This window comes from Lathyrus oleraceus, chromosome 7, assembly GCF_024323335.1.
Source record: "Lathyrus oleraceus cultivar Zhongwan6 chromosome 7, CAAS_Psat_ZW6_1.0, whole genome shotgun sequence".
Classification (NCBI taxonomy): Eukaryota; Viridiplantae; Streptophyta; class Magnoliopsida; order Fabales; family Fabaceae; genus Lathyrus; species Lathyrus oleraceus.
Genome location: NC_066585.1, coordinates 57,682,141 through 57,754,229, shown reverse-complemented (window position 1 = coordinate 57,754,229; position 72,089 = coordinate 57,682,141). Strand labels below are relative to the sequence as shown.

The following is a 72,089-nucleotide window of genomic DNA, read 5'->3' as shown; positions in this document are numbered from 1 at the left end:
TAATGGAATATCCCATGATTTCTCCTGCCCTAGAACTCCACAACAAAATGGAGTTGTAGAGAGGAAGAATAGGACACTCCAAGAGATGGCCAGAACCATGATCAACGAAACTAATGTGGCTAAGCACTTTTAGGCAGAAGCTGTTAATACAGCGTGTTACATTCAGAATAGAATCTCAATAAGACCTATTTTGGATAAGACTCCCTATGAACTGTGTAAAGGAAGAAAACCAAACATTTCATATTTTCATCCATTTGGATGTTCTTGCTTTATTTTAAACACTAAAGAACATCTGAACAAGTTTGATTCCAAAGCACAGAAAGGTATTATGTTAAGATACTCAGAACGCTCTAAAGGCTACAGAGTATACAACACAGAAACCAAAATTGTGGAAGAATCAATTCATGTCAGATTTGACGATAAGCTTGACCCTGAAAAGTCAAAGCTAGTTGAAAATTTTGCAGATTTAGAAATCACCCTTGCAGGATCTGATAAAGCTCCAGAAGCAACTGCAACTCAGAACTCTGAGGAAATTATTTCCCCAGTAATCCCAAAGAAAGCTAAAAGTCGTATCAACGTATCTGAAGAATTGATTCTGGGCAACAAGGACGAACCTGTCAGAACCAGATCTACCTTCAGGACCTCTGAAGATACTCCTCTGGGACTAGTGTCTCTAATCGAACCTACGTCCTGTGATGAAGCACTTCAAGATAACGACTGGGTCTCAGCCATACAAGAAGAATTGGATCAATTCACAAAGAATGATGTCTGGGATCTTGTTCCTAAGCCCAGAGGCACACACGTTATTGGAACCAGATGGGTATTCAGAAACAAACTGAATGAGAAAGGAGAAGTCGTCAGAAACAAAGCTCGACTGGTAGCTCAAGGTTACAGTCAACAAGAAGGTATTGACTATAATGAAACCTTTGCTCCAGTCGCAAGGTTAGAATCTATTCGTCTTCTTGTATCTTTTGCCATTAATCATTCTATTAAATTATATCAAATGGATGTCAAGAGCGCATTCCTTAATGGTTATATATTAGAAGAAGTGTATGTCAACCAACCTCCAGGCTTTGAAAATCCAAATTTTCCAGAACATGTTTTTAAACTTAAAAAATCTTTATATGGACTTAAACAAGCTCCCAGAGCTTGGTATGAACGTTTAAGTAACTTTCTTCTGGAACATAATTTTATCAGAGGAAAAGTTGACTCCACTCTCTTCTGTAAGAACTTTAACAATGATCTCATGATATGTCAGATATACGTTGATGATATTACTTTTGGTTCAGCTAACGCCTCTGTTTGTCAAGAATTTTCTGAGTTAATGCAGGCAGAATTTGAAATGAGCTTAATGCAAGAACTAAAGTTCTTTTTAGGAATTCAAATTAATCAAACTTCAGAAGTCACATATGTTCATCAAAGCAAATACATTAAAGATGTTCTGAAGAAATTTGACATGGTTGAATGCAACTCTGCAAAGACTCCCATGCATCCAACATGCATTCTGGAAAAGGAAGAATTTAGTAAAAAGGTTTGTCAGAAGCTCTATCGTGGTATGATAGGCTCTCTTCTCTATCTGACTGCTACTCGACCTGATATTCTCTTTAGTGTCTGTCTCTGTGCCAGATTCCAATCAGATCCTAGAGAGACTCACTTAACAGCAGTTAAGAGAATCCTCAAATATCTGAAAGGAACTCCTAACCTAGGCCTGATGTATGAGAAAACATCAGAGTATAGACTTTCGGGTTACTATGATACAGATTATGCAGGAGATAGACTGGAACGAAAAAGCACATCTGGAAATTGCCAGCTCCTAGGAAACAATCTGATATCCTGGGCCAGCAAAAGACAGTCAACTATCGCTCTATCTACTGTAGAAGCAGAATACATCTCAGCATCACTGTGCACAACTCAGATGCTCTGGATGAAGAATCAGTTAGAAGATCTGCAAATCTTCGAGAGTAACATTCCTATCTTCTGTGATAATACTGCTGCCATTTGTCTAAGCAAGAATCCCATTTTACACTCCAGAGCTAAGCACATTGAAATAAAACATCATTTTATCAGAGACTATGTTCAGAAAGGGATAGTAACATTGAAGTTCATTGATATAGATCATCAATGGGCAGATATCTTTACTAAGCCTTTAGCTGAAGATAGATTTCTCTTTATCTTAGAAAATCTGAACATTCAAAATTGCCCTGAATAATTTGTGCCTCTGAAGATGTAAAATGAGACTCCGACTTAAACAAATGAGCTTCTGCCTCTGACTCTGATACTTCTACCAGTTAAGAAGATATATGAGTTAGAAATCTCTAGGAACCATTCGTTTGGTATTCCTGAAGATCAGATAAAGCAAACACGTGGAGTGAATTGCGTCTAACCCTGGAACTTCTAGACAGCTGTCCAGAAGAAATTCAAAGGGCAGACGTTTGAGATCTCCTCGAGCAGTGTGCATACTGTTGGGATTAGACATTCATTAATGAGCCTTAATCATTTCTCCCCCAAGCGTGCTTACTTGGTTTTTGTGCTAACGCTGGTTTGTGTGTCATTTTGCATGTGTTTTTGCTTAGGGTATTTAAACACTTTTCTCACACTTCACACACTTTACACTCTCACTCACTCTAAACCTTCTCTGAAGCATTTCTGCAAGCAGTTCATCTTCACTCATCTTCATCAACTATGGATGCTCAACAACAATCTGTTTTCAACCTTTCTCAACAAATGGAATCAAGCAACGCAGTCCAAAGCTCAAGCATTCCCACTCCAACTGTTACAGGCGTAACCATTACTCCAGTGTACAAGGAACCCCATGTTCTTGATCGTGAACCTCATATCAACCTTGCAACTCCCTTTGAGGGACTGGATGTTTTATGTGAATCACTGGTAGACTTCAACAACATGAAGAGAAATGGAGTAGATCTTACTGAAGAACTCCGTCAACAAGGGTGGGAAAACTACTTCCAACGGCTCTATGGCCCTATTTACCCAAATCTCATCAAGGAATTCTGGAGATTTGCTGACGCTGATGACCATTTCATCGTCTCCTACGTGTTGGGGGTCAAGATAGTGATTACTGAAAAGTCAATTGCTTCTTTACTGAACATGGAGAAATCTGGAGGAAGAAGGATCTACGACATCAACCCTAGATCAAGGTACATTGCTCAAGTGATCAATCCCACCATCTTCAAACACAACACTGAAGGCAATCCATCAAAGAACAAAGAACTTCATCAGAACCTCAGAGTATGGCTCAAGATCATTCTGGGAACCATTCATCACCGCCCAGCATCAAACTCCTCTGACTACATCAATACAGATCAAAAGTGCATTCTGTATTGCATTCACAAGGGTTTGAAGCTCTGCCTCCCAGCACTACTATTCAAGTATCTCAGAGACTCTGTAAGGGAGACCAGAAACAACATGAAACCCAGAACCTACATCCCTCTGGGAAGACTGTTGTCTGATGTTCTGATCGAGAATGGGCTGGTAGATCATCTGGAGAAGAACAAGCTTATGGAAGATCTGGCGATAGATACTGGAAGGCCTCTGAACGCCAGAAATCTGAAGAGCATGGGAATCTTGAAGAAGATTCAAGTCAGACCCACGCTGGACACCTCTTGGGACGCCTTGAAAGATCAGAGGAAGCTGCCACATGGTCTTGCAAGGTTCTACAAGAATGAACCCAGAGAAGCAATCCTCCACTAGATGCAGCATCTGAAAGATGAAGGAGTTGACATCTCTGACTTCAGACTAGATGATTGTCTAGACTCAGAAGAAGACTTCGTCAAGTTCAAGAGAGGTTCCTCTAAAAAGAAGTCTTCAAAGGCAAAGAAAGCAAGGATAGGAGAAACTTCTGGAACCAGATCTCCAGCACCTCTGCAAGTAACTACTGGTAAGTCTGCTCCCTCTATTCCCTCTGAACCTCTGATGGTTTCCTCTACTCCCTCCTCAACACCTCTACCTAAACCCATCTACACATCATCTGACGCCCCACCTTCAACAACCAGATCCCCACAACCTAAATTTAATCTTGCCCGTACAACCCTACCTCTATCTGAAGCCGAAGAAATGAATCAAACCACTTCTTCTTCCACAGCCCCAGAATCACCACCTTACTTCATTCTCTCCTCTGACCCAGAACCATCTGATCCTCCCTCTCCCACTCTAGCACACCTCAACTCTCTAAACCATAACACACAACAACCACAACAACCTCCACCAGAACCTGGAGTAACTTCACCACCACAACAACCAACAAACACACCCTCTGAAGCTCAACCCTCTGACCTCCACACCTTTGATACCACCCCTCCAAACACTTCCGCTGAACCTGAACCTCTAACACTAAACCTCAGCCCTCCAACCTCTCCACCTCATACCTCTGAACCTGACCTTTCCATGCCTACCCTTGAGGAAGCCATCATGTTGTTCGCAGGGGCTTCAATACAAAAGGTCAAGTCTCTGACCACTAACTCTGGTATCAGTGATGATCCTGATTCTGTAAGGACACACTGGAACAGAGTCATTGGCTGGATGACCTCTGAGGCTTTCAAACTGAAGCACATCTCTGAGCAAGTCAGAAACGACTTCATCAGAGATGCTGAGGCAAGACTACAGGAGAGACTTGCCAGAGAAGCTGAAGAAGAAGCCAGAAGGCAAGAGGAAGAAAGAGCAAGGGAAGCTGAAATCCAAAGGGCAAAGGAAGCTGAAGCTAAAGCTCTGGCCGATGCTGCTGCTACTGCCGAAGCTGAAGCACAAGCTGCTGCTGAAGCTGAAGCGAAGGCCGCTGCTGAAGCACAGCAGGCTCTGACTCAGGGGGAGTCTTCATCTGTTGTTCCTATGGTTCTCCAGACGCTTGAAGAACTGAAGAAAGACCAGAAGGAACTCCGTGCCAGAATGGATAAACAAGACACTGTCAACGACAACATTCAGAACATGCTAGCTCAACTGCTTCAGAGAATGCCTCCGCCTCCCAACCCTTAGGCACTTAGGATTATTTGCTTGTTGCTCTGCCTTTTTTTTTGTTTCTGATGCTTGCTTGTTTGCTTCTGCTCACCATTGTCTCTGTGCTCTTTATCTGAATATAATATCTTGTTTTCTTTAAATTTTCTGCTAAGTCTTTTTGATTCTGACAAAAAGGGGGAGAAATCAAATATAGCTCTGATGAAAATATTGTCTAAAACCTTAAGCACTCTGCAACATACTTTTATTAAAAATAAACTATTTATCTAACATTGGACTTAAGAAATTGTAGAAGGTATCGAAAACTTCATTGCTTGGAAGCTCTGGTAAGAACTTCTGAACTCCCTAGCTCATCTCAGGGGGAGCTCCTAATCTGATATTTTCTTGTTTCATCTGCTATTTAAGTTTGTTTTATCATCATCAAAAAGGGGGAGATTGTAAGAACAAAAATTGTTCTACAACAGATTCCATGATTTTGATGATAACAAAGGATGAAACCAAAAATGGCACCCTAACGAAAAGTTTCTAAGTGTGCAGGATTCTAAGGAAAGAAGGAAGAGATCTGATGACGTCATCAGATACAGAATCATATCAGATACAAATTATCAGAAGATCAGAAGCATCTGAAGTATTAACACGCTCCAGAAGCTCTAACCCTGAGGAAAACAACAGAATATCCGAAGTATCTAAAGAAGAAGTACACTCTAGAAGTTCTGCCTCTGAACAACGGCACATCAATTCCAGAAGCTCTCAGCGTCATCTGAAGACTTCATCAGAACTCTATGAGACCAACATCAGAAGCTCCGAATCTCCATAGCAAGATTCCAAGATTCCGAAAGTCACGCAGACTTTAATAATGGATTTCCTAAAGGAGAAAGAGTAACGTTAACTTCAAATTCAAATGGAAAGGAACTATATTTGGGAAGAAGTTATTCAGGGAGACAAAGTTGTTTTGGCAAGAAACAACAGAAGTTATGGCATTTATTCCTATTCAAGACAAATTATCTGCCATCAATTTCAACGGTCCTTTCACCTCTATATAAAGGACAGCAATCATCATTGAGAGGCGCGCAAGTACACTGAAACATTCTATCTCTCTCTCTCTTAAGCTTTCACGAGTTTTTTTGCTCATACGTGAAACATTCTTTTTGCTATCACCTTTGTAATATTTGCTTTATCCTAGAAGCATTCTAGATTACAAACTTTGTTTTATCTAAGTTGTTTTATTTCCTCAAGTGACTCTGCGCAGTCTGTATACTTGAGAGGACTAAGAGATCCTTCTCTTAGACGTTGGTTGTAAACAATCTTTCAAGATTAGTGGATTAAGTCCTTGTTGAAGGTGAAATCACCTTGGCCGGGTGGACTGGAGTAGCTTTGTGTTATAAGCGAACCAGTATAAATTCCTTGTGTGGTTTTTATTTTGAAAAAGCGCTTATTTTCCAAAACAATTCAAACCCCCCTTTCTTGTTTTTATCACCTTCAGATTATAAGTTTCACAAATTAAGAGGGAGTTATACACCTTAGGGGGATAATTTTTTTCCATAAATTATAACGCATTAAAGAGGGTTGTTTGCCATCATCAAAAAGGGGGATAATGTTAAGTCAAGCTTCTCTATGATGAATGTATTTTGATGAAGACAAAGCTCCAAGTGACAAGAAGGCAAAGATGTTACTAAATGATAAAGCATCATAATTTAAGAAGTTACGCTATTGCATTTCAAGAAGGTATAATGAGAATATTTACCTTCACTAAAGTCTTAGATGCTTAAGTATTCAAACATTCATTGCATAACCTTTCCTTGTGCATGGAAAATGTCTTAGGCTTAAATTTTTCATTTTTCAACTGGGTAAATCGATTTACCTCTTAGGGAAATTGATTTACCACTGAAGCCTACACATTTCTAACCTCAAAGACTAAATTTTTCAACTGGGTAAATTGATTTACCTCTTAGGGAAGTCGACTTACCACTGAAGCATTACATTTCCAGAAGCAAAAAGTTAAATTTTTCAACTGGGTCAATCAATTTACCTCTTAGGTAAGTCGATTTACCACTGAAGCATTACATTTCCAGAAGCAAAAAGTTAATATTTTCAACTAGGTAAATCGATTTACCTCTTAGGGAAATCGATTTACCACTGGAAGTTTTTGAAATAATTTTTAACATTGCAACAGGGAAATCAATTTATCTCTTAGGGAAATCGATTTACCACGGTAAGTTTTTGAAATTTTTTAAATGTTGCCACAGGGAAGTCGATTTACCCATTATGTAAGTCGATTTACCACTGTGCGTTTTTGAAATATCAGTAGCTTTACTAACACCTCTTCTTGCACCACTTCATGGAATCATTTCATTTCAACTTAACAATTGTTCATGATATTTTTCAGAACATTACAATGTTTCATTAGAGGTGTTATGCACATATAAATACATGATCTTTCAAATTCAAATTTCACCTCTTCCAATAAAAACTCTTAGAATTTTCAGAATTCATATTTCTTATTATCAACTTTTATTCAAGATATTTTCTGCATAATTTCACATCATTCAAAACAGAAAATACTTGAGTAATCTAACACTTTTGTGTTTGTGAATTATTGTCATTGAAAGAGAAGATCAAGTATATTGTTATATCACTTAGTGTGATCATTATACTACAAACTTTACACTAAAAAACTATTGTTGTAATCCTTATCTTATTTTTTAGAATTATTGAAAATAAGATTGTTTGCTTTGTAAACCCCTTGTTGTCCAGGATTATTGAAAGCAAGAGATTTGAGTTTGAGAGGATTGTTCTCATATAAACTTGGTAATCACAAGAGGTTGTTCTTTGTGATTGTGTTTGTCTTGTACAAGTCATAACAAATAGTAAAATCTCTTTTGTATTGAAAGGGGACTAGAAGTACCTTCGGATTATGAAGAGAACTAAGATACATCCTTGTGCTCTTTATTTTTCTGCACTTTATCCCTTTCTAAACTCATCACCAACCATAAAAATCAGAACAAACTTGTCTCTAAAACCAGAATTTTTAATTGGTCCTAATTCACCCCCCTCTTAGGCGCACTCCGAACTTACAGAGTATACTCTCTACTAAATTATGGGAAGTTTAACCATTTAATGTGTGTGTGTGTGTGTGTGTGTGTGTGTGTGTGTGTGTGTGTGTTTGTGTGTGCGTGTGTGTGTGTGTGTGTGTGTGTGTTTATGTGTGTGTGTGTGCGCGCATGTGTATGTTTCTTTTACCATCTCCCTGAGGGATATGTTTTTATCATCAAAAAAGGGAAGAATGTTGAACCATATTTTGCAGGGTATTCAAAAAAGTGATGAAAGATAAAGATGACTATCATGGTCTGCCTTTGATGATGTACTTTTTATGATTACAACTAAAAGTAAATTTTTATGTAACTTGTATAATAACTTTAATATGCAACCATTTAGTCATGAAATCATGACAAGCGGTTAAAGATGCTAGCAGACGAATGAGGGTTTAATGATCACTGCAAACATGCTCTGGTGATGAAATTCAACTTGAAAATATATAATCACTCATTTACAAGAAGATTAAATCAATTTATTATATGATTGGCTTATTTGGTAATTTTTGAAGATTCAAAGTGTGAAAGAGAGGACGTGTGAGAACTCGTCTAGTCACGTCTGAGTTAACCATGTTTTGTAAAAACACAAGGGCATTCTCATAAAGTAACACAACTAAATAACACACACACACACACATACACACACACACACACACACACACACGCACACACTAAAACATGATTTAAAATCCTAATTTATCAAAGAAAACAACCCAAAAGGCTTTTGGAGTGTAGCCAGTTGATTCAAGAACTGTCAGAAGTTTTGGACGAAAATTTGAAATGTCCAATCGATTGGACCCTTCACCCAATTGATTAGGTAACTGTAAAATTTGCCCATAAACAATTAATACAATATCTTAATAAAGATGAACATCTCTCTATCCATTATTTCCTTTTTGAGCATTTGTAATCGATTAATTTGGGCTTCCAAACGATTAGGACAAGAAGCCAATCCATCAACACATTGATTTTGGACCATGGATCTTTCCTTTCTTGTGTCATCCTATAGCCTATAAATATATGCCTCTCCCTTCACATTTTCACATCCAAAAAATGTGAGCCTTATATCTCATTTCTCACTTTCTCTCTCTAAAATATTGTCCATTTTCTCACTTTAATTTAGCCGTAGTGCTACGAGAAAGTCTTTGTATTTGGTGTGGAAGTTTGTATTCTGGAAAGGGTGTTATTATAAATTCACAGTGTTTTTCTCTTGGTTGAATAATTTATCCTTAAGGTAGTGTTTGCTTAGGTTTAAAGACTAAACCCATTAAAATCTTTGTTTGGGGATTTAGGTTCTTAAGTCATCGTTTCAGTTAGTATGTTCAGCCAGTGTAAACATTTATTTCGCTTCGAGATCATCCCAGTTTACAATTTCAACTTGGTTCTAGGTTAGCATGTTCAAAATCCCGGTTCAATTTATAAGTTCAACCCGTGTAAAAATTTACTTCAGTTTGAGATCAGACTGGTTCAAAATCACAACTTGGTTCGTGGTCAGCCTGTTCAAAACCTCAGTTTGGTTTGTTTTGGTTCTAGATAAGTCTGTAGAAAATATCGATTTATCTTAGGGAATAACCACTTCAATTTTGTGTTTGGAAGGAAGACTAACCGCTTCAGTCCACTATTTGGAAGGAAGACTAACCACTTCAGTCCACTATTCTTTGTTTTGTTGGAAGTTAGCATGAAAATTCATTTTTCCTTATATAAGGGGTTCAAGAGTTTAACCTACTAAAATCTCTTAAGAATTACTGAATACTCTCAAGATCAAATCTTTAGGAAAAGATTAAGTCTTCTTGGGAGAACATGTATAATTCCCTAGTGTCATTTCTCTTACCCTTAACTATTTATTTTCCGCATATTTACTTTCCACTACTATTTCTAAAATCATTTTTAAATTTGGTTTTAAACTCTAAAAATAATATTTACTTTCCGCATTTTTTTAAACTCTTGTGTGTGAAGTCATATGTCCAACAAAGTATACTTCTTCCCATTGACATTATCAAAAAGCAGAAAATAGATAAGCAAGAAGTCATGAAGAAAAGGAACATAGAACGTAACTATAAGATAATGGAACAAATAATAAACTAAACGGAAATAAATTCTTATACAAATGAAAAAAGTTATAGTTTTAATAAAAATAGCAGGCAAAGGAACAAATAAACATACAAAAGGAACAAAATAATAAAAACATAGAAACTACATGACACTACTACTCTACACCATCAACATCACTCATTCGAGCATTATCACCCTAAAATTGAGGAGGAACAATGATACATGAGGCAGAAAGATGATCAACAATGTTTATGAGTCTGGTGGTAATATGCAAGAGAATTAAGGAGAAATCTTTAAACATCGTGGATTGATCCTAGAACAACATGTTGCTCTACTAAGAACTCACAAGGATGGACTGGAGAAGTTCACCAGACAGATAATATTTAGGAATATCATAGTCAAAATCCTCCAATTTTGTCGCTTATTGTTGATGCTGAGCTAACTGAGCTGAAGGAGCTTGAGAAGTTTTACCTTTATCTATAGAACTTTTTGTAATATATACCAAAATTTTGCCCTTATCACAACTCTCGTCTGATTTATATTAGGTTGGTTGATCCTAAACTTGCATGAATCATATTCTTATATAGATCTTTCTATTTAAATCCTGGCATGTTTCAAACTTTTTATAACAAGATCACCATAGGGAAACCAAAACCTATCCCTTAGATAGTTTATCATATGTTGAATCTCATCACTAAAATAACTTTTTATTTTAGTAGTTGAGCATGATTAGTTTTTATTGGAAAAAGTATACTTGTGATGACATTGAGAAGTAAGTTGCATGTCATGGTATGCTAAGTAAGAAAATGTGTGAACTAATTAAGAATGAAATATGTCAACCAGTGCAACCAATAAGATGTAGCTCCATGAGAAGGATACCAACAGTTCTTGTTCGCGATGATGCGCAAGAAGAAGCCCAAGATCAGTTTTATCAACCAAAGATACAACAACACCAAGAAGATCCTCAAAAACAATAGCAAGACACCGATCATCTGCAAAGGATTGAAGAGCACACGTTTGGTATGGCAAGTTGGGCCACTAAGCTTTCACCCAACTTATACGCCGGACCACCCAGATTCAGACCAAACTTTCAAGAATATTTCAATGAGCAGTGTGATCATATGCCCATCTAGAATTTAAGAGAGCATTTTGCAACTACAAAAGACATGGAGGCATACTTCAAAAAGCAGGATCAAGCATTGGCCCACAAAAGAGATCAGATGAGAATAACCCAGGTTAGGCAAAACCAGTCATTCCAGGATACTGTGGAGGATGTGCGTAACTACTTCAACTCCGACAATATGTGATTTAGGAGTTTTAGAATTTTCTCAGTTTTACTTTTAGCTATTTCCATTTTTGTAATTCAATTTGGTCAAGAGTATTAGTTAGTCGGATGAATGTTCTTCCCCTTTTTGCAATTTTTATTTACTTTACTTAATGAATGAGTTTGTGGTTGTTGTTTCAGTTAATGAGTTGCCACCTTACCAATGACAATATGAAAAGCAACATGAAACAAGTCCCCATAAAAGAATGAACAAAAAGAGTTTATCATTGCATAAGTTCTAGATGCAGATAGATAGTTGATGAAGAAAAGGGATACCCAACTGAATTTTACTCAATCTCCATATACCTCAGTTAGTAAGGTTTGAGCAAAAAAAAATATTATTTACTTTTCCTTCTTATAAGAGTATCCACATGATTTTCATTTTCTAGAATTTGCATTCTTTCTGATTTAGTCTTTGGTCTGATAATTACACACTGAGACACTTGTTTGTAATACCTCTGAGCCTTTTCTAGCCACCATGTTATGAAATGTTATATCAGTTGTTTAAACTCTGGGCCTAAGCCTTTTCTTCAGTGACATAGCCTAATATGTAGCTCATTTAACTTGAAAGGTTAAATCTTTTCACCCTCTTTGGAGTTAGGTATATAGTGTAGTTTCGTTGTCCAATGCAAAATAATAAGTTTGAGGTTGCTCTTGGAAGTTAGAAATATTTAAGTTTAGGATTAGGGTACTAGAGAAAATGGTCAATATAGAGGGAACAAAAAAGAAAACAAATTTTAGAAAATAAAGAAGTTAAAATGACTTCTTAATTTTTTTATGAAAACGAATGAAAATGACCAACAAATTGCAATCTAGTATTAATTGATCAGGTAAAGATTGTTATGAAAGGAACATCGCAACATAAAGAAAATTAGGTATCTAACTCTAAAGGTTTAAGCTTACTATCTCAAAAAATTATACCTTGACATAATCCCATATTACAACCTTGAAAGACATCAAAAGTGTGTATTTGGTTATGCCTTTGATTGGCTTTATTAGAATTTTTGCAAACTTATGGTAAAATGCTTTTGTATGTTGATTATGTGATTACCCTTTCAACTCGAGTGGAAAATGTGAGATAAGAGATATGTTTAGTACATGTGAATGTTTGAAGAACTTTATTTATTTATCTGGATTGAAGTAAGAAATATAAGTGATAATAAGAAACAAGAATATGGTCATTGGTGAAGGTAAGCATTTTATTTTTGTTGAAATTTTTAGTTTACAGGCAAGTTTCTTGAGGACAAGCAACAAAGTAAGTTTGGGGTTGTGATGACACTTTGTCATAGCATAATTTTTACAATAATATGCAATATAATCGAGTTATTTTCAAGCATGATATGAGTTAGACTGAAGAAGAAATGAGAAGAATAGAAAAAGAGAAAGAAAGAGAGTGAAAATGAAGATTTTATGCAAAATGGGATAAGAATCCAAAAGGGTACCAAAAGCAAATATGGGCAACAAAGGCATTTCAAGCCCAAATGGATCAAGGAAGATGAAAAACTCACATTTTAATCTATTAAATATAAGGGTGAATTGATTATGAATTTCAAATCATGTGTCTTTAACTGATTAAACCAATAGTTATAATCGGTTAAAATCTAAAAAGATGTCACTGTTTCAAGCATTCAATCAAAAAACAATTAGCATTTACGGAATAATCTATTAAAACCTAAATAGATGTCACCGTTTTAAACATCCAATCAAAAAACAATTAGCATTTATGGAATAATCGATTAAAAACTTTTAATCGATTATGCAAACCCTATAAATAGGTATTCTAGCTTGCCACCACTTAGATATAAGGTGGATTCTTAAAACTCATTTCCATGCGTAATCTTAAATTGTAATTTTCCAAAAGATTAAAAAGTTCATTAATTTGTTAAAGATCAAACAAAAAAAACCTAAGTCCAATTTATCCTCATAATCTTCTATTAGAGGCAATTTAAAATATACATATTTTTAAAAAAATTAAAATATCTAATATCCCAAATTATTCTATTTTTAGGATAGATTTCCTAGAACTTTCCTTATAAAATCTATTTTCTAATTTTTTTCTTATATTTTTTCTGAGATCTTTATATAATTTATTTTTAAAATTTATTAAGTATTAAATATAATTAAGCTATTTAATAGATTAAATATTTTGTCTCTGGTTTTATTATAAAAAATTATTATTTTTAAATATATTAAAAATAAATATATTTAGACTATGAATTAGATATATTAATTATTTAATATATTTAAAAATTAATTTTTTTATAATAAAGACTAAAGAATTTATTTATGTGGAGTATTATTTATTAATAAAATCCACATAAAATTATAAAAAAAAATCATTTAATATGAAAACATTGCAATAAATAAATCCACATAACATTAAAGATTAAAGAATTTATTTATTGGAGTATTATTTATTCAATAAACATAAAATATTGCAATGAAATCCACATAATATTTATAAAGGAGACCTTAAAAATTGAGTAGTTTGAATTTTTTCTAATATAAAGTATTTTGAGGTAATATATTTTAAAAAATATCCGAATCAAACACCATTATTCAGTTTAAATTTTCCAATCCAATTAACACCTATACTCCAACATACTACATGTTGCGTTGGAAAAGGGTCATAATGAAAATGAAGTAAATTTGGCAAATCAACATTAAGCTAGTTGTTGCAAATTGCAATTGAAGCAACTTCACTCTACTCTACTATGGAGCCTACCTACCATTACTTCCCCATTTTCCTACGTTAACGTTACCTCTAACCAAACACAACTCAACTCATTCACTCTTCTTTTTATTTCTCCAATCTTTTACCTCATAGATACCACTCACTCAAAATTCAGATCCTTCATTTTTTAAACACAAATTAATACTAGTACCCTTTCAACACACACCACACATGAATTATAAATTACTATTATTCTAACAGTACAAATCAAATCACTCACTGATTTCGTAACAAATTACGTTATTCATTGTCACATAGTCAGAATTAGCAGGTTAACACAAAAACAACACCCAGATCCAAAATCTACAAAATTCATCTCTATATAAAATCTCATTTTTTTTCACGAGTTCTATCTATGTACAAATAAAAAAAAAACAAATAAAAAAACAACCTTAAACAACAAAAGCCAAACATGTTTGTTCTTCTTAGGTTTTCAAAGAAGCTACAAAACAGAAACATCAGAGTGAAATTCAGGGATCCCAGAAGCCGCCCAAAGTCTTTCATTGAAAGCACTTTGCATATCATCCGGTATGAACGATGTTCTACACAAAGGACACGTTCTCTGATCGTATCCCATCCAACGGTCCAAACAACCTCGATGGAAAATGTGTCTGCAATTCGCTAACCGTCTGATCTCATCGTTTTCCTCGAACTCCGTGAGACAAACGGCGCAGCTTTCAGGTGGGTCCACTAGCTCGTTGAACTTGACAACCGGTAGGATTTCGCGGATGAGAAGAGCTGAAACGGATTCGAATTCGGGTATTCGGGTTGAGTTCTCGGGCCATGGAATGTCGGGTTCGATGAAATCGGGGAGACCCAGATGGGTGAAAATGACGGAAATGAGTTTTCGGATGAAGGTGAAGATGGAGAGAAGGTGAAGGACGAGTTTTGGGAAGAGAAGTTCTGTGTATCCGACGGGAAAACCCATGGTTTGTGGTGACACTATAATGGAAACCGTTGCTAATTTGTTATTGTGTGTATTGATTGATTCGATTCAGCTATGGCTTTTTTTAGAGAGAGAGAGAGAGGGAGAGGGGAGAGAGATAGCAGCACTGGGCTGTGTTATATAGATGAGAAAAGAATCAGAGTTTGGTGGGGAAATTCCAATAGTGCCCTTTGCCCTTTAAGGAGATCTATAAACTAAAGACACTTATTTGGTTCACTTTAAAGATTATGATTATAATTAAATTGTAAGAGTTAACGTGTTACTTTGGAATAGGCTTATTCAATTAATATGGTGTGACTTGTAATTGGCCAATATATGTGTTAAAAAAGTATGTTCTTCTAGATTCTATTGTAAGTCATTTTCTGATTATTACTATTAAAACAATATTTTGTTTTAAATTTATAGATTAACGGATGTAATTCATCATAATAGATTAGATATCAATAATTAATGTAATTAAAAATAAATGAATTTTTATGCACTTTATGAATTATTAGCATGTCTCGTGAAAATATAATAATACATCTAAAATTTGAAGATGTATCTCTGGACGCACTTCAAACATATATAATCAATGCTGATTTTGAGTCACACCATAGATTTGTGTCTATTTTGATACCTGAGGTGCATTTTTTTAAATCTTACAAAGGTGTATTTATGTAGCCTACTGAAGTAGAAAGTATATAGAAAACTAGAAAGTTGTAGTTTGACAAAATAAAAATTAGCATTGATAACATAAAATTGGTATTACATATGTGATGTTAACATAAATCAAACATTATAAATCAAACATTATATTTCAACATCTTCATATTGTCTTCGACCGATCATAAAATCATCGTATTCACCTCAATCGGAACTTTTGCTTCTAAATGAAAAAAGTATTCAACGTAGCCCCTAAATTTGCATTTGTCTTCAGCTCAAAGTTGTTGAACTCAATTTTCTCTTTGTTGTCAATCAACGGTGAACGATACTCGAGCTTCACAATTTTTCGAATATCTTTGTAAAATATGAGATTCTGTGGTATGTATTTCAGATCTGCAAGAGAAGTGTACTTATTGAACTTAAATTCAATTGAAGACTTGGCGTCATTGAAGTAGACATGTGCGACATGTCAATTGATGTTTATTCTGGTGTAATGTGTTTTGGTATGAAACATGAGACCGAAGCTCATATTTTCAGAGCTCATACTTATAGTAAATGTAGACAAATACCATTGAAATTCTATCTTGGATCAGGGGATGGTTCGGAGATGCATCTCCAGTACCACCTTATTCTATTAGTCTGGAGATGTATTTTTGAAACCACTCAAAACATAATGAAATTATGTTTAAGACAAAAACATAACTTCTATTAAATGCAGATTTTTTTTGAAAAACTTAAAAATGTATTGAAATATTCTAAAATGTATATATTATACATCATTAATATTAATATTAAATAACATAAAATAAATTTTTGAATAAAAACTAAAATGACAAAATAAGTAACATTAATATTAATACAAAATTACATACAATACATCATTAACATTAATATTGATACAATATTACATACAATACATTGTTTAAAAAAGTAACATTTTTTCTCTTTTTCGCTCTCCAGAAATACAAACTCGACAGAATAAGTCTTCTCAGTAGAGGTAACACCAACAATTTCCAATATGGAAAGCTTGTACTTGTTGGTCTTATACGTTAAATCAATGATGAGCGCAGTAGGTAATGTGTTGAACAATTTGATGAAATCGGGATGAGTCCAATATATATCTCTAACAATTACTCTATTCTCGCTCGTTCGGTACCTAGATACATATCTGTTATCATCCAAAAATTTCAAGAGTTGTGGCATTTCAGTTTTATCCCTCCTTAGCACCTTGTTATTTTAGTATTGAATATTATAGACTTGCTTGATATTTGCGATATTTCTAGGTTTTTTTACGTTTCAAAGTTGCAAGTATGTTTTTCAGTTGCACCAAATTCAATGTCATGTCTGAAATACATTCCTGCTCTTCCGGCATAAGGCGACATGCAATTGGATGTCCGACTAACTTTTCACACAAGTCATGGTTATATAAACCACATATCACATTAAAATCTCCATTTGTTATTTGACAACAGATAACCACGCAACTTAAAGGGACATTCATATTTTCTTGAACTAGTATCATCTCGTTTGAAATTCCGGAGAGAAGTTTTATACTTCCCCATTCTTTCACATGTCATTGTCACAAATGCACCTCTTCCATCCGAACCATTATCGGACCTTACGATTACAACACTCATCCCCAATTTGAATGCCTTCATACTATTAATTGAAGCATGTGATCACAAAATTCAAACTCTTGCTCATTTTTAAAATGGCTACCAACATCTACCTCCTTCACAAGAACACGTTTGACATCCGAAGACACAATAGGTTTGGGAAAAACATTGGGATGCACTATATCTAATGAAAACAATAACATAAAATACTCAAAAATACATAAAACTGAAAACAGGCAGCTGGAAAATGAAAATATACGGACTCAAGAAATGTATTCATGGAGGAATTCATACAGAATTCGGAAATACATTTATGAATTAAACGTAAGTTTTTTCAGCAAAAGAAGCAAGATTAATGTGAACAATGAGGACTGAAATAAACGATATTTACCTTGAATATCAACTTCTTTTTCTCCTTTTGTTGTGATGAAACACAAGAATGAAGGTTTGGAGTGAGAGTCTTGATCGAGAATGGAAGGATTTTTAAAAAGGATTTTGAATAATAATGGATATAGGGGTTGATCATGCAGGTGATTATTTTATCAAAATCACATTTAATATTTTCAGGAGTGCATCTCCGAAAATAACTGACATGCAAATGTGACAGTTTTTTAAATATTCGCTTCAAAATTCTCGAAATGTATTTCTAGAAATTCCACTAAGATGCTCAATAAATAATAAATTTAATTGATATGTCCATAGATGAATCTTGGGAACAAAATTTTATTTTAAAATGGGATGAGACCCATTTAATGCGTCATTCAGTAATACAAAAGGTGTGTTCGAAAATATATATCTGAAATTTGAGAATATTTTTTAATTTTCATGGGATAATTTTTCATCTTGTAAAGTGGGATTAAAAATTCCCAAAAATAATTTTTTTTAGAATAATAATTAAAAGAAGTACTTTTACAAATATCAATGAATTTAATTATTCTATGAAACAATAAATTATTAAAAAAACTATAATATTTTTTTCTTTAATAAAATAGAAAAATAAATTTTATAAAAAGAATAATAAATATTAAAAAATATAATTAAAAATTATTAATTAATACTTTATAATAATATCTTTCTTATTACAGTTTAATGGTTTAACTATGAGGACAACTTATCATTAGAGTTCAAACTTTGATCACCCCACTTTTTTCAATAATTATAATTATTTAATAGGGTTGAACAGAAATAATTTATAATTTAATAGTTTCACTAACAAGGTAGCACACACAAAAATTGAAGATAGTATATTATAAAAAAAAATTAACACTTCAAATAAATCTCAATTATTTGGAATAATCCTTATAATTGTGTGGATTAGTTTGAACTTTATCGTGAAATGTTTAAGGAGGTAGTATACAATAAAATTAAATATTAGACTAGCTAATTATTTAAAAAAATTAAAGAATAGGTCTTGTAAATTTGTGTATAATTTGGTTTTGTTTTTATTTGATATATTTTAACCACTTGAATAAATGAAAATATTTTATTTTTCTTAAGTAAAAAATATTTTAATGGTCTTTAAAACTGCTAAGTTGTCTTATATGTGGGTCATCTACTCTGACTCAGTCAAGTTTGGAGTCAAGCTTAACAAAACTTTTGATTTCTTTAACTTATTTATTTTTGGCTTAATTTAAGGTTTATGATTCAACTTTTGATATTGTGACTTTATCTTCTTCTTTTTTTATTGATTTTACATTTTAATGTCTTTTTTTTTCTCAATAAAGAGATACCCTAATTCTAGCTACCGTCACTTTCAAATAGCTTATAATTTTATTGTTAAGCATATTTATTTATTTTTTAATTAGTTAAAATTGAACTCAATACCTTTGAAATAGCTTATAACTTTATTGTTAAACATATTTAATTTTTTTAATTACTTAGAATTGAACTCAATACCTTAAATTTTATTACACACACTATGAGTAAAGATAAGTCAGATTAAAAGAGATTCTTTTATAAAAATTTGATATCCGGATGTAAATCTAAAATATGGAAAGGAATCTATTTTCACAAGTATTAAGTAACATGAGAAAGACTTACTATTAAGGACGAGTTATGTAATTGTTATAAGCCAAGAGATCCTGACCATTGTCGGGATATTTATCTAGTTGACGGAGCTCTAGTTACTCAAAGGTGTTGGGGTAGAGGACATTATTTGAATTTTCACCATCTATGAAAGACTCATGTTATTGTGTGATATGCTATCGAGACTGTTATACTAACAAAAACTTTGTGTAAAATTAGTGTAAATTACCTTCTCGTGATCTCGAAATCCTAACATCGACTTGTCTTTACTCTATGTTCTACTGTCAGTCGTTGATTTGATGAGGTTCTCTGGTGGCGGTTCTTTGTCAAACATTGTTTTCAGAATCTCATCGATAACAGAAAATAGAGGTGGTGCAAGATTGGAGAATTCGATAGAACTCTTTAGTGTAACACATGAAGTTATGCTTTTTATCTTACGAGGGTTATGGTAAAGATCTGACTTTGGACCAAGAATGATCTGTTCCCAGAGTTTTATGGTAGAATTTTGTGGAAAATCAATATTGTTTCCCACAGTCTGTGACATTATTTCGTATTGAAACTAGAATTGGTGTTGATTGATGATGTAGGACTCTGGAATCATTGATGTTGATCTCTAGAACGGTGGTGCGGGATGGACATGCAAAGTTGACACTCCAACGCCCAAATCAGTTGTAGAGTCTAAATTGAATGAGTAAAAAATAGAAATCTTAAAATATACCTTGAATGTAACTATACACATTGGATTACTTTGATTAGGTTATATGCATGATTATGATTACACTTGTGCATTGGGCATTTGGGTGACCAAAAAAAAAATTAGGTAAAAAGACCGCATGCAATAAAAAATATTAAATCTAATATTTATATGTAAGTCATTATAAATAATATCCTTCTATTATATTTTTTATTTTAAATTAAACTATAAATTTATTAATTTTTCAATAAATTAAACTTATTAATTTATTGTAAAAAAATATCAAATATAAACACTTAATACAAGACCAACATATAATTGATTTTTTTAAGATTATATTTTTCTCACACTTTGAATAGTCATAGAGACAATAACAACAACAACAACTTCCATTATAAATTTACATAATTACTCTAATAGTAAATAATAATCCAACTAAAATATTGATGTTTAAACTTTTAGATTTTTTTTCAAAAGGATTTCTCTCTTCTGTATAATGAGATTCTCTCACAAAACCTTCTAAGTTTTGATTTTTATAGCCAATACTTTAAACTAATTGGTAGTCATATTTAAACGAGAGTTTTTCTTCTATTCTTCTTCCATTCATTTCCTTAAAGTTATCATGTACCTTGTTTCCTATTTATTTATTTTTCCTTGTTTTTCTCTCATCATAAAGAGGAAAACTCATCAATCCCCCTCCCCTTCTTTTGATTTAGATGGAGGGCTCTAACAGTCAATCACTTTTTCTACCAAACTCGTACTTCTCCTTAGGTAGGTACTTGGTCATCATATATGAACTATTGTCATTATTTTATTCTACGATCAACATATCGTCAACATGCAAAAGTAGTATGATGAACTCACCATCAAGAAATCTCTTCATAAATGCACAATGATCATAAGTAGTCTTTAGGTATCCATTCTTAATCATAAAATAATCAAACTTCTTGTACCATTGATGTGTTGCCTTTTTAAGTCCATATACATTTTCTTCAGCTGACATACTAAATCTTATTTTCCTTTGACTTTGAATCTCTCTGGATTTAAATTTTGTTCCTCAGGGGGTAGACGATGGATCAAATGTTTGGGATAACTTGTCAAACTTATTAATTTAGAACAAACACAATATGAAAGAAACACATAATTAAAGTTAAAAAAAAATAAAGAACACAAGAGAATTTGTAACCCGGTTCGGTGCAAACAACACCTATGTCTGGGGGACACTCTACCCAAGAAAGAAAATCCATTATTTAATGATTGTACAAAGTGTCTTAGATGAATAAGCCTCTTACTCAATGTCTCTCTTCTTAATTCTACCCTCAATGTCTTTCTATTTAGGTCTTCCCCAAAATATGAAAATCCTCTCTCACTTTATTTCAATCACAAATCCCAAGTGACAAACTTCAATAAATACTTTAAAGAATGTTGAATACAACCCAACTAAACAATATCAACACTAAGACTTATGATGGGCACTAGTGTGATGTACAATCAACACGAACAAGGACTCAATAAAAACCCTAACACAATGATCTTCAATCCTTGCACACACACTCAACCATTAGGTTTGAATCTCCTTAAATAACAATGTTTCTTCTGGGTTTTTTCCAATGGGCATGCAACTTTGATCTCGTCCAGAAATAAGGAAGATTTGGTTGTGATTTGTTTTTCCACAAAAATATCCAAAAGATGTGATTTTTTATTTATTCAAATTCAAATTTAAATCTCCAATTTAAATTAAATGAGTCATATTCAATCTAATCAAATAAGTGCATTTCTAAAAGATAACAAAAAATTTGCAAAAATTCTGATTTAAATAACCAGAAAATCCTGCGCAAATCAACATCCATCATGGCCTGCCGAAGAGGCTCAGAGGCTGCACACATGCTCAGACATCTGTTCCCACATGTGTCACATCTTCACAAAAACAACTTGAACATACCATGTTGTTTTTCATAATGCAGCAAATTCAAAAAGAACAAGAATACCCCCCTTTGGAAATTTTTGGCAAAACAACATTCTTCAAAAATATCTAAGATCCATGATGTGCAACATAAGTTGAGCATTAAGCACACCACACGCATATCAAATAGTAGCAACAACATAAACAACATCAACAACACACATCAGAGCAAACAAACAACAACAACAACAATAATAACAAAAGTTAGAAGATACGTGGTTCCTAGACATCAATCAATCAGACACACAATTATGCTCCCATAAATAGTTAATACATGCAATCATCCATGATCAGTTAGTCATGTATTCACACACATTTAGTTGTCAGTAGTCAAGATTCATAAGTTACTACTAACACACAAACATATCAACACACCATAGTTCAGGGCTAGATGCTTCAGCATGCATACATAAATATAAAACCAGAACAATTAGTACCACACACCAGTCAGTACCAAGCACAATAGTCAGTAGTCAGTCGGTAGCCACACCACTCCACTCCACTCCACACCATTACCCCCCCCCCCCCCTTTTGCCATAATTTACCAAAGGTGTCCCTCAGAGAAATCAGACAGTCAACACAGAGGTTAGTATGTTAACACATGCATAACAGATTAGAGTAGACAAACATTAACCATCATGAGGACAAATTTTGAACATGACACAAGAGCATAAATACAATTATTATAAAACCCCTAAGGCTATCAAGCCATTATAGATTCAGAACATGGAAATAAAACATTCCTAAATACAAGGGCCAACAAAACATAAAACTGCAAATTGAACTGCGGATAGAAACTTTAAACTTCAAACTTCAGGCTCTGGATCACAACAGTTAACTTCAAAACACCATCCCACACCAACTCACAAGCCTTTAAGCTTAATCTTGAACCGAGTCTATGAAGTTAACCCAATCTTCGTCAGCATTTGAGTCACTCTCTTTCACATGTTTCTTCTTCAAGGTCTTCTTCATCTTTGTTATAAATGTCTTCCTAGTCACAAATATTCCAAGTGATGGTCTACCATTTGTATCATCAAAAATTGCAGAAGAAGTGGAATCAACCCTTTTTTTCTTTTTTTCTCATCCTTAAGGAATCTGTCAGTAGCCTTATTGATATTAATTCCCTTGTTAGAGGAACACATCTTTGGATTCTCATAATTTTGAATCATATTTAAAAAGTGCACTTGAGGGATAAGAGACAAGTGTAGGTTTTTCTCTGAAACAAGTAAAGTCTACTTTGTTTCATGTGCAACACAAACCAAAAGAGAGAGAAACTTTCTTTCTACCCTTGCATGTCTTCCTAGCATTGACTGTTATAGACCATCACAGAAGAAAATACCAAGGGCACCCTTTATTTTTTCAAACTGATTTTCATCCAAATCTTTAGTGAATATGTCAGCCAACTGTTTTGCAATTGCTATGTGCTCAAGGTTGACATTTTTATCTTTCACAAGTTCCTAATGAAATGATACCTTATGTCAATGTGCTTAGTTCTACTATGTCGAACAAGATTCTTTGAAATATTAATAACACTTAATTTGTCACTGAACAATGTCATGACATATAGTCCAACACTGTACTCCTCAGCATTTGTTTCATCCAACACAATTAAGTTCAACTGCTCCCTACAATAATATATTCAGCTTCAGTTGTTGACAATGAGACACAATTTTTCCTCTTTATGAACAAAGATATTAAGTTGTTGTTAAGGAAGAAACACCCATCAAAAGTTCTTTTTCTATCATCTGCATTTCTAGCCTAATCAACATCAATATATCCTACTAGTATTGAGTTAGTGTCATGTGAGTAGAGAATACCATAGTCACATATCCCATTGATATACCTCAAGATTCTCTTCACTTGAGTAAGATGACTAGTCTTGGGTTTAGCTTGATATCATGTATAAAAGCCTACAAAGAATGTGATGTCAGGTCTACTTGTTATAAGGTAGAGTAGACTCCCAATCATGCTTCTGTATAAACTGTGATCTACATAAACTTCATTTTCATCTTTTCTTACTTTGACATGAGTAACAGCAAGAGTCCTTTTGTGGCATGAATTGTCGTCCAAAATTCTTCACCATACTCTTAGCATACATGCTTTTAGATAAAAAAAATTCTTCCATCTTCTTAACTTGAAGACCAAGAAAATAAGTGAGTTTTCCTACAAGACTCTATTGGAACAAAATTAGTTGATACCATATCCCCTGTGTTTTGATGATAACAAATTATTTAAAGAACAACTGGGTATTCTAAAATCTATTCAAGTTTGTAGGAATATATGATTAAGAACATATAAAGAGAATATTGATTATTCTGCATCTTAAGTTTAGACTTTGGCTCTGAATATCACTTCTGAAGACTCTGGCTCTGATGGAAGATCCAGACTCTGAAGAAGTCAACTCTGAATAAAATTAGCCTATGGTGATCCAGACTCTGAAGCTTCAGAAGCCAAGAAATGAACTCTCAACTGATCATCCTCTGAAGAGTGAAGTATGAAGAAAGTCAACCTTTGAAGCAGAGTCTCTGCAATCGAGGTAACTCTAACAGACTCATAGAACTTTTGATCACGTGAAGCCTTAAGAAAAAATATCTTCTTGGTTGTCTGAACTTCAACAGATAATTTCTATTGTAGAAAGTTATTTTCTTTATGTGTCTAATCAAGTACAAAGGTTATCCAACCTTTTCATGAAAGTATTTAACGTATCTTTCCCCCCTCTCTATTTAAGGAGCAACATACTTGGAGAACAAGAATAACAATATAATACACTACATCACAAGACTCTCAACCTTGAAAATTCAAAGAGAAGATACTCTATCAAAATTTCTAGACTTAGAACCTCTTAACACTTGTATATTTTAGAATTTCTTAAGTCTTAAAGTCTTTTTAAGTTGTATTCTATCTGAACCTTTGATTGTATGTCAACTGTAGTTGTTACCCAAATCTCTTAACAGTTTGTTATAGAGTCAAAAGTATATTTCTTTAGTACTTGAGCATTAGAAGTCTCTTTCTTGTGTGCTTGATCATTGAAAGTATCTTACTTGTGTATTTGAGAAAATGAAGTCTCTTGCTTGTGTGCTTGAGCATTAAAAGTATCTTGCTTGGTGCTTGAGCATTTGTAATCAGTTTGGTTATAGTGAAAATCCCTTGGAAGTGCAAGGGGACTAGACTACTCTCAATTTGTGAGAGGAACCAAGATAACTACTTGTGTCTTTGATTTTACTTTCTTTGTTTCTGCACTTAATATTTTGTCTCTATCAAGTCTGATACTCTAAGTAAGATTCTGATAAGGACCCTCAAAAGTAAACCAAGGTTTTATGAAGTCAGACTCTGAACCAAGTTTTCATAATTTGATTAAGAACCATTGGTAGCAGAAGCTGAAAAAACTTTAAGAAGAAAAAGCCAACACAATTCAACCCCCTTTCTTGTGTTTTTCTCACCTTCAGTTGGTATCAGAGCCTGGTCTGTGCCAAACACTTAATAGTGGTGTAGGAAATATTTTGAGAAAAACACTTCTTTCTTTATCATGAGTGATTATGAAGCTGAATCATATCACTCTAGTGATGGTGGTCCTAGTCCACAACCCACTCCTCTTGGTAATGTTAATCATGATTATAGTACATTTGAAAGGAACAATTATGTTTCTAGACCTCCAACATTTAGCGGAGACTCTACTAAATTTGAATGGTGGAAAAGAAATATGTACACACATATGATAAGCCTTGATGATGATCTGTGGAACATTCTTGAAGATGGCATTGATATTCCATTTAATGGAGTAGGAATGGTAGCTGATAGAAAAACTCTCATACCTGCCTTAAAGAAGATCTATTTAAAAAATCATAGAGTGAGAGGCATTCTTGTAGATTCCTTTCCTTATTCCGAGTACATAAAGATCATTGACAAATCCTCTGCAAAAAATATTTTTGAATCTTTATGTGCTCCTTATGAAGGAAACCAACAAGTCAAGGAAGCCAAAACTAATCTTCTGGTTCAGTAATATGCATTTTTCAAGATGAAAAAAGATGAAAACATTGAAACCATGTTCTCAAGGTTTCAAGTTCTGGTGTCTAGACTTCAAGTATTGAAAAGAGTTATACCACATCTGATCATATCAAGAAGATTCTTAGGAGTCTTCTTGTTAGATACAGACCCAATGTGACAACTCTTCAGGAAGCTAAAGACTTGAACAATATCTGTCTTGATAATCTGATCAGTAATCTCCAAAGCCATGAGTTAGAACTCAGTGGAGATTAAGAACCAATCAAGAAATCAAAGTCGCTGGCTTTAAAATATGTTGGGGAGTTTGTTAAATCTTCACAAACTTGGGAGCAAAAAGAAGCCACTCATACCGAAGCCTCTGGTGAAGATTCAGATGATGATAAAATGGATTTCATCATAAAGAGATTTCAATATCTTGCTAAAAATAACATGAGGTTCTCTGACAGAGGATTTGGCTTTAAAGGAACAAGATCCAGAGTTAACAAATATGATCAGAAAGGGTGCTGCAACTGTTAGAAGCCTGGTTGTTTTATAGCTAATTGTCTAGCGATTCATAAGGACAAAGCAAAAAGGGAAGCTTCCAGAAGAAAAACTTTAGAAGCAAGTTCAAGAAAAGTCTCATGACAACACGAGATGAATTTGATGATGAAGAATAAACTGACAAAAATGAAGAAGAAGCAAATCTAGCTTTGATGGCTTCAACATTCTCAGACACATGATCAAAAGCTGGTTTTGAATCAGATTCAAAGGATACATATGAGGTATTTTCTAAACTCTCTAGATCTGATTTAATTACCTTATGTCAAGATCTAATGAATATATGTCAGGAGAAATCCATACATATGAAAATTATAAAAAAGCAACATGGTCTTATGAAAGATGAATTAAATTTCTCTACAAATAAGATTGAAAAACTTGAAAGAGATCAAATTGATTTAATAAAGAATATGTGTTGACAAATCACTTGATAAGTATGAGTTGGCTATTCAAGGGTTTATCATAAGTGGATTTAACATAACCAAACTTGCATCCATGATCTATGGTGTAAATAGAAGCAAAGGAGAAGGTTGTCGTTACTCAGAAAAATATTTTAATCCAAGGTCTGAAACCTTGAGTAAACCAACAAACCATTATTCTTCAAGCTCTACTAAAAAAGGGTTGTACTCTCAGTTTGTGCTTGCTACTAATGCTAAATTTTTAAACCAGTTAGAACTTATAATTGTAGAGTCAGAGGTTCTGAAGAAATCAAAACCTAAAGACCTCAAGGTTAAAAGTTCTAAAAGAATCAAAACCTGAGACCTCAAAGGCAGAGGTTTTGAAGAATATAGAACCTAAGACATCCATTTTCAAGGTTCCGGAAGGTCCAGAACCTAAGGCTAGGATTCATTTAAGACAACAAACTTTTAAATCTAAAGTATTGAAAGATTCAAAGCCCTATTACAAAGCTAAGGCTAAAAATAAGAGGAAGCCTATTAAAACTAACCTCAAAAAACCCATAAGAGTATGGGTCCTATAGAGTGAGATTACCTTTACTGCATATATGCTAAAAAGGAAGAACAAAGTAACAACTTCAGTTCCAGAACAATGGCTTATTATAACATATAATAGTAGAAAATCCTATGTTCGAAATCCTAACTCAGAAGGAGGAAGAAAATTTGGAGTGTGGAAGAAACCAGTAAGAAAAGATCACTGGTACTGGGAGGACTGAAGCTGATTAATCAAGAGCTAATGCTTTAGATGCTTAGCCAACCACTAAAGCTCATCCAGATGAAATGGTCTTTGAAAAGACTCGTGATGTTATTAGAGAGCATTCTCCGAACAAAGTGGTTCCTCAAGAACAATCTCATTAACATATCAGAAGTTGAACAAAGAAAGGTATGACAATTTCTTTATTTTTATTCAACAATTTCTAATCCTCATATTCTATCATCAGTGAATAAAACTTCACTTTTATGAAAGTAGAAATTCATTTCACTATGATAATACTACTTATATCTGAGTTGTAAAGAATCTTATTCTATCTCATAATCAAGCACTTTAAAAATCTTTTAAAAAATTATGTGCTTGCATCTCCTTGGAGAACCGGAGACTGATTGATCAAAAGCTACTGTGACCAGAAGCTCTAAACAAGCTTCTGGTGAATAATATCCTTTGAAGCATCTCAACCTCTGAAACTTTGAATAAGATTCATTGCCTCTGATATAAACACAAGTGGACAACAATTTTCATCTGACATTGACATCCGTCCACTTACGTGTGATGAATCTGAAACGTCTTCTGACACGTGGCTTGTAATTGTTGAGTAAAAACCCTTCAGATTATGATGATTTATCTTAGAAGTTGTGTATCCCTCCCATTTGTCTTTAAGTTTTGTTTTGATAAAAAATCATTTTCACTCAAAACACGCTACTTAATCAGACTCACACATTTCTCTATCTTTTCCCACACTTTTCTCTCTCAAGCCTTCTCTAAAAGACTGCCCATTTCAAAAGAAGCTATAAAACCCCTTTTGCAATGGCGTTATCATCTTATTAGCAAGCACCCATGAATGTAGAATTTGGTAAAAGTCAGTATATCAAACCCATAACCATTGAGATCAATAAGGAAGATCTGAAGCTCATTATGGAGTAGATTATGGATTCTGATTCCTTCAATATGAATGGTTACTCCCTATGGAGTTTCTTCAGAGTGCAAGAATGATCTTCATTCTTTGATATACTTAATGGACGAACATATCCCAATCTGGTAAAGGACTTTTGGGTAAGAGCTGAAGTTTATGATGAGCTTGATGCTTATATGGAAAAAAAATCAGAAGGTGTTGAAAGAAAACTCCTTGAAAGGAAAAAGCAGAAAGGAAATGGGTCTGAAGGAGTTTGGGGAAGTGGAAATTAGGTCATATGTGATGGATGTTGATGCCACCATCACTCAGAAGATTATTTCCAAGCTTCTTGGTGTGTTAAACATAGGAAGATTCACTCTGAACACCAAGGAAAGGAGTCCTGAAGCTGATCTCATCAAAATAAGATTGTTTGAGATTTCTTAAAAATACATGTTCATCTTCAGACTTTGGAAAGGTTAAGAACATGAAGACTACTTATAAGCTTCTGTTTAAAATCCTCATTGGTTGTCTGGTCCCTAGAGAAGGTAGCATTTATTAAATATCTTGGGATCATAGACACTTCATATGGTATTTGGTCAGTGAAGAGAACATCAATCTACTTGAGTACATCTTTCATCATTTATGTGAAGCTATCAAGGATAGCAAGAAACATAAAAAAAATAATGTACTCTATGCTAGACTTCTGTCTGAACTATTTCATCAGGGTAATCTGATTAACTCTCTAAAAGTTACTTTTGCTCATGATGATCTGAAGGAGATTCATGGGAACATCCTTTCCGCTTTAGTTTTGGATAACATGAAGCTTTTGAAGAAGACTGAAGTGGTATTATCAACATAACCTCTCAGAGTTAGAAGTTCAAAATATGCTTATCTTGAGGACTATCAAGTAATTACCAAGCATGAAAATCCCAAGGTAGTTATGATGTACATTAAGATGGAAAGAAAAGAAGTTTGGTGTGGTTCTGACCTATGAGGATTTACCAGATGAACCAATTGATGTGTGCAAAACTTCTAAGAAAATAAAACAAGTGGCTTTTAATGCTTAAAAAATTGTTTAGAATCCTCTTAAGAAGAAGGTTGTACATCAGAAGGAGATTCATAAGGAAATTGAAGAGGTAGTTTCCTCCACTGTCTTAATGCCCTCTAATACAAGAAGTGGAAGGACTTCTCATAATTAATCTTCATCTTTTGTCATCATTGATGCTCTTGTGAAGAAGAGGAAGTTGAGAAAGATGATTCTTCCTTCTGAAATTATAGAGGAAGATGAAGAGGAGGAAGAGGAAACTAAGGTATCTTTGGTCAGAAAGATAAAGGTTGCAGATGCTGAGGTTCAGAAGGTTATAGAAGGAGCTATTCAGAGGGGAGTACAATTGATTTTCTATGCTCTGATGGATCAAGCAGAGAAACAACCTGCTACTTCTAATGCTCAGTTGGAAGAAGTTGCTGCTGAAGGAGAAATTCTGGAAATTGATAAAGTTCATGTTGCTGAAGTTATTGCTGGGTTGAAAAATTGCCGAGGGTGCCTCTGAAGATAAATCTTCTAGTCTACCAGAAGGAGTTGTATCAGAAGATGCTATGAATCTTGCTTCTGAAGTTATTGGTGAAGAGGAGCAAGTTTCTTCAGATGCTATGGAGATTGATATGAAAAGTAATAATCTGAACTTTATCTTTAAGGATTGTTTTGATTCTTCCATCTTAAACCATATATCTCTAACACCCTCACCCAAACCATCTCCTAAACATACTCCATCACCTGTTCATAACAGATTTCAACTTTCAGAACCTGTGATAGATTCCCCTAACCCAACACCTATCATTCATATTCTAGAAAATGGTACAAATCTTGTTGACTCTGAACATCCTACTGGTAAAACCACTGATGATCAGAGACAACTAGCATATATTTAGGATTGTGAATAACCTCCACCTTTAAACACCATGTTTGGACCACCCATAAATATCTCTAGTGGGAAAGCTTCATCAACTTTTAGCTCAGAATCAGATTTTGATCCTATTGTCGCTTTTGGTCTCAAACATGTATCTCCCAAACCTGTCTTTATCAAATCTATCCAAGATATCCCTCTTCAAATATTCACCCTATAAAAACCACAACCCGAACCTTCTGAATAAAATAACTTATCTGTTAAATTTGAAGTTGAACATGCAGCTAAAGATCAACCAGAACCTTCACCTTCACCTAAAACCCAACGTGCAACTCAAACAAAACCCCAACCTACACCCCAACCCTCACCTAAACCAACACCTCAACCCGAACCTAGTTCTGTTCATAATCAATCTCAAGTTCAAGTTACATATGAACCCCATATTGAAACTGTACAAGTTTTTTTGGACCAACCTCCACCTGAAACCAACCTTAACCAAACTATTCAAGAAAACCAACCATATGCCCATCATTCCTCTCCTTAAAGAACATATGATATGTCAGAATCTAGAACAATAATTCTACCCATTCCCTCACGAACTGACATTCCACAAACAAACATTCCACCTCCTCCACCCTATATCCAAGCCCAAATGAAAGAATACAAAAATGTTCTCTTTAATAGATTGTAGAATTTGGTTACTGGGAGAACTACGACCTCTGACCCAGTAGCTTATGCTGCAAAATGGGACTCTCTCACAACCTCTATGGTATCAGTTCTTTAAAGTTTGAAGTACATTTACTTAGAGTCTGTTGCTTCTTCCAGTTAGAGGCAATAACTTCTGGAAGCAAAGTTGGCTTATGTTGCTGCTAATCAGGAAACCATGGCTAATGTTGGTTCTAAGTGTTGGCAGCAATTTTGGTAAAACAAAGAGTGTTCACAAGATATTGCATGTGATGTCTTAACATAAGATATCTATGTACCTGCTGGAGTTTGAAAATATAATTATGCAGGATTGTTTCAGGATGTCATACACGATGTCATGGCATCTGATATTATGTACCTGCTGGATATTTAAAATGGAATTATGCAGGATTGTTCCAGGATGTCAGACCCGATGTCATGACATCCTGTACACAGAATATTCAGGGTGAATGTTATGTGTTATGTGATTGCGCATTTAATGGCAATCTATGTATGATTGAAGATCTGATTTGCAAACGCATTCAATCATTAATTACAACCTGATGTACTTATTTTCCAAAGAGATCTAATCTGCTATCATGAGAAGATTTAATTGGAAAATAGTTTTAGGGTTTTCAAGATGTCCAAGCCCAGCTGAATGCTTCTATAAATAGGACATGGAAAAACCTGATTTGATACATAACCAATACTGAGCAAAATATTGAGAGAGAATAAGGGTTTGTGTCTTGTTTGGTTGTGTGACTTGTAAGCCATTCAATTCATCCATAGATGATTGAATTGGTCTGATTTGTGAGTTGTAATTGGTCACTCAAAGCTTTTAAGCATGAGTGTGTGTCTACTTGATTGAAACTGTTAAGTAAGATCAAGTGTGTGTCAACTTGATTGAAGCTGCTAAGTAAAATCAAGTGTGTGTCTTTGAAGAGTGTCTTCTTTTCATAAGTAATTGTTGTTTAAAATCACAGGTGTGATTGAGGGGGAGTGAGTGGGTTCTCATATCTAAGAGTACTTAGGTAGAAATCACACGGGTAGAGATTAGGTGAAAAAGACTGTAACTTGTTGAAGTGTACTGAGAGTCTTTGAACTGATTCTATTTAGTGGATTCCTTCCTGGATTGGTAGCCCCTAGACGTAAGTGAGTTGCACCAAAATGGGTTAACAATTGCTTGTGTCTTTTGCATTACTATTCATTATCTTTATCCTATTTGTATTATTCAGATATTAGTGTCGTGACATTACCTTCGACATCTTATATCTGATACCAGAATTTCAATTGGTATCAGAGCAGACATCCTGCTCTGGTTCTGGGTGAGATCTAGGGACAATACTTTCTGGTACCATGGAGAGAGATGGAGGATCTGTGCACAGGCCACCAATTTTAGATATATCTAATTATGACTATTGGAAACCTCGAATGGTAGCCTTCCTAAAATCTTTTGATAATAAGGCTTGGAAGGCTGTGTTAACAGGTTGGGAACATCCAATAGTTACTAAGGAAGGAGAAGCCACAACTGATAAGAAACCTGAAGAACAATGGTCCAAGGAGGATGATGATCTAGCCCTTGGAAATTCTAAAGCATTGTATGCAATATTCAATGGAGTAGACAAGAATATCTTCAGGTTGGTAAACAACTGTGAGGTGGCTAAAGATGCTTTGGACACTCTCAAGACCACTCATGAAGGCACCTCTAGAGTGAAGATGTCTAGACTACAGTTGCTCACCTCCAAGTTTGAAAATTTAAGGATGAAAGAAGATGAAAATATTCATGAATTTCATATGAGTATCCTTGAAATTGCTAATACCTCAGGAGCCCTGGGAGAGAAGATGTCAGATGAAAAATTAGTAAGAAAGATACTCAGGTCACTCCCTAAGAGATTTGCTATGAAGGTGACAACCATAGAAGAGTCTCAAGACATCTCCAACATGAGAGTTAATGAGCTAATTGGTTCCCTCCAAACATTTGAGATGGGAATGAATGATGGATCTGAAAGGAAAACCAAAAGCACAACCTTCATGTCAAACACAGAGGAGGAAAATAGTCAGGATGTTGATGAGGATCTGGAAAATGATGTAGCAATGCTGGGAAGACAGTTCAACAGACTGTTGAAAAAGATGGATATAAGATCTAAGGCTAATGTCAAGAACATCTCATCTGACATCGGTAAATCCAACAATGCTGGAAGAAGAACAAAGTCAGATGATAAGCCCAAAGAAGGAAAAGAAGTAAAGTGCTATGAATGTGATGGGTATGGACATATTAGAACTGAATGTGGAACCTACCTCAAGAAGTAGAAGATGAGTCTTGCTGCCACTTGGTCTGATGAGAGTGAAACAGAAGAGTCTGCAAATCTGGTGACTGCCCTGACTGGAAGATGGGGGTCTGATGAAGACTCAAGTGATGATGAAGTAACCTTTGAAGAGTTGGCCACTACCTACAGAAAGTTGTGTCACAAAAGTGCAGAGGTGTGTATACAGGTTGAAAGCCAGAAGAAGGTAATAACTCAACTTGAGAATGAGAAGGTAGAACACTTGGAAACCATCTCCAAATTAAAAACAGAAGCAGTGGTTCTGACTGCCAAGCTAGATGAAAGTCAACAAGTTGAAAGCCAGAAGAAAGTGATAGTACAGTTGGAGAATGAGAAGGCAGAACATGTGGAAACCATCTCCAAGTTAAAAACTGAAGCTATGTTATTGAATTCTAAACTAGAAGAGATGATCAAGTATGTAAGAATGTTAAACAATGGATCTGACTCCTTAGACAAGATTCTCTAAACTAGACAAATAACAGGAGACAAATCTGGCGTTGGGTATAATAAATCTAAGCCTGAGTGCAGTTACACTGGTTGCAAACCTAAATCCAAACCTAAGTGCAGCCAGATTAAAAGCAAACGTGAGATGTCACATCATATGTCACAACATCAGAAGGGAAGACAGCAGAAAGGGAAACACCAAAGATGGAGATGCCATTACTGTGGAAAACTTGGCCACCTGAAGCCCTTCTGCTATAAGCTGTATGGTTATCCTAGACCTATTCATCATCAGACTCACCATCAACCAAGACCCAAACATCACAGGCCTGTCAACAAGAAGCAATGGGTTTCTAAGACTAATGTTTCAAGTCTAATAGCTCACACTCCCTTCAGAGTTTCAGAAGATTGGTATTTTGACAGTGGGTTCTCCAGACATATGACTGGAAATAAAGACCTGCTAACTGGCCTTCATCCTCATGCCATAAGCTATGTAACCTTTGGTGATGGAGCAAAGGGTGAAATCAAAGGGATAGGTAAGCTTGATTGCCCTGGAGTTCCTGAACTTGACAAGGTCCTACTTGTTAAGGGCTTGACTGCAAATCTAATAAGCATCAGTCAACTATGTGACCAAGGCCTAAATGTTAACTTCACTAAAATTGAATGTCTGATTACTAACAAAGAAAGTGAAGTGATCATGAAATGAGTCAGGACCAAAGACAACTGTTACACGTGGAGCTCTCAAATTGGTTATTCCTCAAAATGTACCTTAGTCAAAGAAAAAGAGATGAAGATGATTATATCTGCTAAAGGAACTCCCAAATTGAAGACTGATGAAAGACAAGTCTGTGGGAAATGTCAGACAAGGACGTGACACCAGAAACTCAGACTTGACATCACTTCCAAAGGAGAAAAGCTCATGGTGGCTCAAATAGATAGGAGGTTGGATCAGATGGTTGAACATGTTGCTAGTCATATGCAGTCTGAAGTTGGAAAGAACTTTGTTGGACTTGAGCTACAAGTCAAGCAGATAGATGGGTCTATGTGTCTATCTCAAAGCAAATGTGCCAAGAACAATGTTAAGCAGATTGGGATGGAGAGTGAAAGGACACCTGCTCCTTTGAAAAATGAAAATGGTGTTTGTGTTGTATATCAAGTTGAATACAGAGCAACTGGAAGTAGCTGTTCTCAACAGGGTTAGTTGAAACTAATGTTGACTGAGTACAATGTCACACCCGATGTCATGACATTGTACTATGACAACCTGAGTGCTACAACTATGTCCAAAAATCCTATTCAGCACAGTTGGACCAAGCACATTGATTTTTGTCATCACTCCATTAGAGAATTTGTGGAAGACAAAATCACAGCTCTAAAGCATGAAATGCAATTAGCTGACAAATTTGCAAAGGTTTTGGATAATAATCAGTTTGAATGTTTAAGAGGGAAATTGGGGATTTTGATTCTTGTGAAGTTATAGCAATTAAAGTGGAGTGGAAAAGGTAATAAAAATATTTTCTGCCCACTTAAAAGAAAGAGCCACGTTAATGATAAATCATTACCTAGTATTGGAACTAGTATCTATGCCATTTCCACACGCTACCTCAACACAACCATTTCCATCTTCATCCAACTTCTCAGATCATCTCTGCTAGGGCAACAAACTTTTTCTCAAAAGTTCAGCAAAATGTCTCAACATCCCTCATCCTCTAGCTCAAAACCCACTCATCAAACAAGGACTCCCTCCGTGGAGTTTCTAGATGAAGACGTGTTGGACGTTACTCCTTTTTTTGTGATTCCAAGCGACGCCCCTGGCCCTTCTTCCATGGATGGAAGTAGTCAAGGTAACATTCCTGATAAACCTCCTCATAAGGATGACATGCACTTTACTGATCGAACCATTAGGAACCTAGTAACTAGGATTCTAAACGAAGGGCATGCAGTCAAGGGTGTTTCTACCCCTCTGTCTAGAAGGGACCCCTCACCTAAGGTGGAACCCCAAACTGAGAAAGATGATGATTCATCTAGATCAGAGAAAGAAGTGGCTGCTGAGGGATTATGCTCTCTAGGTAAAACCTTGCCTAGTAAGAAACCAGCAGTTGTTTCTCATGAGAATGCTGAGAATGTTATTAATCTAGAGGAAGAGAGTTAAGAAGAAGAAGAGGACACCTTGGTTCATCATGTAAAACCAAGTGTTGCTAGGAAATTGAAGACCAGAAAAGGGAAGACTGTGGCTGAGATGTTGACAGCAAGAACTAGGAAGAAGACTGCTGGTGTAGGACTCTCCAAATCATGGAGTAAAGTTGAGGTTAAGAAGAGGAAAGTCAGAGAGAGTTCTGACTATGAAGAGGATGTCGAAGACGATGTCCCAGACATCTCTCCTGCTAAAAGATAGGCTGTTAAAAAGTCCCCAGCCAAAGTGGCAGCTGTGCACTTAGACAACATCTCTTTCCATCTAGAAGATGGTGTTGCCAAGTGGAAGTTTGTCATTAAAAGGAGGGTTGTTGTTGAAAGGGAGCTGGGAAATGAGGCTGTAGAAGTGAAGGAAGTCATGGAATTGATTAAGGTTGCTGGACTAATGAAAACTATTATTGCTTTGCCCCAATGCTTTGAAGGGTTAGTAAAGGAGTTTGTTGTGAATATCCCAGAGGATATTTCTGAAAAGAGTAGCAAGGAATTCTGCAAGGTCTTTGTAAGAGGCAGATGTGTGAGGTTCTCCCCAACCATAATCAACAAGTTCCTAGGCAGAGGAACTGAAGGAGATGTGGATTTAGAGGCTACAGACAATGAAGTCTGTAGGACTATTACTGTTGGCCAAGTCAAGGAATGGCCTAGTAAGAAGCATCTATCAGCTGACAAGTTAACTGTTAAATATGCCATCTTGCACAAGATTGGTTCAGCCAACTGGGTGCCAACTAACAATATCTCAACCATCTCTAATGGTCTTGGAAGAATCATCTATGCTATTGGAACCAGGCTAAACTATGATTTTGGAAGGTTTATGTTTGAACAGATTGTTAGACATGCCTCCACTAATGCAGTAAAGCTGCCTATTGCCTTTCCATCCATCATCTGTGGAATTATCTTAAGCCAGCAACCAGGCATTCTCAACACAAGTGATATTCCCAACAGAAGGAAGCCTCCACTGTCCATTCACTACAAGTTGTTTGGAGGAAGCCATGTCAATGATGTTCTCATGACATCTGCAAGGAAGGAGCCTGCCTCTCAAGGTAGCTTGATTGATCAATTGAAGGAAACTTGTAAGGAGCTGGATACTGGTATTAGGGTTGCCAAGGCAAGGAAAGAGGCCTTGGAGGTTCTTACGTAGATTAGAGAAGGAAGAGATGGAGAAGGCTGGTGAGACCAAGGATTCAGATGCCAATACCTCAAGTGAGAGGTCCAATGCTCAATCTAGTGGCAATTCTGATTCTGAAGGTGAAGATGATGCTACTTCATCAGACTGAGTGGTAATGGTTCCCCCTGTTATGAAGACTGTATGTGTTGTTATGAAGACTGGTCCCCCTGGTGGTTTGGCTGTTTTGGATGCTGAAGAATTTGTTTTTTTTTGTTGAAATGTGTGTATTTTATGGCAGTCCTTACTGATGCCTTGTTGTAAGATTTGGGCTCTTAATGAGTTCCATGGATTTCTAATTATCTCAGCTATTACTGCTGTGTATAATTGTGGTCTGTATCTCCTAACATTTATGTTTTAACATTTTATATGTTATAACATCTGTTGTGACACTCTCTGCTAGGCTGATTGACATTTATTTTGTCTAATTGGTCACCTTTGGTCTATTTTGACTAAAAAGGGGGAGAAGTGATTATGTGGAGCAGTTAAATATGTGGAGCTATGTGGAGATGTATGTGCTGGTGTAGCTGAACAAATGAACAACTATTGTTGAAGGAGATGTGTTTGATGTAAGACAGAATGCTGTTCTATTTACAAATGTTGGAGGAGATGTCTGATGTGGTGCACAGGTGATGTTGAAGCAGATGTCAGAGGGTGACTCTGATTGTTACAGGTGCTGTTATTACAGGTGCTGTTGTTGTCTGTGTTGTACAGACTTAGAGGGAGAAGAAGTACCCTTGTGCATCTGTGTGTTTTACTAGTTGCTGTTATAGCTAGTAATTCTGTTTTCTTCTGCTGCTGCTTAAACTCCTGTTATGTTGTTTAACTGCTGATAGTTTTTTCTTGTGAACAAAATGGATAGATATATGTTTTAGCCAAAATTTTCCAAAGGGGGAGTTTGTTGGTTCTAAGTGTTGGCAGCAATTTTGGTAAAACAAAGAGTGTTCACAAGATGTTGCATGTGATATCTTAACATAAGATATCTATGTACCTGCTGGAGTTTGAAAATATAATTATGCAGGATTGTTTCAGGATGTCATGCACGATGTCAAGGAATCTGATATTATGTACCTGCTGGATATATAAAATGGAATTATGCAGGATTGTTCTAGGATGTCGACCCGATGTCATGACATCCTGTACACAGAACATTCAGGGTGAATGTTATGTGTTATGTGATTGCGCATTTAATGGCAATCTATGTATGATTGAAGATCTGATTTGCAAATGCATTCAATCATTAATTACAACCTGATGTACTTATTTTCCAAAGAGATCTAATCTGCTGTCATGAGAAGATTTAATTGGAAAATAGTTTTAGGGTTTTCAAGATGTCCAAGCTCAGCTGAATGCTTCTATAAATAGGATATGGAAAAACCTGATTTGATACACAACCAATACTGAGCGAAATATTGAGAGAGAATAAGGGTTTGTGTCTTGTTTGGTCGTGTGACTTGTAAGCCATTCAATTCATCCATAGATGATTGAATTGGTCTGATTTGTGAGTTGTAATTTGTCACTCAAAGCTTTTGAGCATGTGTGTGTGTCTACTTGATTGAAACTGTTAAGTAAGATCAAGTGTGTGTCTACTTGATTGAAGCTGCTAAGTAAAATCAAGTGTGTGTCTTTGAAGAGTGTCTTCTTTTCATAAGTAATTGTTGTTTAAAATCACAGGTGTGATTGAGGGGGAGTGAGTGGGTTCTCATATCTAAGAGTGCTTAGGTAGAAATCACACGGGTAAAGATTATGTGAAAAAGACTGTAGCTTGTTGAAGTGTACTGAGAGTCTTTGAATTGATTCTATTTAGTGGATTTCCTTCCTGGCTTGGTAGCCCCCAGACGTAGGTGAGTTGCACCGAACTGGGTTAACAATTGCTTGTGTCTTTTGCATTACTATTATTTATCTTTATCCTATTTGTATTATTCAGATATTAGTGTTGTGACATTACCTTCGACATCTTATATCTGATACCAGAATTTCAGCTAATAAACAAAGGGAGATGGATGATCAGATGAAGGTTATGTCTGCCAGACAAGATGACATGGGTACTGATCTGAAAGTGGTTATGGAGCTTCTGAAACATAAACATTATACTCTAGGATTTAGTTAACCCTTGTTTTATATTTTTGGAAGTTTTTCTAAGCATCTCTTTTAGTTAATATAAACTTTTCTTCAGTGTCTTTTCTATCCTTTTTCGTTTATCTTTTTGTTGATGACAAAAGGGGGAGAGATAAAGAGTATTTAAGCACCTGAATCTGATGAATATTGTTACTGCTGCTTAATTTCTGAAGAATAATTTTTTTGTGCTATTAAAGGAATTTAATTAACCTAGATAGGACTTAGGGGGAGCTTACAAACCTCACCCTCTGAACTATCAGACTCAGGGGGGGGGGGGGGAGGCATTACAAACCTTAGACCCTAAAATCAACATGTGAAATAAATTAACAACCATCATTCTTAAATACTTATGTTTGTCATCAAGAAAAAATGGGAGATTATTGGAACAAAATTGGTTGATACGATATCTCTTGGGTTTTAATCATAACAAAGTATTTAAGTAACAATTAAGTATTCTAACATCTATTCAAGTTCACAAGATTATATGATTAAGAAAAAACAAAGAGAAGATTGATTATTCTACATCTGAAGTTTAAACCTCGGCTCTAAAGATCACTTCTAAAGACTCTGGCTTTGATGAAAGATCCAGTCTTTGAAGAATTCAACTCTGAAGAAAGTCATCCTCTGGTGACCCAGACTCTGAAGTGATTATCCTCTAGAGAGGGAAGTCTGAAGAAAGTCAACCTCTGAGTAGTGTCTTTTCAATCGAGGGAACTCTGACAGACTCAATGAACTTTTGACCACATGAAGACTTAAGGAAAAATATCTTCTTAACAAGTCTGAGCTTCAACGGATAATTCCTCTTGCATAAAGTTGTTTTCTTGATGTGTCTACTCAAGTACAAAGGTTATCCAACCTTTTGGTGAAAGTCTTCAACGTCTCTTTCTCTCATCTCTATTTAAGGAGCAGCGGACCTGAAGAACAAGAAAAACAATATAATATACTACATCACGAGACTCTCAACCTTGACATTTCAAAGAGAAGTTATTCTGTCAAAATTGCTAGACTTGGAACCTCTTAACACTTGTATATTTTAGAATTTCTTAAGTCTTAGAGTCTTTCTAAGTTGTATTCTGTCTGCACCTCTCATTGTATATCAAGTGTAGTTGTCACCTAAATCTCTTACTAATTTATTATAGAGTCAGAAGTATCTTCCTTTAGTGCTTGGGCATTGTAAGTCTCTTGCTTGTATGCTTGAGCTTTGGAAGTCTCTTACTTGTTTGTTTGAGCAAATGAAGTCTCTTTCTTGTGTGCTTGAGCATTAGAAGTCTCTTGCTTGGTGCTTGAGCATTTGTAATCAGTTTGGTTATAGTGAAAATCCCTTGGAAGTACAAGGGCACTGGACTTTTCTCAAGTTGTGAGAGGAATCAGGATAACCACTTATGTCTTTTCTTTTACTTTACTTGATTTTGCATGTAATATTCCACTGTTGTCAACTCTGATACTCTAAGTCAGATTCTGTTTCAGAATCTGATGAGGACCCTCAGAAGTAAACCAAGGTTTTTTGAAGTCAGACTCTGAACCAAGTGTTCAGAATCTGATTAAGAACCATAAGAAGCAGAAGCTGCAAAAGATTTAAGAATAAAAAGCCAACACAATTCAACCCCTTTCTTGTGTTTTTCTCACCTTCAGACTTGTCTCAAATTCAGACTTTATTTGTGAAATTGCCCTCAGATTGAATATCAATTATTTTGTTTTTTTGATGCTTTATCCTTTTTGTTTATTGTTATTTTTAGTTCCCTTGCTATATTAATCATTAAACACATATCAAAATAAGTTTTTTCATGCATTTGGATAAGTTAACTAAAAGTCAAAGCTGGGTGAATCAATTCATGAATTGATTCATAAAAGCAGCTCCATTTGTCAATCTGATTTTTTTTCTCGAATTAGGTTGTAACTTGATTCAATACCTTTTTCCTTCTGTCTGAATTAGGTTGTGAATTTATTCAGCACCTTCTGACTCAGGTCATGACTCAACTCAGTGCCTACTGACTCTGGTCGTGACTCAAGTTAGTACCTATTGACTCAGGTCGTGACTCAATTCATGAAAATGGCTAGAAAGTGCATTTTCATTCTGTTTGCTCAAATTGAGTCATGACTCAGATCAACTAAATTGAATCATGAAAATTCTAAATTGATTCATTTAGTTCTAATTTACTGTTGTTTACAACCTATCTCATGAAACTATAAATATACTTTTCACTCTATTTTTTCATGAGAGATAAAATATTTTCAATTAGAAAAAGCTTTGCAAACACAACTTCATCTTAATCATGTTCATGTAAAATCCTTTCTTTAGTGCGTGTGATGAATAATTGTGAGGAAACATTAGAGATATAATTATTCATTGAAGTGTGTAGATTTTTGTAAAGAGGAATTTGATCTTGAAGAGTTTCAAAGGTTTGAAATTTCTTAAAGGAAAAAGAAGAAGAAGCTTTTCTACATTGTTGTGGAGTTTTTCTATAGATTTATTAACTTGTTGAAGAGAAGGATTCAAAGCTTATAATTTTGATATTGAATGAAGATTGGAGAATTGATCAAGATTGAAGTTCATCAAAGGTTAAAGATGAAGATCTTGGTAAATATCAAAGTCTTAGTGGTGGTAGCTAGTTGCAAACAAGTTCTATCAAGAAGCAAGGAAGAAGATAAATTGGATTCTTATAGTTTATCTTTTGATTATCTGAATTGTTGTAACACGAACTGAACTTAAAAATATATTAATGGAAGAAACAAATTTTCGGTGGTTCACCATTGGAGACTAGACGTAGGTGTTTGTGAGGACGATAACACTGAACTAGTATATATCCCAGTGTTCTCTCTCTCTCTCTCTCTCTCTCTCTCTCTCTCTCTCTCTCTCTCTCTCTCTCTCTCTCTCTCTCTCTCTCTCTCTCTCTCTCTCTCTCTCTCTCTCTCTCTCTCTCTCTCTCTCTCTCTCTCTCTCTCTCTCTCATTGCATGCTTGAGTTTAGCTATTAAATTTATCACTTAGAATTTGCTTAATTCATAAGTTTATTTTGTTCGTAGTCTTAATTTGTAAAAGCTTATGTTTGATTAGAATTAACTTTTGAAATAATCTTGTTGTTGATTAATCTGTAAGAATTGTAATTGGATTTGCTTTCGAATGATAAATTATTAAAGACATTAAACATCTTGTTTGAAGCTTTAACCATTACTCATTGCATTGTCTATTACTTCATTACAAATCTTTGGTGTGTGTATAGTATCAATCTTCTTCCAATGTCTTAAAACCATTTTAAAAAAAGTTTTCACCATATTCATTTCTGTTTGTGTAATATTATTTTTAAATTGAAAAGAAGAGAGTTTTAATTGTCAATCCTCTTCTAGACAAATTATTTCATATTTAAACCAATAACTTGCTTGACAAAATGCTCTACCATCTGGTCTAATATTCCACCAAATACAATGTCATCAACATATATTTGGACTATCATGAGTTTTCCTCGAGTATTTTATTTATTCTACTTCTTTTGTATTCATTCTTGATCAGAAACTCAATTAACCTTTCATACAAATCTCTTGGAGCTTGCTTTAAGTCATAAAGAGCTTTCTTTAACTTGTACACATCATCTGAAAAACTGGGATCCATGCACCCCTTTGCTTACTCTACATAGACTTTTTCATTAAGATACCCATTCAAAATGATATTTTTCGCATCCATTTGATACAATCTGAATTTCATCATGCATGAAATTCCTAGTAACAATCTAATGGACTCAAATCTAGCAACTAGAACAAATGTCTCATCAAAATCAGTTCCTTATATTCGAGTGTATCCTTGAGCCAATAGTCTATCCTTGTTCCTTGTAACATGACCACATTATATTTAGATTCAATCTTGAAGATGACACAAGAGTTAGAAATCATATCTCTAGATCTAGTGGTGACTCCACCATTCAGATTTTCTTTGATATTTTCAATTAGATGATCCTTGATACAGGCTTTGTACGCAACGGGGTATTGTAGCTATTCAATTTTAACGAACCAAACTCATATAGATCACTAACCTTGGAGACACTAATTAACTACCAGTCACTGTTTGTATGGTTCCCATGCGTCTAAAGAAGAGTTATGAATGAATAATTTAGGTTGGTAAAACTAAATAAACAGAGAAATAGACAGAATCACACAAATCATGTGACAAGCTATAATGATTCATGAAACTGCCGTTTGAATTAGGCAAGGTGTTCCAAACTACATTATCATTATTGTCTTGGAGGGAAACATGTGCACAAGTTTATCTATTGAAAGCAACGGCTTAGATTTTTTCTTTGCTAAATTAGTTGTACTTGCAATTTCTTCTTCAATTGTTCATGGTCCCTCTAATAATTAATTAACATTTAGACAAAAAATGTTTTTTTTTTTAATTTCTTTATTTCTTTTGTTAGTTCAATTTGATAATTGGGTCAAGATTGAATTGACAATGAGGTGAAAGGTGGTGATGGTGTTGAAATGAAATGTCCCATTCATGTTCAAGAAATTGAGGATAGGTGGTACCACCAACCATACTAATGGCAATGAAACCCACTAAAAAAAGCTAGACCGTGCCACTCGTCAAGGGGCTAATCAAGCCAAATGTTGTTTGGTATATCGGTGATTCTTTTAATTACGGCTAATCATAGTAATTTTAGAAAGTTTATGTTGAATATCTATTAAAAATGAGAATAGTTTTTTAATTTTAAAAACACTTTGATTTGAACTTATGTGTATAAGTATATCTTAAAATTTTAAATGATGAAAAAAAAGAAAATATATTTTGAAATTAATAAAAAAATATAATATAAGGAAAACGATAAGAAAATCGACAATAGACATCAGTGGTCGAATGCTGGCTAGAGATTGACTGAAGCATGTCTGAAGGCTAGTTGGATCCGTCAGACCAAAAGTTGAATAGAGTTAAAGTCAGAGATTGATTGGAGTTGAGTCAGAGTATAGTTGGAGTTAAGCCATCGATTGTATAGAGTTGAGCGATGACAAGTTTGGTTGGATGGCAACATTAGTATGTCAGGCAACATTTCTTATACAGCATGTCATGTTCCAATAATTCGTGTGTACAAAGCTTGATTGTTTCGGTTTACGAATATGTTTGTTATTGGACTGTGTTTTTGGTTTGTAACTGGTCTTTTATGTTTCATCTATTATAAGTACGCATCTCTATCATTTTTACAAAGAACCTTCCAAATGTGGTTTAAAAGAAAGATGTAGAGGATGACAACCATATCTTAGAGTATCTATAATTGTGCAATCCATTTTATGAGTACGCGTCTGTTATAAGTACGCATCTCTATCATTTTTGTCAAAGAACCTTCCAAACGTGGTTTAAAAGAAAGATGTAGAGGATGACAACCATATCTTAGAGTATTTTTAATGGTGCAATCCATTTTATGAGTACGCATGTGATATAAGTACGCATCTCTATCATTTTTGTCAAAGAATCTTCCAAATGTGGTTTAAAAGAAAGATGTAGAGGATGACAACCATATCGTAGAGTATCTTTAATGGTGCAATCTATTTTATGAGTACACATCTGTTATAAGTACGCATCTCTATCATTTTTGTCAAAGAACCTTTCAAATGTGGTTTAAAAGAAAGATGTAGAGGATGACAACCATATCTTAGAGTATTTTTAATGGTGCAATCCATTTTATGAGTACGCATCTGTTATAAGTACGCATCTCTATCATTTTTGTCAAAGAACCTTCCAAATGTGGTTTAAAAGAAAGATGCAGAGGATGACAAGCGTATCTTAGAGTATCTTTAATGGTGCAATCCATTATATGAGTATTTTGTGGGTCTCAATAGTCACATTATTTGGAATCATCTCCTTCAATTTTAACTTCAATAATACAATTCTAAAATAATTCATTTTAAATCCCACAATTTTAATTCACTTAATATTTTATTCATATTTATATTTATCATAATTTAAAATGCAAAGTATTTTTAATTAATATTGAAATAAAACAAATCAATTTTAACAATAATTTAGATTAAAGCTAACTAGGAGATATGACTTTGAAAATGAATAAAAATGATATCAATTGAAATTCATTAGATTTAAACAAAAATATAATTTTAATAAAAAAAAATTAACAAAAATATAAAACTAGAGTAGAAGTTAACGAGATGAATTTATGAACTTAAAGTTATGGATATAAAATTAAAAATAAAGAAATTAAATTATACATAAATTTAAATATAACATTGATGAATGTAATATTTGAATGATCAAAAGTTTAAAAATGTGTTTGGATAAAGCATTTTAACGAGGGAAAGTAATTTTTGAAAGAATTTAAAATGATTTGATCAAAATTCATTGTTTGGATAAAAAATCTAATTTTTTTTTAAAATAATATAAATTTTTAAAATATTTTATTCAAGTTAAATTTAAGGAATTTCAAATGATACTAAAAAGTAAAGAATTTAAAATTACTCATTTCACTTATACTGAAAATGTTAAATTGTTTATTATTTATTTTTTAAATTTTGCAAGATGGACTTCATATTTTATGAAAATCTAAATTCATCTCTAAATTTTTTTTAAAATTGCAAATAAATCTGTAATAATTTTTCAAAATTTAAAAATTAGTCCCTTCAAATTTTTAAAATTTGCAAATTAATCCTTATTTTTTATATTTTAAATTTAGTCTAAAAGTTTTAAAATTTAATAAAATGACCTCAAAAATTTAACAATGAATCATTTTAATACTTTATCCAAACAAAAAATAAATTAAAAGGAGTGAATTTCAATTGAATCATTTGAAGATTTTTTTTAAAATAACCAACCTTTTTAAATTATATACAAAAATAATCACATTTTTAATTTTATTACCAAACTAATCATGTTTCAGTTGGACGACAAGAGGAGGCGCCAACCCTTATGACGCATGCTTTGATTAGTTACACATAGGCGCTATTCATCATGGCACATGCATATACATGTCGCCACTGCATGTGGCTACTCCTTTATTTGCAACCTCTAAAAAAAGAGCATCCCCTCCCCATCATTTTCACACATCTTCTTACTATCTCCTTCCATTTTATTCAATCTCCTTCCATTTTTCTTTAAAATATCTTCATATATGTGTCCTTATATTCAAAAGAGAAATGTCGATTTAATTTATTTAACAGTAAAGCCTCCGATGAAGATCCGACTCTGGAATACGGAGATGTTCAAACATCTTAACAGGAGCTTGATCCGTTGATGGAGACATTGCAGAGGGTGAAAAGATCAGAAGAATTCAAAGGCTTGTTACCACGTTCAACCAAAATTGAGAAATTCGTTTCTGGAATAATGTTAAAACTGTCAGAGATGTTCACATGATGATATATAGTTCTCAAGAAATTGTCCTGATGGTTGTAATTATATAGTTATGTTGTTTAGTCATTATATTTGTTTGTTTTGTTGTTTAAATTATTGTTTAGTTGTTGTTTTTAAATTATTGTAATCAAATGTTATGATATTTATGAAATGAAAGTTGTTTTTAATATAAAGCAAAACAATCATATTTAAAATTATGCTGATGTGCTTGGTCCAACATTAAGACAGTTTGTACGATTGCGTCCGAGCTGACGACATAAACTACATAATCTCACTATTTTGTTTTTCGTATCCATTTCAGTTTGAATACATGTGCTGTTAGTGCAACCCTTTTTCTTTCTTCGTATTTTTTCATTGTGTCAGACTATCTCCCCTTGATATGTAGACCAATAATCCTCTTTTGCTACCACCGAAAAGCTATTGTTGTGAACATTACATAGATTTATGAATTTGTAAACGGCGGATAGTAAGTTGAAAGGGTCCTGCCGAGCCTTTGAACATGCCGCTATGACATGGGAGCAAGGCATACGAAAGGCTTAGAACTTTCCACAATCACACCAACCTCTATCTAGTTCCACTAGATAGTATCCCCTCGGCCTTCCTTCACTGTGATCCATTGACTCAGCAACACTGAACCAACCTTTAGTACGACCAAACATTGTGACCACATGTGTGCTAACTTTGACAGCTTCCTCTTTAATGAATTTCATTGAAGCATCACTGAACAACTGCCCCGATTGTAACATTGAACTCCATTTTGAACGTCTGATCTCAAACAGTGCCCCTAACCTAAAATAGGTTGCTCTGACCAAAGCAGTTATTGGTAGGTTTCTGATGCCTTTGAAGACAGAGTTCATTGATTCCACGAGATTTGTTGTCATGTGGCCCCATCGTTGACCGTTGTCGTATGCCCTAGTCCACTTCTCCAATGAAATATTGTGATCCACATTACTGCATTTGCATTTGTCAATCTGATGTCTCCGCGATAGTGTTTGAAGGAAGGTTTTGTTAATACATGTCATGCATTCACAACGTTCTTCCGCAACGTCTTGTCTTTGATCTCCCGCATGAAACTTTGAGCGATGTGTCTAATGCAGTAGACATGCATTGAAGAAGGATCCTACCAACCATTATCAAGGTTTTTATAGGCACTCTCAATTGATGGATGTCTGATTGAAATCAAATATAAGTTAGGCTTAGGAGCAACGTGTAATCAGAATTTTTTTAGGAAAAAACTCCATCCACAAGCAGCCTCCCCTTCACCCAGAGCGAAGGCGATTGGAAAAATATTGTTGTTGCCATCTTGTGCCACTGCCATGAGTAGCGTTCCTTTATATTTTCCGTACAACCATGTTCCATCAATTTGTATAATAGGTTTACAAAAAGCAAAACCTTTGATGCATGGTTCATATGCCCAAAAGAGTCTGTGGAATATGCAATTTCCACTAACACAAGTCTCGTCTGGGGTATATGCCGACAACATCTCCAAAATGGCAACAGTCCCTGGAGCATAATGCTTAAGTGCCACCAAGTATTTTAAAAATTCTTTGTACGACTCCTACCAAACACACTTAATTTATCGATCTTGTCTGCAACATACACTCAACCTACCCATTTTGTTAGCAATAACTACTCAAAAACATTAAAAAAATGTCTCTGTTAACCATGGGTGATGAACATCGAGGAACTATCGACAATATTGCGAAGTTTATAAGTTATTATTTCCTAATACTATAACTTATTTAATTTTGTTAATACTATAATTATTACTTTTTCTTACTAGTTTCCTTAATTATTTTTTGTTAGAACCCAAAGAGATTTTGATATCGTGTACATGAATAAGTATCACACGAACCAATGGTAGAGTTATACTTACGGGTAGACCATTTTGGTAATGTACTCAAGATAATCTCATACTTTGTTGATTACAAAGTTATCCCTAGTTTGATAATATGCTAAACAGAAGGAAAAAAATATAGTTAATTGTCATGTTGAATTCAAATTAGGTTCTTTCTGATGACGTAACTGTATCATTAAGTTGGAGAACAAAGTTTATCCTTCTAATGGTAAATACTAACCCCTATGATAAATGATATTATTATAATTAAATTTGACAATTTTTTTATATTTGACCATTAATGTATCTAGTTGATAAATAAACTAAATATATTAATTGTAAAATATATTGAAAAAAATTAAATTTGTTTATAATAGTGATTGTACTTTTGAGTATGTCATGAAGAGTAATGACATTAAAATCCATTCGTTGAATATAAATATAATTTTTTTACGAGGAATCTAAGAAAATTGAGAAGTACTTTAAAACATGTTAGATCCGTCTGATTTATATATAGGGAGAATTGAAAAAATTGAGAAATATTATAATATAAAATAAGATTTGTTTTTGAGACATTGTGATATTATTTTGTTTAACGCTTTTGTAATCATTTGTTTGATAAATTATTTTATTACTTGATGTATTTATTTTGATTTGTTATTGATGTTGGTATCACACATCATTACTCTTAACGAATTAAGTATTAATATTAAATTTCAACTAGAGTTTGATATAGTTGAACATTTCAATTTCAAAACAATATCAAAAGTGTGGGACGAAATCGCCCACAATCTATTCACTATACTCAATTTAGAAGGTTTAAATAAATTATTCAAATATAATTTTTATTATTATGGTATTTTAAAAATTAACAATATATTAATGGTACATATTATTTTATTATTTTAAACAAATCATTGTTTTCAAAAATTATTAAAGATTTTTCTATATTTTATAAAATAATTATTTTTCGAAAAATCTCTTTCACTCCCCTCTAAACTTTCAAACAAATTTTAGAGATTTGATCTCTCATCTCGATCCTCACATATTTCTATGATTTTTCCAAAGATTCATTAACATAAAAAAATATATATTATAAGAAATTAAATTTAAAAACTATTCATCTATAATTTCAATTTATTTTTTATAGAATTTATTTTGACAATACTTTGTTAATGCTTGTAACAGTTATGACCACCAAATTTTTAAAATTTTTAAAATTTTTAAATATATATTTAGGTTTCTTTGTTTTAATATATATATATATATATATATATATATATATATATAATATATATATATATATATATATATATATATATATATATATATTAAAGTTTATAAAAAATTATATAGAAAAGTTAAAAAAAATTAATATATAAATTTAAAATTATATATTAAATAAAACATTTATGAAATATAAGGTGTCTCGGTTATAAAAATGTTTTTGAAAAAAGACTTTATTTTCAAATGTTATTCCCACGTAGATACAATTTTCGTCTTTGAGCACTAAACAAACAAATTGTATAGAAATCCCAATATATGACATATGCGAAAAGATATTCTCATACTAAAACTTAACACTTGTACCGTATTTTACTGTTTATTAATACGGTGTACAATATAATATTATAATAATATTTTAATATATATATATATATATATATATATATATATATATATATATTTAAATTAAATGATACTGATATAAAATTATGTGATTCATCAATTTTATAATTTTATTAACAAATATTATACATTGTATTAACTAACTTTGGTGACTGTCCGAAATTATTTTTGATATTTAGACGTTTATTAACTAATTTCATCATTTTATTAATTAATTATTTACATTTTATTAATAAACTTTATTTCACTATTTTAAAGTTATTGTTCACATTCACTATTGATCGGTAGCGTTTACACACTATTCATAAATAAATAAAAATTATTTAAAAAAACATGTTCACTTGCATAAATACGATAAATAATATATACGATGTATGTATTTGGTGTAAAAAATGGTGTGTAGACTGACATCTATATTTCATCTTTTCATATAATAAATGAAAATTTTAATTTACCATCATAATCAAAATACTTTAGAAAAAATCTATTAAAGTCAAACCTATCCTCATTGGCCATATTTATGAAAAAATATACAACTTTACACATTTTAAAAAGTTAGTTTAATAGTCATGATATTTTTTAATTTGTTGTAATTACTAAAATATTATTTACTATAAAATTTTCACATGATATTTACATTGCGAATAGACATACATTTTTGAAAAAAGAAAATCAAAAGAGTAATTTGGGAACAATCGAATTAAATATCATAGAATTTTGTAATGTTGTTTATATTTAAGATTAACAAAATTTAAGATTAACAAAATTTGATTCTACTTTACTTATAAATAAGATGATAAGATGATGAAGATGTTGAAAATATTGGGTGAGAATATGAACACAAACAAATCTAGAAGGGAGGTCGAATAGATTTATTTCAAAAAATGATTTTTAAAAACATTTTAGGTCCCATATAATAAAATCAAATATTTTAAAATACACGGAAGCAAAATATAACACAAAGAGAGCTTGAGAGCTTCTCAGTAAATTAATCCAATAAGAACATTACAAGATAGCACCGAATTCATGATTCTTTCTAATGTAAAGCAATTACAAGATAACCAAAACCACTTTAAACAAAGCGATTTAAAAACCTTTACATAGAAATTTATTCAAAACATAATTCGATTTATGATGATCCAATAGGTTTGATGCATCGCAGACCTAAGCAAGATCTAACCTAAAAGACATACAAATGATGCAATAATGAAATAGTTGTAGTAATGAATGCAAGAAATTAAATGAGAAAAGGGAAGGAAGAAGAATACACATAGATATATAGTGGTTCGACGTTCGTCCTTGCTTTGTCTACTCCACTCTTTAATGATTTTAAAACCATATGAAAACAATCATGATCTTCCACTATTTTATAAGTTTGATACAAGCATTTTGATTACAACGAAATATCACACGATAATTTCCTCTGTTGATGTAGACAATCAAACTACTAACAAACACAAGATCTTCAATGATCTTGATTGAATAACCTTATTATCCACAATAATTTGCTCAAAGTCTTCATATGTGGAAATCCACCTTGATCCCACTGATCTCTTGTCTGAGCAATTGCCGTTAGCTAAATGTTCAATTGGATAACTCCCAACTCCGTCTTACGAGCAATCTTTACTAGACATCACCAAAGTCTTCTATGGAGTATAGTGAAACTCTTCTCTTGATGGATAACACAACGTCCAACCCGCATTCAAGAAATGATATTTACACTTGTTACAAACAAAAAACTTCACACAAAAACATTAGATACCCTAATGTACCACTTGTCTCCCTCAAACACTCAATCTTTAGAGATGAAGGTCCACAACACTAGATTTAGGACTAAGGTTGAAAATGATGAACAATGCCAAAAGAATCTCCCCCTCTTACACACACAAATTCATAGGATATCAACAAAGAATTAGATGTTGCTGAATGTAGAACACACATAAATGTTCTCTCAAGTTTTTGAATAAAATGGGTCTTGGATATTGATGGTTAACACGAGCTTCCTCAATAATGAATCATTACAAGATTCATCAATTCTCTTTCTCTGGTTTTTCTCAACAACAAAATTACACACAAACTGTATCAAAAACAGATGTAATTTGACATGGATTACACTCAAGAAGTTGTTCTTTAAACAAGAGAAAGATACAAAGGTGATAGGAATAGACACACTAGAGAATTAAATACAAATTCACATTTTTGTCTAAGAGTTTCATCATATCTTTCATCATGAAAAAACTTCATAATGAAAGACTCTCTTTCTTGGACCAAAGAAACAACTGTTTAAATCTAAGGTGGAAATTTGTATTTTTGAAGTTATGATTTGAATCACTATTCAAATCCATGACTTGAGTCAGGTGAAAAACATGATTCTAGTCATATTATGTTATGATTTGAGTCAAGTTAAACTTGTGATTCAAATCAAATTAGGCAGAGCCAAATTTTAGTTTTCATGGAAATATATGATTCGAGTCAAGTTAATCTAGTGATTCGAATCAAATCACACATAGCTAAAATCCAATTTTCATAAATTGTATGATTCGAGTCACACAATGTACATGATTTGAATCAAACAACTTAACATCTTGATTCAAGTGTTCTAACTTGTGATTCAATCAACACTTGATGAAATGACAAAAACCAACTTGCTAGGCTCAAAAGGACCATGGACCAAAATTCTATGTTATTGAATAATCAGGGGACTTAAGGTACAATGCTAAATTTCCAAAGAGAACATGATACAATTTAAATACAAGTTAATTACAAACACACAAATAATCAAATAACAAACAAATTACAAACACGCGAATAATCAAATAAGACATACAAGTAAATTGACAAAAAAAACATCAAACTAAAAGATCTACAATTTCAGTCTCCCCCCTTTTTTATGTTTGACAATTTTGGATATATTATTGTTGATTGATTGATTTGAGCTTATTTGGATTTTGAAAATTGAATTCGGTAGAGTTAGTGCATAATAGATGATTGTATAACACATTGCTTGAGCTCTAACACTCCCTCTGTATTCAACACTTATTGCGTGTGAATATCGATAATATCTCGATATCTTCTCCCCCTTTGACAAATATCAAAAAGAGAAAAGATGAAAAACACTCAAATAGTTGAATCCACGATAACATAAAAGTCAAAAATATAAATTCCATATTAGCGAACTAAACATATACCACAAAAACTGAATATGATACCAACTACCGCAAATAACGTAATTTCAGAAATTAAGCAAGATAAAAGGAGATAACATAGAGAAATCAAGGAGATACTAAAAAATGTCTCTAAAACTTGCCACTAAGTACATAACCAAAAGATATAATGTCAACTATACAAAATAACATTAAACAATTACCAAAATAACAATAATTAACATGATGCAAAATGTTATGTCATGATATGCATGAAAGGCTAAATGGTCAAGATAAATCAGGTGCAGGTAGATCAGAAGCGGAAACATCAACTGTGGGATCAATGTTGAAAATAAAAGTTGAAATTCTAATGTGTTATATGGCACCTTTCAAAGTAATGACTTTGGCCATAACTCTTGCTTCACTTGCTTTCACTTCTTCCCTGATCTTCTCTCGACCTTCTTTCGCTTCCTGTGCCATAACTTTAATACGACCCATAATTTGGTCTTCACAAACTTGATTGCCATCCAAGATATTACCAAACCAATAATCAAAATATACTCTCGCATTAACAGATAGCAACCAATCAGATGACAAACTAACTTCTTCATCATAGCTAGCTCCCTTCTTCTTATTCTTCTTCTTGAGCTCTACAAACCTGTTTTCATACACCTTCCTTCCAGATTTCTCCAAATTGAAGTAAACAACCTTTGAGTCAAGGTAATACTTCATCATGGAGACAACTTATTTTTCTACCTTTTTCGGAGCCTCCAACAAATCAACTTCATCCGATATAATACCATTCAATTCTAGAATAAACTTAACAAACGACGTGAAGAACAAGGACCAGTTTGGAGTTTCCTTGGAATGAAACATCCTCTCAACGGTAAACTTAATCCAATCTATTCCATCGCAAAGGAGAAGTTCCCACATTAAATACAAATCAAAGTCATCAACCCTGACCCAATTACGTGGCTTCTAGTAGAAGACTTTTACTATGATCCAATGAAGGATTATCATTTCAAACTTAACTTGGTTTATGTGAAAGTTAGCCATGTCCAATTATTTACCAAAATCAGACTTAGAAATATATTGAACAAAAGAAATCCTACCATATTGCAACGATTTTGCAACACAGACATCCATTTCAGCAGACTTCAAACTAAAGTGAGCAATAAAATATGTGTAATCAAATTTAACTACGCGGTCCTTAAATTTACTTACTAAACCAACATGAGGTAACTGAAGGTTGTAGTAGAAAGCTTTGACGTGATGTGGATTGAATTTCTTGTTCAATCCAATGAACTTAAGCAAATAATGTTTTGAGAAGGGTTGAATAAATTTCACCTTCAAATAGGATTCAACATGCAAGTGTACAAAATACTCTGACTCAATCGGCTTATTCAGAAACTTTTCAGCAAACACATTCAAACTCTCTTCTGATAGTAGATTACTAACCTTACAGATAGGAGATAACTCATGATTGGATGCTTGAGATTTCTTACTTGTTTTTGATTTTCTAGGAACCCTTGCATCATATGAATCCTTGTTAGCTTGAACTTTAGTTCTTTCCCTTTTTGGAATTGGAGGGATTTGATTTGAAGATAATTATGGTCTCTTCCCTTTTTATTTCTCAAAGAGATTCTTTTGAGGGATGCTTGAACTCATTATGATGGAAGTTAATGAAATGGGTAGATGAGATGATGATGATAATGAGTGATGAGATGATTTTCGAAAATGGGTTTTGTTGATTCCTTAGGATTGACATTAATTTTAGAAAACAAATAATGTAATCATCTCTGTTGTTTTAATATGTTGGGTTGAAGAAATTCAACATCTGGACCAACATGTCATGTACGATGTCACGACATCAGGTCTGTGACATCGCACATGTGTAGAAAACTGAATTAATTAATTCAGTATATATTATGGGATCAGCAAGGATATCTGGTGAATATCCTAACTCCCATGTGGAGGTCTTCAAGACTCAATCAGAAGATATATAGGCTCAAAATATGGAGATATATATGGAGAGATTCTAGGATTGAAGACCTTGTTTGTAGCAGATTTTTTCTGCTGAAGTTGTAACAGCAAAGAACAAGTCTGCTGCGACTTCTGAAGGCCCAAATCCAGTTGGGTGATTAGGTTATAAATAGCTGATTGTAATCTAGTCTTTGTAAGCCTCTTAGAATGAATTTTTAGGGGTGTGTGTAAGGTAAACCTCCCAATCTGTGGGAAGGTTACCATGTGTATCTCAGTGGTAAATCCTGAGAGTGTTTGTAACTCAAAGCCTGTAGGCAAGAGTGATTTTGTTCTTGAATGAAGCTGTGAAGCAAGTTCAAGGTGTGTTAACATTACATTGTATTTGTAGTGATAGGAATGGAAACTGGAGGTTTCTATCTAGGAGTTCCTAGGTATAGATTGCATTGGGTAGGGATTAAGTGAAGAGTTGTAAACGGGTGAGTTTAGCTCTGAATTAATACTGCTAATAGTGGATCTTCTTCCTGGCTTGGTAGCCCCCAGATGTAGGTCATGTTGGACTGAACTGGGTTAACAATTTCCTGTGTTTGTTTTCCTTCTGCATGTGTCTTTATTACTGTCATAACTCAGCAAGTATTCCAGTCAGCTTATCAAGATGATAACAGACCTGACATATAGCCTTCTGTTTGAATGTCAATCAGAATGTTGTAACATTCATCATGGACAGTAGATACTGAATGATAAGCGGGTTAATTTCAGTTCAGTATTTAATTAAGTCTGTTCTTTTCAAGGATAACAGACCTGGCTGAAGGATCATTATGAAACTGTCAAACTGGATGTTTTGACAGTTGATACTGAAGTAGAGACTAGTTAGTCTTTTACAGTACTGCAAACTTAGCACAGTACAGTTCCAGGAACATAACAGAATCAGCATATGTTCTGGATGTCGAACTGAATGTTGTGACATTCATTCCCAACAGCAGGAGCTAAAGTGTAGGATGATTGGTTTTTCTGGATCAGTATTTTTCTCAGGCTATTCTTCAGGGATTCAACAGCTTAGAGAAAAACCAGGAAACCAACTACTAACCTACAATTAATGAACCTAACAAGTAGCCTAGTTGTTAGCAATCTAATAAGTGAAAATTAGATTAACGTGTTCAACCTTTAATTCAGGAAATACAAGTAAAATACAAACACACTGGAACAATGTAACAGCTGATCAACAGTAAGACATCAGGCTGATAACTGTGGAAGAAAACAACAGAAGTAAGTGTTAGGATTGATTTCTGTTGAATCCTTCTTCCTGATGCACATCACCAGGTGTTCATACATTCTAGGGTGACATAGAATGAGATGTCGTGACATCTGTGAACGTGTGCATATCAGTACAGTGATTAATAACTATCTTGCTGTATTAGTTACAATGTTAGATCAGATGTCATGACTTGGAGTAGAACATCTGAATTCTGACTAAACCAGAATTTCAATTGGTATCAGAGCAGGCATCCTGTTCTGTTTCTGTATGAGATCCATGGGTGATACTTTCTGGTATCTTGCAAGGAGTTATGTTAGTACTGATGCTGGAACCTGTGAAAGGTTCTGTAATTTCCCTGAATGGTCCCTTGAAGTAGGTGGATGGACTGTTCATGACAGGAATGGTGTGTACCTGTCTCTGGAGGGTGGCAATTGGCCTGTGTGTGGGACAGCTGTACCAGTATTGAATCATATTCAAACTTGGTATGCTCTTGGAGGCTGATCTGATGAAGTGTGTGTTCATTGGTTGAGTTGTATTATGATCTCCGCTGCATAATACCTGGCAAAACTCAAACTCTGATGTAGTTTCCCCTCATGTGGATGAAAGGCTGCTGCAGTCAAGACTTCTTCATAACCTCTGAAGATGTCAAAGATACTTGAGTCCCCTCCAGTCCACTCATCATGATGTTCTCACGTCAGGATGGTAAGAATCACCTGATCACTGATTCTTTTACACTCTTGGGTAGTGTATATGAAGACCTTGAAGACTTTCAAGGAGAGTTTGTTCCAAGGAGGTGGAACCAATGTTCTATGTGATGTTAGAACATGTTATTCAACAAGTATGCAGCTGCTGGTTGAAGGACAGATGTTTTTAGGTGTCAAACAAAGGGATACTCTTGTTTGGAACCTACTCCTGACCTGGAAGAGGAGACATATGTGTGTGCTCAGTTGACAAGGGCATGGTCAACCGGGTGTGTGCTCAAGAAGGTCACTCATAGAAGTCTGATCTTTAGAAGTGGAGCTGGTTGAGATGTGACATTGTGCAATTTCCTGCTGAGTGTCTTACTTCTGTAGATTGATCAGGGTGGAATAGTTGTTCCCTGAAGTACTATATTGTTTTGGAAGACAAGTCCCCTGAATGTTAGAAGTCAATATTGGGGTAACCTGATTGCTATATCATTTAAGAGGATTGGAACCATGAATCTTGTTATTCAAACACCACGTCAGAAGTGGCAGTTCTTACAAGGAGTGAGAATATGAAGATTCAGAGGTTGGTTGAGGTAGTATGCTCTGGCGATGCATATCTACTATTGACTGGTGCTGTGTGTCTCACTAGTACTTACGGTCAGCTGGAGTCTGATTGGGGGAGTTAGTTGCCACTGGTAGGATAGTGCATGTCATGTTGAGACATTTGTGTACAATACATGGATATTGGTGTGGAGTTTCCATGATTGTTAATTTGAGGGGGAGTTTTGGTTAACCTCCTCAAGTTTGGTCAGCCTAGGGTCTGGTTGGCTGTTGACCTGTGTCACATGGGTTCTGGTGGTTGTGTGACACATTTGCAAGGAGGAATTCATCTCTCTCATTCCTAAGGGTGAATTTAATCTGGGAAGACTTTCAAAATTGTCTAGGTGCTTGCAAGCAGAAGATGTTGACACAAGAAGAGTACCTTCAAAGTATTCTTATGGTGGAAGTATCTGAAAGGAAAATTGGGAAAGGATTTAAGATCAATGTCTACTTATGTCAAGTATAAGTGTTTAATTGATTATCCTTGGAGCTCAAGATAACGGATGTTCTTAAAGATGTTGGAACATCACTTCTTCAAGACCCTGTGCAGAATCACAGGAAGGATAGTACATTGGCTTATGATCTATATCTTTGGTGGCAGCAAAAGCATATGATCTCTGAAAAGGTTTCCTGGCAAGAAACATGACTCAGCCTTGGTATGTACAAGAAGAAGAAGACATCATAGTCTTGATGGTGGTTGCTTGGATCAGTTTATTTCTGATCTAGGTAAGGAAGTGCATTAGCTTATGCACACTGTGGAGTCAAGAACTAGTGGCAGCAGTCTTGACATCATGGAAACAGCCTTGCCTTAGGATATGGAATCCTTGGTAGAGCTGAAGGGTTGGTTTCTAACTGGTCCTTCTGAAGACTCATACATCAGAGTGTCTGATGTCTTTGGAGAAGAAGCAGGGATTCATCAAGGTGTGAGCTTGGATGACTTAACTGCAAACCTGCAGGATGGAGGTTGGTTACTCAAACTTGGTTCCACAATCAAGTCTATGAGAACATTGAACTCAGTTCTGTGAAGGGAGGAAGTTCCTTCAAGTGGCAGAAGAAGGAGCTGAATTCAACAACTAGATGTCAAAACACAATGTTGTGACATTTGGTTCAACATCAGATTCTTAGTTGGTGAGGTGGCACATCAACTTGAGATAGAAAGGTCTACAGGGTTGTAGATTGGATACTTCAAAAAGCTTGAAGTTCTAGTCTCACTTGGAAGGTCAGAATATCTTTGGGAGAAGTCTGATAAACTTGGGGAGGTCAAAAAGCAACATTTAACCTTTTCATATGAGGATTCATGAAGGAGGTAATCAACCAGTGGCAATTGGTTCACCTCAGAAGTGAGTTCGAAGAATCAAGATAATCAACATATGGCAGCTGATTATTCTTGAGGAAAGTCTGAGACAAATTACTCTTGAGTAGAAAAGTAGTAAGTTGAAGACTAAAGGAGGTGCTTCCTATTCATCCCTTGGAGCTTGTGGTAGGAGTTCTGAGCTATCTATGGAAAACTATCTCCTGTAATGGGATGAAAATGTATATGTCCCAATGAATGTCTGGGTTCTTCTTGATCAACCCGAAGACTCAGTGGTATCTGAAGACTATCAGATGGTGTGCCTTGTCCTGGTGTGAAGGATGTCCCAACTGATGTTAGAACATCCAGTGAAGTGGTCTTCTGTTCTGGTTAGAAGAGAGATTGACACAGAGTGTGAATGTGTTCAGCTAAGAGGGTTGAACAGAGGGTGTGCTCTTGAAGACATGAAGATGCGTCTTATGTTTTCCATTCATCAAGTGGTCTAGATTCTCTTTGAATCAGGAAATATGTGAAGGTCCAACTTTTGGGTGTTGGATAAGCTCATGTGTGACCTCCAAGTTTCAAGAGGAGAGTAGGGCGTCCATGACAGGGGGAGTTCTGTCCTTGAAGCTGCAAGTAATCATCAAGCTTGTGGTCTATGTGTACTCAGATAACTAGATATGGCACCTTGTCAGTTATCAGGATGCTGTGATGTATGTCAAGGCTGAGTGAGCAGAAGAATGTCTGACCGGATGTCATGACATTGCCCTGAACAATGCTATAAATTCCTTCTGAGTCTTGAAGTCATTAGGAATTATAAGGGTGATGTGTCAAATTCTGATAAATCAGAATAAGCCAGATGGCTACAGCTGTGTGGTACAGGGGGAGTAACCATCTACTGAAGTGTGGGAATTTGACTGTATCAGTGCCATATGTCAAGTCTCTACTGGAGGTATGACAGGAACCTTGGGAAATGTTGAATACTAGCAGAATGCAGGAAAAAGCCGCGTGAAATGTTAAGACATCGCGTGCAACGTGTCTGACTGCATATATGGAATAGTCTCCATGCACTGGAACGGCTGTTTTGGAAAAGAAACAGTCAAGAGCTATAAAAGGTATTCAAAGATAATCTGAGATTTTGTTGGTGATTCTCTGACTGTTTCTCAGCAAAAATAAATGCATCTTGACCAAGCATTTATTTCTACCGGAAATTCCTAAGCACGGGCTGGACTATTTAAAGGATGCAATAGCCCTCTTCCTCTCACAAGAAAAACACTCCATTCTCAGAATCATGGGGTATGTTAAGGTTTGGGCAAGCTGCGCCTGGATCTGGTTTTGTGAAGGGTGCCTTTACAAATGTTTAGCTAAAAAGGGGAGAGAAATATAGTCCTGGGGTTGAGAATGTACCAGAAGCAAGCCAACTGTGGATGTGGCAGCAAACAGAAGTTGGCATCAGGCACAAAATCCACCAACTGGGTTTACCACTTGTGTCTTGTGATCTGAGTTAAGAAGACAATTGTGCCTTGTGATCTGAGTTACATTGACTATGTACTCAGCATTACATATTCTTCAGGAAGCTCTCCGGTTGAGGGGAAGGGTTCTGGTACAACTGAGTCTTGTCCCTCTTCTTCCCCATGTACACCAACTTTGGTGTTTGTGGTGGTGGAGCCAATGACGGAGATGAAGAGCATTCCCAAATTGGGATGTTTTGTCCAGTGTATTGTTTATTTGTTTTAGCTAAAATTTGCCAAAGGGGGAGATTGTTGATTCCTTAGGATTGGCATTAATTTTAGAAAACAAATAATGTAATCATCTCTGTTGTTTTAATATGTTGGGTTGAAGAAATTCAACATCTGGACTACCATGTCATGTACGATGTCACGACATCAGGTCTGTGACATTGCACATGTGTAGAAAACTGAATTAATTAATTCAGTATATATTATGGGATCAGCAAGGATATCTGGTGAATATCCTAACTCCCATGTGGAGGTCTTCAAGACTCAATCAGAAGATATATAGGCTCAAAATATGGAGATATATATGGAGAGATTCTAGGATTGAAGACCTTGTTTGTAGCAGATTTTTTCTGCTGAAGTTGTAACAGCAAAGAACAAGTCTGCTGCGACTTCTGAAGGCCCAAATCCAGTTGGGTGATTAGGTTATAAATAGCTGATTGTAATCTAGTCTTTGTAAGCCTCTTAGAATGAATTTTTAGGGGTGTGTGTAAGGTAAACCTCCCAATCTGTGGGAAGGTTACCATGTGTATCTCAGTGGTAAATCCTGAGAGTGTTTGTAACTCAAAGCCTGTAGGCAAGAGTGATTTTGTTCTTGAATGAAGCTGTGAAGCAAGTTCAAGGTGTGTTAACATTACATTGTATTTGTAGTGATAGGAATGGAAACTGGAGGTTTCTATCTAGGAGTTCCTAGGTATAGATTGCATTGGGTAGGGATTAAGTGAAGAGTCGTAAACAGGTGAGTTTAGCTCTGAATTAATACTACTAATAGTGGATCTTCTTCCTGGCTTGGTAGCCCCCAGATGTAGGTCATGTTGGACTGAACTGGGTTAACAATTTCCTGTGTTTGTTTTCCTTCTGCATGTGTCTTTATTACTGTCATAACTCAGCAGGTATTCCAGTCAGCTTATCAAGATGATAACAGACCTGGCATATAGCCTTCTGTTTGAATGTCAATCAGAATGTTGTAACATTCATCATGGACAGTAGATACTGAATGATAAGCAGGTTAATTTCAGTTCATTATTTAATTAAGTCTGTTCTTTTCAAGGATAACAGACCTGGCTGAAGGATCATTGTGAAACTGTCAAACTGGATGTTTTGACAGTTGATACTGAAGGTTGATACTGAAGTAGAGACTAGTTAGTCTTTTACAGTACTGCAAACTTAGCACAGTACAGTTCCAGGAACATAACAGAATCAGCATATGTTCTGGATGTCGAACTGAATGTTGTGACATTCATTCCCAACAGCAGGAGCTAAAGTGTAGGATGATTGGTTTTTCTGGATCAGTATTTTTCTCAGGCTATTCTTCAGGGATTCAACAGCTTAGAGAAAAACCAGGAAACCAACTACTAACCTACAATTAATGAACCTAACAAGTAGCCTAGTTGTTAGCAATCTAATAAGTGAAAATTAGATTAACGTGTTCAACCTTTAATTCAGGAAATACAAGTAAAATACAAACACACTGGAACAATGTAACAGCTGATCAACAGTAAGACATCAGGCTGATAACTGTGGAAGAAAACAACAGAAGTAAGTGTTAGGATTGATTTCTGTTGAATCCTTCTTCCTGATGCACATCACCAGGTGTTCATACATTCTAGGGTGACATAGAATGAGATGTCGTGACATCTGTGAACGTGTGCATATCAGTACAGTGATTAATAACTATCTTGCTGTATTAGTTACAATGTTAGATCAGATGTCATGACTTGGAGTAGAACATCTGAATTCTGACTACACCAGAATTTCAGGTTTCAAGTGAGAATGGAGGTTTTAAAAAAAATTGAAAAGAGTTATAAAGGAATGAAAGAGAAAAAGAGCGCTGAAACGCTTAAACGTGTGACCTTTGGTTTCATGATTCGAATAATGTTATAAGTGTGATTCGAATCATGCATTAAAAATTTCAAATATATAGACTGCGAATCAATCTTCCTAACGCCAAATATCAAAATTTTCAGCCTTGTGATTCGAAAAATGTTTATACTTGTGACTCAAATCATGAAGAAAATTTTGAATTTTTTAAAAAAAAAAATTTAATGCATGAAAAATGATTTAATGAGATGAATTTTTTTAAGATAAATATTTAAATGAAAAATATCTCAGATGCATCTCATTTCCTCTTCAGTCTCTAACATATGCTTTATCCCTCTCTTAAGACTCATTGGCCGGAAATTGCTCCGCTACGCCGGAGGTGGAAGAGCAACCCAAATCCTCCTATATCCACCACCAATAGACTCCTCTCACTCTCCTCTTCTCACTTTTCAACTTTAATTCCATTAAAACTCATAGAAAAACTCTCACCCCCAACAAACCTTCCAAGAACCCTAAGTCTCTAATTCAAAATTAAATAACTATGATTCACTAATCCGAACCCAAAACTTAGGGGTTTGGACTGTCTACTCAAGCATTACAACATGGTAACTAGATTTAAGCACGACAAGGAAGAATCGAAGGTGATTAGCTTACCTATAGAGTGGAGGTATGCTCTGGGAGATGTTGGAGCAGTTGAGGAAGAAGGTGCAGAGAAAAATACTAAAGATATGATCATGTAAGCAACTTTGATTATTCACCATTTATTCTATAGTTATTATCATTTTAACAGGTGAAAGTAGACGAGTTATGTGCATTTTTCATATAGTTTAAGTAGTTTTTACACCTCTTTTTACCGTTAATGTCATTTAATATTTTCACTATTTTTCACAATTTGTTTCCGTTTTCTGCATTTTATGCTTGGGTTGTGTGTTTTTACTTTTTTAGGATCAAATAAATGTTCAAGAAGGATTTCGGCTAAAAACTGTGAAGAATCGAAAAGTATGGGCCAAGGAACACTGGGCTGCTACGGCCACCCGTAGCACCTGCTACGGGTCGTAGCAGAGGAGCAGTTGAAACCCCTGGTTAAACGGAAAAGGCACAAAAATTAGTGGTCTACTACGGCCACTCGTAGCACTTGCTATTGGATGTAACATACATAAACCCACAACTTTAGTTGGCTAGCCAGAAATAGTGGCTTGCTATGACCACCTATAGCACCTGCTACTGGCCGTAGCAGACACAACCCCACAACTTCAGTTTTCTAGCCAAATATAGTGGCCTGCTACGGCCACCCATAGCATCTGCTACTGGCTATAGCAGACATGCGTGTGATTTTCGGAAACTTTCCTTTTTTAGGCCAAATTTGGAAATTATTGTGGATTGGGCTATTTTTAGACATGATCTTATTGTCCATAAAAATCTAATTGACCAAGGGAATCTGAAAAAGGGGGTGTTAGGGACCAATTAGTACTACTTTTTATATAATTTTATTGGTCCCTTTTACCAACTTTTGATGTAATTACACACTTTTATTCTCACTATTTTGTATAAATGCAATTAGGTTTAATTTATGTTGTTTTGAGTAGTTATTTCACATATTTGTTAGTTTTGTAGAATTTTTGGACAAGAGAGCTTCAGAATGCATAATCATAATTTGGAAGAAGTGTTGAATGCAATTTGGAGGCCTATTTTTGAAGATTAACATTTGGAAGAATCATTGGATGATGCTTGCAAGGCAAGGAAGCTGAAGTAGCTTCAGTTCGCGCCGCGATCTCCCTTCGCGCCGCGAACCTTGCGAATCCAGCAAGCTGTTTTGGCCAAGTGTGCTGTTTTTAATGCCAACTGTGTTTGACAATTTTGTATCTGTTTTAGGGGGCTTTTCAATTTTAGATGAAAATGAGCATTTTAGGAAAGGTCAACCCTTTTTAGAAAACAGAATGTAAAATGTCCATTCATTCATTGATAGTTTGATTTTTTGTAAGAGAAAAACAGAGTTCTTACCATTGCCTTTTGCTTTCCAAAATGATGATGAGGAGCTAAACCCCATTTTGTCAAGATTGGAGGTAGTAGCTATTCTTATTGTTCATGTATTTCATTTGACTCTTATATATGATAGAAGATTGTTGATGTATTGAATGATATTTTTGCCCTAAGTTGAATATTAGATTTGAGTAGTTGTTGAAAGAGATTATTTAAGTCTTGACATAAAATATATTTTCAAGTAGTGAATAAGTTGTATAAATAGATTTATTCACTACTCTTATTTTGTATCAACCATTAAAGATTTGTATATTGACATTTAGGTGGAGAAATCGTCTAAAGATTAATATAATGATTATCACAATATCATTTAGACATAAATGACATTAAGAGGATACTTGAACATCATCAATAATCTTAGATCTATATAGTTGTCATAAGGAATCATAAGAAATTTGAATAGTGAACTCCAATCTTGCCAAGCCTTTTACATTTGATTAAAACTATTTTATTATTTTAGTGACATTTTACTCAAAAGATAACTTTTCAAACAAAACAACTTGGTTACATTCTAAACTTATAGCAATTTGGATTATAGAACGGCAATAATAACAACCAATCTCTGTGGATACGATATTAAAATATTTGCCGAAAGTATACTTTTCAACAAATTGGCGCCGTTGCCGGGGATTGGTGTTCGATATTACAAGCATTGCAATAATCCATTGTTTTAAGTTTTGTACTTACTATCACTCTTGTGTTTCACTTGGTTTGTTAGTTTTGTAGATTCTAGTGCATGCGAGGAAAAGCTACCGAGGAGCAATTTCAATTCGATCCCGAAATTGAAAGAACACTTCGAAAGCTCAATAGCAAAACACGAAGAAGAAGGAAACTAGCCGAAGAGAGGAACTGGAGAGAAGAAGCATCTACTTCCGCACTTGTTCAAATCGAAGAAGTGGTTGTAGAGGCTTGTGACGGAAACATGGAGGATGACACTCCTACCGAAATGTCCGCTAATAGTCCAAGAAGGAATGCTCAATTTGCTCGTGGAGGAAGGAATACGGAGATGAAGACCGGAATCCTCCAACTTCTCTATGCAAATCCATTCACCGGAATGGACCATGAAGATCCGTATACCCATCTCATCAAATTCTATAAGATTGCGGGTTCTACGGGAATTGATAAAACGGGTGAAGAAGCATTATTCAAGAGGATGTTCCCACACTCCTTAGTGGGAAAGGCAAAAGAGTGGTACCTTGATCAAGCACCAAGAGTGATGAAGGATTGGAATTTGCTAGAAGAAAAGTTCTTAGAAAGATATTTCCCTCAATCCCGATTCATGAAAGCCAAAACGGCTATTGCGGTATTCACTCAAGGAAGCAACGAGTCTCTAAATGAGGCTTGGGAAAGATTCAAGTCAGTGTTGAGAAAATGAAAAGGTCATGGTTTTGATGAGCTCACTCAAATCCATATTTTTCTAAATGGGCTCCAATCAACTCACAAGACACTTTTGGATGCTAAGGCGGGTGGTTCTCTTATGTCAAAGAATGCGGAAGAAGCTAAAGTCATTATTGACCGGATGGCACTCAATGATCGTCAAAGTCAACATGACCGTAGTCCTTCACAACGTAAACCGAGAGTTCTTGAGTTAAATACCAATGATGCCATTCTTGCTCAAAATAAGCTACTTTCTCAACAAGTGGAGTTGCTTACTCAACAAATGGCTAAGCTTCCACAGCAAATGAAGGAAATTCAAGGGTCTCAAGTTCGACATCAAGTAGCATGTTGCGAATTATGTAAAGGAGATCATCCAACCGGTTTTTGCCCTCCACTAGAAGAAGTGAGCTATGTGAACAATAAAAATCAAGGCTATCAAAAACAACCTCCCAACAACTCATATCCAAGAAACAATCAAGGTTATCAACCATCAAGGTTCAATAACCAAAATTTTCAGCAACAAAGTCCTTATCAACACCCAAACTCTCAAGGACAACAATCGCAAGGAGGAAATTCAAAGCTAGAGGACACTCTTCAACAATTCATGCAAGCTTCCATGGCAAATCAGAAGAGTAACGAGGCAGCAATTAAGAATCTGGAAAATCAAGTAGGCCAACTTGCGAAGCAATTGTCGGAACAAACCGCGGGATCTTCATTCTCCGCTAACACTCAAACTAATCCAAAGGAGCATTGTAAAGCAATTTTTACTAGAAGCAGTAAAGAGTTGACAAGTGGAAAAAGTGAGGAGATTACAATAGAGAATAAGATGGATGTTGTATATGAAAATAAGGATGTGGCTTGTGGAAAGGAGAAAGTGGCAGAAACTCTTCAGTTCGCGCCGCGACCTCCCTTCGCGCCGCGAAAAAAGCAGAACCAGCAATTGATAGTAGAATAGCAGTGCGAAGTGGAAATGAAGAAGGAAATTGAACCGAGAAAGAAGAAAAAAAGAGACAAAGGAGTGAGTGTCATTCCAGTTCAACATCTACCATATCCACACGCACCATCAAAGAAGGATAATGCTCGACACTATGCACGGTGTATGGACATATTCAAACAACTTCAAATCAATATTCCATTTGCCGATGCATTAAAGCAAATGCCACGGTATGCAAAGTTCATGAAGGATATTCTCACAAATAAAAAGAGACATGTGGAAGCCGAGACAATTTTGCTTGATGCACGTTGTAGTGCCGTCATCCAAAAAACTCTCCCAAGGAAGGAATCCGATCCGGGCCGAGTCATTTTACCGGTGACCATTGGAAGCACCTACATTGGTAACGGTTTGATTGACTTGGGATCTAGCATCAATTTAATTCCCCTATCCATTGTCAAAAGATTGGGAAATATTGAGATCAAATCTACAAGGATGACTTTACAACTAGCCGATAAATCTACCACTTCACCATATGGAGTTGCTCAAGACATGTTAGTGAAGGTGGACAAATTCTTGTTTCCGGTAGATTTTGTGATAGTAGACATGGATGAGGATCGTGATGTTCCTCTAATTCTTGGAAGACCATTCATGAAAACAGCCCGAATGATGATTGACAGTGATGATGGACTAATGAAAGTAAGGGTGCAAGATGAAGAGGTAGCCTTCAATCTTTTTGAAGCCAAAAAGCATCCTAATGATAAGCATGATTCTTTCCGAATTGATGCCACCAAAGAGGAACTAGTGGAGGTCGCAAACCAGGTTCATGTTTCTAATCCATCAGAGAGATCTCTTATCGGAGTCTACAAAGTTTTGACCAAAAATGAAGGAAAAGAGATTGAAGCAATGTTGCATGAATTAGAGTCTTGTGGAGAGCTTGTTTATCATGAAGAGACAAACGAAGGCTTGGATATGACAAAGAAAGTGGAAGAGCCAAAACTAGAGCCACAATTGAAGTATGTGTTCCTTGGTGATGATTATACTAAACCGGTGATCATTAGCAATACCTTGTCCACAAAAGAGGAGAATCAATTGATACGAGTGCTGAAAAAGAAGGAAGTTGTTGAACTATTGGAGGCCGGGATGATTTGTCCTATCTCCGATGGTGAATGGGTGAGTCTGGTGCAAGTAGTTCCGAAAAAAGGTGGTATCAGATTTTATCGAAGGTTCATCAAGAACCTCTTAAAGACAACAAAGCCCTTGAGTAAGTTGCGCAACAAAGCCGGATCGTGAAGAGAATCATTGAAACGTCGAGCTCAAAACGACGTTAAACAAAGCGCTTGTTGGGAGGCAACCCAACGTTGTAAGTCTGCATTTTAAATTTTCTCAATTCTGCTGTTATGATATTCTGTTATGTCTTTTATTGTGAAACTTGAGTTCTGTCCACTGCCAATAAAACTTTTTAGAAATTCCTTCAGTTCGCCCCGCGAACTGAATGGAAAGCTTCAGTTTGCACCGCGAACAAAGTTCGCCCAGCGAACTGAGCATGGCAGAACAACTTAAGTTCTGTTTAGGTTATTTTTCTGTCCACTCTCATTTTCACAAAACAACAACTTTTCCACTCCCACTTCCAAAACTTCCAAACCTTCCAAAACTCAAATTTTTCCTCTCCATCTCCCAAATCCCAATTTGTTAACAAAGAATCAAGTCAACTTCAACAAGGTATGTTTGTTCTCTTCATTTCCTCTCCATTCCTTTTGGGTTTCTCACTTAGGTAAGAATAGGGTTTTGCAAAGATTGGAATTTGATACTTGAAATAACCTTGCATGTCTAAAGTGGATTCAGATTAGGATTAGGATAGAGATTATGATTATGACTATTGTTAGGTGCAAACCTTAGGAAACCTAGAAGGCTCCTGGAATTTTCCTGGTTCACAGGGTTCGCGCCGCGAACGGGCCTTCGCGCTGCGAAATGGGAAATTCCAGTCTCATGTTTTATGCTTTTGATTGCTAACTCCCCTTATGGTTTGTTGTGTGGTTGTTCTGATTTTTGTTGCAGATGTCTAAAAGAACAAAAACCATGTCTTCCGGTCCTTCTCGTTCATTGAGACGGTTCACAAGTGATGAACATGAAGAAAGATTTGACAAGTTAATCAAGCGAACCATGCAACCCGAGAGATTCATCCGCTTGTCGTCGGGTGGAACTTATCGGAATTTGGTATCGAATTTTGAGAGGAGAAGATGGAGCAAACTTTGTGAACCAGAGTCGGCAATAAATTACGACATTGTGCGAGAGTTTTATGCCAATGCTCTGCATCTTGAAGAGGGAGTAGCTTTCCATTATCAAACCAGAGTGAGAGGCAAGATTATTTCTTTCGGTAGAGATGCAATTAACACGTATCTAGGTAATCCTCTCACCTTGGAGAGAATGAGCGGTGCGAGTATCGTGCCAAGGAATTGGCCAACGATTGGGACCTTCCAACGGTGAATGCTACCTTATGCCTTGAAGGAAGGACATATGACTTAAATGATCAAGGATTTCCAAAGTCATGGAAGAGAGAAAATCTGAATCTGGAGGCAAGGGCATTTTTGGTGTTGCTGTTGAACAATATCCGGCCAAGGAGCCACAACACCACTATCCCTTTGGATGTAGGGTGTTTATTGTATTACATCATGATAGGAAAATCTGTTGATGTAGCATCCATTATTGCGGGGGAAATGCGCAAGGTGGCTACGATCGGAACAAAGTTTGGTGGTAAAGCAGATGTTCATGCATATCCGGGGCTGATTATGGGACTTTGCCGAAGGGCAAATGTTCCCATTACGGATGAGGTACATTTGTCTATTACTAGTGTTATTAATGATGCTTATCTGAATAAGTTTTGCCAGAGCCAGATGGACAGAGCCGAAGGAGCTAGGACTTCGTCCTCTAGACCCTGAGCCCGCACTACTCCAGCATTCAATCAGATGGCGTTTGCTAATTATTGCTGTGAGAGCTTTAAGGCCTCTAGGAGGTCTCAATCATTCATCTTTGATGCTATGCAGCAACAATTTCAGAACACTTTCCTTGCACCTGAAGCCCGCACATTTCCTTCCCAGGCAGAATATGTTGCTTATGCTAATTGGCCCGAGGGCAGGCCAGATTTTATGGGGGGTGCAGGAGGTGGTGCGACCCATGACGATGAGATGGAGGACGTCCTTGGATCTGTTGGAGGTGGCCAAGAGGAGGAAGATTGAGGAGTTTGTTAAATTTTAGAGTTTGTTTTTATTTTGAGTTTTCTTTGTATTATTATTGCTTTTGTTGAATTTTGATTGTACTTTTGGGTGGCTCTAGCTCACCAAAATTTTGGTTTATTAATTTGTCTTGTTAATTGCATGAATACTCTGTGAGATTTAAGTGTGTTACAATGAATTTGGCTTACCAACATTTTTTTGTTTAATTGTTCTTACTCTTAAGTCAAACTTAAAGCAACCAAGAAATGTTCACAAAGAAAGAAGCATAGGACACTTCGAGTGGTGATGATAAGAATTAGTGTCGGCATTTCAAGGTACACTTTATCGCTTGCTAGACTTAACATGAGTAGTTTGATGGTATGTGCAAATTCTATATCATAAATTCATTGAAATACATGTCATTTTTGAATCAAAATAGGACTTAACCAATTGTGAGGAGGCTTTCCATTGTACACTAAAATGCGGGAAACCGAACATTATTTCAACTCATTCTTATCATGCTAAATCATGCATCAATCTATTTTTGTGTGAAAATATTGAAAATGATAGAGGCATTGTTTGTTGAGAAAAACCACTTGACCAAAAAGTTTTGAATCAACGAACCTTGTGAGGAGTAATCCTTAGTTAACCCCCTTTGAGCTTACTTTAGGATTCATTTGATTGATAAGTGTAAAATCAATTGAAAATTTTGTGAATAAATGAATCCTAATTTCTTTCGTGTCAATTGAACCCTCAAACCGAGTTGTTTGCAAATTTTGCCTTGTGCTTATGTCTAAGTAGGGAACATTATTGAATAAATTTGGTTTTGGAATCTAAAGTTGGGGAGAGTAAAGTAAAAAGAGTTGATTAGAAACTTGGAGAAGTGAGTTTTTATGAAAGGGTGAAAAAATGAAAAGAAACAAGAAAAAGAAATCACCCTTGAAACCATAGAGCAAAGAAAAAGAAAAGAAAGAAAAATAAAATAAAGAAAAGGCTCATGGTTGTGTGGATGCAAAAAAGATGAGAAAAGGAAAAAGACGGGGATCAAAGAAATGGAAATTGTGTAGAGTTAAATGTTTGAGAATGCTCCCTTAGGATAGGCAACTTTGTTGAATTCGCTTAATCATATCCTTTCTTGTAACCCAAGCCACATTACAACCCTTGAAAGACCTCTTGATTCTCATTTTTTACATGATTTGGTATTTGTTTTGATGACCGTATGATTTGAGTTGTTGTTGATTTAATTGCTTGGATGAGTGAAAGTAAACCTTCATGTTATTCATCATTATTATGATGTGTGTGTAAGTTTGATTCAATGTTGACATACATGGCTTTGAATTCCTTGGTATGATTTTTGTACCCAACCATTGCTCTTATTCATGTTTTATCTAGCATTGAGATAGGTGGATTGAGAAAGTGCCAAACACTTTTGAACCATTTGAATGTCCTTGGTTAATCCTTGTTTCAATCTTGTGTCATTGCTTTGGTTGTGTTGGTGGAAACTTTTGTTTAGGGACAAACAAAATGCTAAGTTGGGGAGAGTTGTTAGGGACCAATTAGTACTACTTTTTATATAATTTTATTGGTCCATTTTACCAACTTTTGATGTAATTACACACTTTTATTCCCACTATTTTGTATAAATGCAATTAGGTTTAATTTATGTTGTTTTGAGTAGTTATTTCACATATTTGTTAGTTTTTATAGAATTTTTGGACAAGAGAGCTTCGGAA

At 34.9% G+C, this 72,089-nt stretch overlaps 2 protein-coding genes across 2 annotated transcripts; one reads left to right on the top strand and one right to left on the bottom strand.

Annotated features, from left to right (window-relative positions):
* Positions 1-14,460: 14,460 nt before the first annotated feature.
* On the bottom strand, positions 14,461-15,219 carry LOC127106306 (brassinosteroid-responsive RING protein 1). The gene has a single exon (XM_051043619.1). The coding sequence runs from the start codon at positions 15,093-15,095 to the stop codon at positions 14,610-14,612; it is 486 nt and encodes a 161-aa protein (XP_050899576.1). The 5' UTR covers positions 15,096-15,219; the 3' UTR covers positions 14,461-14,609.
* A 15,034-nt stretch (positions 15,220-30,253) lies between these two features.
* LOC127102002 (uncharacterized) lies at positions 30,254-31,105 on the top strand. Its single transcript, XM_051039426.1, has 2 exons — positions 30,254-30,545; positions 30,846-31,105. The coding sequence occupies exons 1-2, from the start codon at positions 30,254-30,256 to the stop codon at positions 31,103-31,105; spliced, it is 552 nt and encodes a 183-aa protein (XP_050895383.1).
* Positions 31,106-72,089: the final 40,984 nt, after the last annotated feature.

Coding starts and splice junctions, on each gene's coding strand:
- LOC127106306 (XM_051043619.1), bottom strand. CDS start 15,095: ATGGGTTTTCCCGTCGGATACACAGAACTTCTCTTCCCAAAACTCGTC.
- LOC127102002 (XM_051039426.1), top strand. CDS start 30,254: ATGAATCTTGCTTCTGAAGTTATTGGTGAAGAGGAGCAAGTTTCTTCA. Junction 30,546..30,845: donor TGACTCTGAACATCCTACTG/GTAAAACCACTG, acceptor TTGAACATGCAG/CTAAAGATCAACCAGAACCT.